Raw genomic sequence first — 71,164 nt, forward strand, 5'->3', positions numbered from 1 at the left:
TGTATATATATATGTGTGTGTGTATATGTGTGTCTGTGTACATGTGTGTGTCTGTGTATATGTGTGTGTATATACATATGTGTGTGTATGTGTGTGTATATATATATGTGTGTGTGTGTATATGTGTGTGTCTGTGTATATGTGCGTGTGTATATGTGTGTGTCTGTGTATATGTGTGTATCTGTGTATGTGTGTGTGTATATATATGTGTGTGTGTATATGTGTGTGTCTGTGTATATATGTGTGTGTGTGTATGTGTGTGTATATATATGTGTGTGTGTGTGTGTGTGTCTGTGTATATGTATATATATGTGTATGTCTGTGTATATGTGTGTGTCTGTATATATATGTGTGTGTGTGTGTGTACATGTGTGTGTCTGTGTCTATGTGTGTGTCTGTGTATATGTATATATGTCTGTGTGTGTGTGTGTGTGTTTCTTGTGCTTCTTTTTCTTTTTAAATTGTGACTTGTCTTTTTATTTGCTTATTTTATTTTCTAAAGAGAGAAAGAGGTGTGGAGTTGGGGAAGTGGGAGCCGGGGAGGATCTGGGAAGAGCTGGGGGAGAGGAAACCATTACCCATGTTTAGCACTCTAAAGGCAGTGGGACCCGAGAGAAGGAGCCAATAAAAGAGTCAAACTAAAGTCTCACACAATAACCAACTCTATCCAGAGGATCAGACAATTTACACTCTGAGGATTAGGATAATGTGTACCACTACAAGAACAAGCCACACATGGTGAACCAGCTGCACTTGGCAAAAACATGTTTTCCATTGAGGCATATAAACAAATAACAGTAGCTGCTCATAATGAGCAATTTGCCGTAAACTCATTCCTATCTATTGCACCTGGGAGGAACACAAAACGACATGCCAAGAATAATTCGGTGTTTTGAGGAAACTGAGTCATAAGACTCTTGTCTTTTTTTGTTTGTTTGATTTAAAGTTTTACAAGCACTCAGAAGTCTTGAAAAACTTCATTCTTAGACTTGCTATGCCGAGTTGCAGGTACCCCAAAGAGCACCGAGGGGCCATTTCCGATGTAAACACGTGAGGGTCTTTATTAAGAGACCCGGAACAAGGTCTCTCACGGTCCCTGTTGCAGCGGGTCAGCCTGAGAGCTCTGCGTACAGGGGTGCAGGATACTTATCGTGGTTACAGCAGCTTGGGGAATTTCCATACGGGTCAGCAACTTAATATTTTTAAAACTACATTTCTGGTGTAATCTGCAGGAACCCACCATGGTGACAAAACCACCTGACAAACCGGATGGCTAAGTTTTCTATTCTCCGCGGGGTGTCTTAGGTTATCTCTATGGACCTTGACCCTGCTATTGTAGCCTGACTGCCCATTGCTAAGGGGGTTGCCATAGGATACTTGCTAAGGAGGACTCTGATTTTCTTCCTGGAACTGGAGTTTAGCACCTGGTCTTGCACAAAATGGAGTTCCTTCAAAACAACAAAACAAAAACAAAACAAAACAAAACAAACCCAGAGTTGGTTGGGCTTTACAGACTGTGTTCTGACATTTATTTACCCCCACCACCTTTGGTGTTTTAGTTAGTCAGTTTGTTTGTTTGATTGTTTTGGTTTTTGTTTTTTTTCTGAGACAAGGTTTCTCTGTGTAGCCCTGGCTATCCTGGAACTCACTCTGTAGACCAGGCTGTCCTTGTACTCAGAGATCTGCCTGCCTCTGCCTCCCAAACCCTGGGATTAAAGACATGTAGGACTGAGCCTGGTTCCCCCTTTTCTTCTCTTTTCTTTTCTTTTCTTTCTTTCTTTCTTTCTTTCTTTCTTTCTTTCTTTCTTTCTTTCTTTTGTATTTTATTTATATGAGTACACTGTAGCTGTCTTCAGACACACCAGAAAAGGGCATCAGATCCCATTACAGATGGTTGTGAGCCACCATGTGCTTGCTGGGAATTGAACTCAAAACCTCTGAAGAGCAATCAGTGCTCTTAACCACTGAGTCATCTCTCCAGCCCACCATTTTTGTTTTGCTTTTTAAACACAGAATATCCTCTGGTTTTGAGGATATCCAGTGGTTTTGAGATGTTGTACATAAATATAATTGTCATTTGATGCATGAGTATCCTATAAGCAAGCAGATTATAAACATAATGAATAATATTAGAACAGTTAACATACTATGTGCAATACTGTGCCATCGAGATCAGGGATACATGCCCAGTATTATTGGTTATATTATTATTCTGGTCAGAAAAGTCTAGAGAATAACTTGAAAAGAGACCCATACTATTAGTAGTTCTGGTAGAACAGAAGCTCATATCTACCCTTTAATAGGAATCCAAATGTTATGTCCTATGCAAATGGGAAGTGATTCAAAGCCCAAGGAAAAATGAAAAACAGCCCCTTCTCCAGATGAACGAATGAGTCTATTACAGTCTCAAGGTCTAGTCAATAAACACAGTCAATAGTCAAAATAGCAAGGGCTGGATCCATGCTACAGGTTGAAGCAAAGGACCACAAGGAGCATAGACCAGTGCGTGTGCTCAGAGGCACTGACCACAGATACACAGGTCAACACAGCTAGCATAGCCAGAGAGGATTCTTAGTGACATAGGCTCTGTGTTTTGTAGAACAACTTCTCCCTTGGTGTGTAGGACCTTAACTTGTCCTCAGAAAGACAGACTTGACTTCTGATAATATGGCCAATATCTCCTTTTTTAAAAAACAAAATCTTTTTATTTTATTTTTATTTTATTTTTACACTCAAGATTTTATTCCCCTCCTGGCCCACCCTCCTACTGTTCCACATCCCATACCTCCTCCCCCCCCCATTGTCTCTACGAGGATATCCCCACCCCATCCACCCCGCCAGACCTCTAAACTCCCTGGGGTCTCCAGTCTCTTAAGGGTTAGGTGCATCTTCTCTGACTGAACCCAGACCTGAGAGTCCTCTGCTGTGTATGTGTTATGGGACTCATATTAGCTGGTGTGTATGCTACCTGGTTGGTGATCTAGTGTCTGAGAGATCTCAGGGGTCCAGGTTAATTGAGATGGCTGGTTCTCTTACAGGGTCCCCCACCTCCTTAGCTTCCTCTAGTTTCCCTAATTTAATCACAGGGTCAGCAGCTTCTGTTGGTTGGTTTGTTGGTTGGTTAGGTACAAATATCTGCATCTCTTTCAGCTGCTTGTTGGGTCTTTCAAAGGGCAGTCATGATAGGTCCATTTTGGTGAGCACTCCATAGCCTCAGTAATGGTGTCAGGCCTTGGGGCCTCCCTCTGAGCTGGATACCCCTTTGGGCCTGTCACTGGACCTTCTTTTCCTCAGGCTCGTCTCCATTTCTATCCCTGCAGCTCTTTCAGACAGGAACAATTATGGGTCAGAGTTTTGACTGTGGGATGGCAACCCCAGCCGTCACTTGATGCCCTGTCTTTCTGCTGGAGGTGGGCTCTACAAGTTCCCTCTTCCCACTATAGGGCATTACATCTTCCTCCCCTTTGAGTCCTGAGGATCTCTTACCTCCCAGGTCTCTGGTACATTCTGGAGGGAACTCCCAACATCCTATCTCCGGAGGTCACCTGTTTCCATTCTTTCTGCCAGCCCTCAGGACTTCAGTCCTTTTCTCCACTCAATACCTGATCATGCCCCACCCCCAGTTCCCTTTTCCTCCCAGGTTCCTTTCTCCTTGTGGTTGCTTTCTTCTCTGTCTAAAGTGGAACTGAGGCGTGTCTTCACTTGGGCCCTTCAGCTGTTGACCTTTTTCAGTTCTGTGGACTGTATCTTGCATATTCTGTACCTTTTCTTTCTTTGGCTAATATCCACATATTATTGAGTACATACCATGCATGTCCTTTTGGGTCTGAGTTACCTCACTCAGGACAATATTTTCTAGTTCCATCCATTTGCCTGCAAAACTCAGGATGTCCTCATTCTTAATAGCTGAGTAGTATTCCACTGTGTAAATAGACCACATTTTCTGTATCCATTCTTTTGTCGTGGGACATCTGGATTGTTTCCAGTTTCTGGCTATCACAAATAAGGCCTCTGTGCACACAGTGGAACATGTGCCCCTGTGGCATGGTGGGGCATCCTTTGGGTATATTCCTAAGAGTGGTATTGCTGGGTCTTTAGGTAGATCTATTTCCAATTTTCTGTAGAACCTCCAAATTGATTTCCAGAGTGATTGTATTGATTTGCAATCCCACCAGCAATGGAGGAGTGTTTCTCTTTCTCCACATCCTCACCAACATGTGTTGTTGCCTGAGGTTTTGCTTTTAGTCATTCTGATTGGTATAAGGTGGAATCTCAGGGTCATTTTGATTTGCATTTCTCTGATCACTAAGGGCTCTCTATCAGATGTGGGGTTAGTGAAGATTTTTTTCCCAGTCTATATCTTACAGATTTGTTTTATTGACTATGTTCTTTGCCTTACAGAAGCTTTCCAGTTTCATGACATCCTATTTACCAATTCTTGATCTTAGAGCATGAGCCATTGGAGTTCTGTTTAGGAAATTTCCCCCTGTGCCAATGAGTTCAAGGCTCTTTAAGTGTTTATGAATTAACCATAAAGGTGAATCAAAACAGCCAGTTCTGCCTGTCGAGCTGAGGGAAAGAGAAGTATTAATATGTTATTGAATATTTGGACCATGAATTCCTCCAATCCCATTAGGTGAATCATCAATAAAGTAAGTATCTGCCTGTGGAATAGAAGACGGTTGAACAATTTTTTTTTTTAAATCACAAATTCAGTTCGGATAATAATTTTCTGTACTTCCAGAGTGATCTGCAAATAACATTTGAAGATCCATAGATTTCTGAAACCCTCTTAAAGGCTGATTCTTAGTTAAGGGAAATATAATAGAGCAAGGATCAAATCCATGTAATTGTAGACATCAGGTCCTCCCCTAATTTACCAAATGAGCAAGAAGAGTAAGTAAGCAGTTTGTGTTCTATGTCCTTATTGTATAAATGGATAACCAAAGCTTTATCCTCTCGTGCCTGTAGGAGACAATTTAATAGAAAAATAAGTTTAAAGGCAGCGAAGGTTCCACACCAAACACAAATGCCTTTGATGAATTTAAATAACTGTAGTTCTTTTCTTGCCTCTCAGATAATATGTGAGGACTGTCCAATGCTGAGCTTCCTATCAGAGTTTGAAATAGATTGCTTAGTACATTGGAAATGCCAAGTTCAGCTTATGAGGCTAGGGAAAGACTAATTCCCTTTTCCAGCTGTGCCTTAGCCCGCCCAGGAGGTGAATTAACATCTTCGTAGGCTTTCCTAAATCCTCCTCAGAAAGGGGAGAGAATCTAGGATTCCTTTGATTATCAAGTCCATCACACCATGCTTCAGGGCCATCTTCAGGCAGGGGAGGATACAGGCATTTAAAGGAGGCTCCACCGAGGGAGCAGAGGAAGCTGACGCTGGCATAGTCATTGGTGATGCTGTTTTTACGTTGCTCTCTCCCTCATGATTAATACCTTCGTTATCTTCCTTACACCTTTTGATAGCAGTCCATCAATGCCCATGCGACCCAAAATTGAATAGGGATGTTTTCCTCTTATTCATATGCATTTTCAATGTTCTTCCGGACTCTACCCCCAACTTCTCCATCTAAAGTTTTCTTCTGGAAACCAGGGATTATACTCGTGCTGCCCTTTTCTTTAATACATGGTGCACAAACTTTCCCTATACACAATGCATAAGCAAAGCCTTCCCTAGCTTCTTCCCCATTTTTCTCACTCACCTCCTCTTATCTCGTAGCAGACTTCAGGGCCCCTGTTCATGGGGCCACTTGTTTACTCCTCTAGAGTCAGTGGAATCTGAGGGAATGGAGCCAATAAAAGAATCAGACCGAAGCCTCCTTTATAAGACCGGCCACCTTTATAAGAGCATCAGACAATTTATACTCTGAGCCACTTAAGCGTACAATCACAAAGACAAACCGCACATGGTGAACAAGCTACACACGGCAAAAACGTGGCACATAAACAAGTAACAATAGCCGGTTGAAATGAATAATCTGAAGTAAACTCACCCCTATCTGCTATACTTGGAGGGAGCAGAGAAACACATTCCAAGAATAATGACATGTTTTCAAGGATCTGAGGTTACAAGGTTTTTCTTGTGCTGGCTGGCCTTTTGTCACCTGACACAAACTAGGGGTATCTGAAAGGAAGCAAACTTGATTGAGATAATGCCTCAATAAGATCCAATTGTAGGGCATTTTCCTTATTAGTGATTGATGGGGGAGGGCCCAGCTTATTGTGGGTTTTTCCATTCCTGGGTTGGTTGTCCAGAGTTCTATAAGATAGCAGTCTGAACAAGCCATGAGGAGCAAGCCAGTAAGCAGCACCCCTCCATGGCCTCTGCATCAGCTCCTGTCTCCAGGTTCCTGCCCTGCTTGAGTTTCACCTGACTTCCTTTGTTGATAAACAGCAATGTGTAAGTGCAAGCTGAATAAACTTTTTCTTTTCCAACTTACTTTTTGGTCATAGACTTTCATCACAGCAGTAGAAACCCTAACTAAGACGCTTGTCTTATTTTCTTGGAGTTATCTCACAAGCTCTCAGAATTTTCCTCATATGATTCCATTCTTGATGGTGTTCTGACAGCTCAGAATGTACTGTGTGATTTCTTTTTAAAAGAAAGAAAGAAAACTGTTCTCTGGAACCACTTAATGCCACACATGCTAGTCTCTGCTTTATAAGCTAGTATAGCTTTCATTCTTTCTCCTTTTTTATTATTTAGGCACTATCTCAGGTGGCACAGGTTGGTCTCTAACAGAGAAAGCAGGTGACAGATGATCTTAAACTCCTTCTTTCCCCACCTGTGCTGGGGTTACAAATGTGTGACACCAAGCCTAAGTGTTACATGTGATTCCAAATCCACATTTTCTGACTCAGGAGTCAATATTTAGTATGACCAATGCCTGGATAAGTTGTGTTAAACTTTTCTGGTTTATTCAACCAGCCACATTCTGCAAACATTTTCCTTGCATCAAAACCCTTTTCTTTCTCTTGTCCTCAGAGGTCTGTGTGGTCATGTGTTCTCTGGATAAAATTTCAATGATCTGCACCCAGGAAAAATTGGAGTTTCATTTCCCAAACTTTCATTTGAATTCTGCACTGTAATTTTTTTCTTTATTTTATTATAAACTGTTGTGCAGGTGAGAACAAACTCCAGCCCGGTACAAACGCAACGTGTGCTCTTAACCACTGAGCCAGCTCTTCAGTCCTGAGCCAGGCACAACAAGCTGTGACCATCAACACTGGTGTCAACAGTAAACTCCTTTGCATTTCCTCACTCAGCTGATTACTACGTTCCTTTCCCCACATGTCTCTCTTCCCAGATCTTTGAGGGGAAAAAAAAGAATCTTCAAGAAGCAATACTGTATAAGCCAGGTGTGATGATGTCTAACTCTTAGAAGGTGGTGGAAGCAATATGATCAGAAGCCCAAAGCTATGCTTAACTACAAAGCAACTTTGGAACTAGCCTGGGCTATGTGAGATTCTCTCTCTCTCTCTCTCTCTCTCTCTCTCTCTCTCTTTCTCTCTCTCACTCACTCTCACTCTCTCTCTCTCTCTCTCTCTCTCTCTCTCTCTCTCACACACACACACACACACACACAACACAAGCATACAGAGGATATGGTATATTGTGGCACCGGCTTACAGAACCTCTCCCCTTACCCACTCATTGAGTCCCAGGATACAGTTGTTTGAGGACATGGAGCTGGGATCAGAAGCAAGGGCTCAAGCAATAGCAGCAGCTTGGGGAGCAGGGGATAAACATGGGCAGTGGAGGCAGAGCCATGACAGCTTCGGCTGTGGGTGCTGTGACCTGAAGCTCTTGAGGAATTCTCATGACACTGGCCACAAACAGGGCACAAGGCAGAAGCCATTGCAGCTTCTGGCATAATCAACATATGAATGGGTTTTAATAGAACTCTAGAGGAGGCCAAGTATGGCTTGCATTTTCTTCTCTCTGGGTGACCCATAAATTATCGGGACCTGGTTCCATCTTTGGTGGCTGATTCTACTTTCTATTGTTGCACAGGATGAGTCTTGCCCAAAGAGCTCACAACATTGTGAGAGCAAGACAATGGGCCTTCTTGTCTCAGCCCCTGCCTCCTCCTAGGTCCCAAGGGCACCATCCTGCACTGATAGCTGTTAGGGTTAGGTTTCACAATGGATTTGTTCTGAGTTCATGAGGCAAAAGTGGTACAACATAAAAAGAACAAGGCTGGCATGTGAAACGTATTCAGACAAAGACACAGTGACATCACTTTAGTGATCCACAAAGAGCATGTGTTTGTGTTGAGTTTGGACAGAAGGATTTGAAGTATGAATTGAGTACTTGTATTGGATGATGTTCTTGAACAGCTCCTGTGTGTGTGTGTGTGTGTGTGTGTGCAAAGCTGGTGCTGGTATGCAAACATTAGCCATAGATATGTAGTACCCTGAAATAACAACTTGTTAGAAAAGATGAAATGGGCACAGAAATAAGTAGAATTTTAGAGGTATTTCAAGTGCTGTTGGAGTTCCAGAGAGAGAGAGAGAGAGAGAGAGAGAGAGAGAGAGAGAGAGAGAGAGAGAGAGACAGAGGGAGGGAGTCATGTGGAGGATTTCCGGATGAGGTAGGGTATGGGCTCTGTTCAGAGAAGCAGAGTTGACTGAGATGTGCAGGTATCAGGAGTGCTGAGAGGATAAAGTGCTGTCTGTGAGTAAAGCCACAGCAGGAAGGCCCAGAGAGTGGCCAAGGGCCACTTTGGGTGACTCAGAGTCTATCTGAGAAGAGCTGGAGAGATGACGCCACAGGAAAGAGTGCATACTGCTTTTGCAGTGGACTTGGATTCACTTCTCAGCACCCGTGTGAGGCAGCTCCTATCAGCCTATAATGCTAGCACCAGAGTCCCAACACCCTCTTCTGACCTGGGGGGGGGACTGCACTCACATGCACTTACCCCTCCCATACATGTCATTAAGGAAAATAAATACAACTTGAAAGAGTTAATGTGAGAGACCAGGAGACCAGGACACATGGCTGATGATATCACCTGAATTGACCCCGTATGTTTACGTCATAATCCCAGTACCTCAAGTAAGGCTAAATGTGGATGTCTAAGTCAGGGTTTCTATTCCTGTATAAAACATCATAATCAAAAAGCAAGTTTGGGAGGAAAGGGTTTATTTAGCTTACACTTCCACATTGCTGTTCATCACCAAAGGAAGTCAGGACTGGAACTCAAGCAGGTCAGGAAGCAGGAGCTGATGCAGAGGCCATGGAGGGATGTCACTTACTGGCTTGCTTCCCATTGCTTGCTCAGCCTGCTTTCTTATAGAACCCAGGTCTACCAGCCCAGGGATGGCACCACCCACAATGGACTGGGCCTTCCCCCCTTGATCACTAGTTGAGAAAATGCCTTACAGCTGGATCTCATGGAGGCATTTCCTCAAGAGAGGCTCCTTTTTCTGTGATACCTCCAGCTTGACACAAGTTGACACAAAACCAGTCAGTAGAGTGGGGATAATGTTTTAACTGATGTTACGATGTAGTCGTCAGGGTGGTTCTTAACCCAATATTGTAGAAGAGGAAGTTTAAGAACAGACATGCCATAATGCAGAGGAACGACTTCATGATGACATCAGGACATACAGCCAACGCCAGTTTGAGAGAGCTTTCAGAAGTAATGAAGCCGTCACCAGCTTGATTTCACAGTGCTGGCGTCTTATTCGGGGTTTCTGTTTCTGGGATAAAGGATGAAATGTGCACACTGTGGCGTTCTGAATGGGAATGGCTCCCAGAGTCTCGTGTATTGAATGCATGGTTGCCACATAGTGAAACTGAGAAGGGTTGGGAGATGTGACCTTGTTGAAGTGGGTATGGCCTTTTGGAGGAGATGTGCCATTGGCAATGGGCTTTAAGACTCCGAAAACCCATTCCAGGTTTAGTGTCTCTCCCTCTGCCTGATGCCTGTGGGTTTGGATATAAAGCTCTTGGCTGTTGCTTCAGCACCATGCCTGTCTGCTCCTCGCCATGATGGGTGATAAAGGACTAGCCCTCCAAACCTGTAAGCAGGCCCTCAATGAAGTGTTTTCCTTTATACAATCTACAGTTGTAGCTTATCCCTGAGGCAAGGCAGGCTAGGACCTCAAGCAGCGAAGCAACCTTGAGGCAGGAAAATTGAACTTATTAAAAATAAGTTTTTATTTACTGGAAGAGTGGAGTTGCTGTTTTAATAATATAGCATTATGGCTTTTGCCTTCAAAATGGAGTCAGGATGGTTCCTCAAATTATCGTTTGCCTCATTGTAATCACCGATCTGTTAGTAAAATGGTTAGAAGAGGCCTTCTTATCCTAACAGCACAACATGTGTGACTCTGACTCAGCGTTTTAGTCAACATTCTAGTGCTGGGAAAAGACGCCATGACTAAGGCAACTCTTACAAAAGAACACATTTAATTGGGGCTTGCTTCTAGTTCCAGAAGCTTAATTTACCCAGTGGGGAGCATGGTGGCACATAGGCAGACATGGTACCTGAGAGGTATACAACCAGATCTGAAGGCAACAGGAAGAGAGGGCCACTGGGCTTGGTGTGAGCATTTGAAACCCCAAAGCCCACCCCCAGTGACACACTTCTTTCAGCAAGGCCACACCTACTCCAACAAGGCCACACCTCCTAATCCCTGTTAAGTAGTGCCATTCCCTAATGACCAAGCACTCCAATATATGAGCCTATGGAGGCCATTCCTATTCAAGCCACCACTCCCTGTTCCTGTGGCTGAGAAGCATAGATTCCAGTTACCTGCTATCTCAGAATCGCTTGCACAAACATGTCAGTAAACATAAGATGATTTCTACCACTCCCCGGCCATACATGTATCCACACACACATGTCTGTGTTGAAATTTGCCTTTTTATAATCACTTACTCTGTGTATTTTACAGTACAGAATAATTCTAGGGATACCAATTTTTCTTTTTTTAAGAGGAATTCTGTTTTGGACAGAGAAGAGAGAGTCTTCCAGATTTGTTTCCTAGCGTTTGTGTCTAACGGTTGAGGCTTTTTTCCAACAGTGAATTTAATAAATACGGAGGAAGAGATCCTTGTGGTTATGCAGTGATTACTGAGTTCCTTAATGTGTTTTGTCAGAAGTGTGATAACACAAGAACAGACGATCAGCGCCCCCTTGAGGCAAAGCCAGAAGCTGCAGTAGGAACACAAAATCCTTTATGCGTGGATATTACCAGGCTTTTGAAAGTCTATTGATTAGGACTCAGAGTCAGTCTCTGAGCACCCACTGTTTGGTCGATGTCTTTACTGTGGGACTTCACTGTTTATTGACATGGTGTCTGGGTTTAGGAAGAAGTGCTCCAAGTGTGGATACAGACAACTGGATCTTCTTGTCCTCGTGGTGCTGAGAAATCAGCTCCGAGTCCCTCCGTGCTACTCACACACTGCCACTGAGCTGCTCCGCCATCCCAGGCACGTCTGCTTTCCATATGGGGTGCCGGTGAGAAGGGAAGGGACAGCCAATGGTCTGGAGTTTTCTTGCTGAGGCTTCGGGGGAGAAATAGCGGTGCAGAAACCTCTGGCAGTCTTCGGATGCCTTATAGCACAATCTCTATGTTCTGTGGTGTACTGGGCTTCAGGCACAGTACTTTTATTCTTAATGTATTATGCAGCAGCTTTCTAAATTTTATGTGTATAAATGTTTTGCCTGCATATATGTCTGTGCATCATGTATGTCAAGTGTTTGGGGAGGTCAGATCCCTAGGATCTGCAGTCCGGGTGATCATGAGTCACCGTGTAGGTGCTGGGTATTGTACCAGGGTCTTCTACAAGAGCAACAAGTGCTCTAACCACTGACCCAATTCTCCAGCCCCAAGTTATCGAATATTTAAGAATTAAAAACCACAAGCTGCGGCTGGGGATGGTGGCACATGCCTTTAATCCCAGTACTCGAGGCAGGGGCACAGCCGGGCAAAGGGGCAGGCAAATCTGTGAGTTCAAGGCCAGGCTGCTCTATAGTGCAAGTTCCAAGACAGACAGAGCTACACAGAGAAACTCTCTCTCCAAAGATCGAAGCCTGACCAATCAAGCAACCAGCCACGCCCACAAGCTGCCACGCCCTAAGCCTCACCTCAGAAGAAGCAATGCTGCAATTTCGGAGTGTTCTCTCGGGCTGCACAATTTTCCTTTAAGAGATTCTTCTAGCAATTCAGTTCTTTATGGTCAATAATTTTATCGTCTTGTTACTTTAAAAAAAATTAGCTGAGGTATTGGAGTGCTTCCCAAGCATGAATGAAGCCCTGAGTCTTATCCCTTGCATAGTGTAAAGCCAGGTGTAGGCGTGGTGGTGCCCATAACAGCAGCACTCTGGAGGTAGAGGCTGGAGGATCCGAAATTCAAGGCCATCTTCAGCTACATGATGAGTTTAAGGCCAGCCTGGTGTTAAGAGGTCTTGTTTTAAAATAAAAATATCAAAGGCTTAAATGTGTGTTTTCATGTATTTAAGCTGTGGTTAGTCCTGACACATCAGACATACTGTGAAAAAATTAATTTCCTATGAAGTTCACCCAATTGGTTCATTAAAAGAAGCCTCTACTCCAGTGAAATATCAAGAGACTGAGCTGAATTGAAATTATGAATGACTTTTTTATAAGATTTATTTATTATATGAGTACACTGTAGCTGTCTTCAGACACAGCAGAAGAGGGCATCAGATCCCATTACAGATGGTTGTGAGCCACTGTGTGGTTGCTGGGAATTGAATTCTCTGGGAAAGCAGCCAGTGCTCTTAACCACCAAGCCATCTCTCCAGCCCAAATGACCTGTTTTCTAATTTTTATTTATTACTTCGTTAAAAACATCTAAGCACAGCTTTCCAACATTCTTACAAGCTGTCTTCGATTTATTTGCTCTCAGATTTCTGAATCTTCTGGGTTAGGTGCAGGGAGCTCAAGATGATGCAATCAACCCTGCTGAACGGCTCTGGCTTCTGTTGAACTCTGGACTAGTGGAACAAATACTTGATTCTTCTTCAGCCCAAAGAGGGTTAATTCTGGGGTTTATTCTCTTATATCCATGAGAGATGTTACAGATGGTATTGGTAAAGGATATCAATCTGTAAATCCATCAAGCTTGTAAATTAATTGCTAGGTATTTAAATGATAATGGCTTAACTACATTACTATATATAAAGTAAACTAATGTCTTCAATATTTCATTGTTGGAGCTATAGTATTTATCATGTATTTATATATTTGAGGCAGGGTCTTGCTATGTAGCCACTATGCAGCCCTTACTGGGGTTAATTTCAAACTCACAGAAATCCACCTGCCTCCACCTCTTGAATCCTGGGATTAAAACTGTGTGCCTTATTGCCTGGCTTGGAATTACAGTGATAACTCATCAGTTTTATTTAGTCAAACATGAAAGCATAACTGGAAATAGAATCACTTTAGGGTGCTGATCGGCAGGGAGCGCTGATCACGGGGACCATAGCACGGGCAGGCTGTTAGGTCTTGTATCTATTGTCTGAGAAGTAAGCAGTCCTTCCCAGCAGGCCACTCGGCAATAACATGCTCTACAACTTAGCCAGACACATAACCTCAGTCACAGCTGTGAATAGGCTTGGCTATGCTCCAATAAAACACAGCTTCAGGTTTCTGACATGGCAATATCGTCACATTCCTAAAAATGTTTTAAAATCATTTAAAATATAGCAATACACAAAGTGGCATGTGCCTATAATTCCAGTACCCAGGAAGCAGAGGCAGGAGGATTACAGCTTGGAGACTAGCCGGGCTTACACAGTGAGAACTTGTCTCAAAAACACAAACCCGAACCATCATTTTTAGCTCAAAGCACATAGTGTCAAGCGTTTTCTTACTAGCCTTATTCCTGATTCTATGACAGGTCAATTTCTGCCACCTTGACGCATGGAAATGGATGAGATTTTATCCAACCCTCCTAAGGTTACCAGTAGCCCCTACACACACAGACACTAGACACTTCCATTTAAGCACTGCTATCAGCTTCAGACATACTTTACACTCGAGCTTTGGAATGGTACAACTGGTTTGGGCCTTTTGTTATATAAATCAAGCTATCTAAAGCCCAGAGAAGCAGAGAGACAAATTTTTACAGTAATTGTTTTGGGGGAAGAAAAGACAGTGTTCTGGATGACACTGACAGAAATGTAGACAAAGAACTGTAGACACAAACGGGTGCTTCCTCGAATGGCCCCCCACTTGCTTGAGAAATGATTTTTACAGAAATGAAAGAAACCGAAGTCAAGATTTTTAAATGCTACCTGAATCTAGTTGGAAAAAATATAATCTCTTATTATAAATAGCCATTTTAAAAAATGATGGATCCTATTATTATGTCTGATTACTTCAAAGTGTAGTTAGTACACATTTCTTTTTCAATTATAAATGTTGGTTAAAGTTTTTTCTGCTTAAAACAAATCCGAATTCATCACAATCCAAGGCCAGGGATCTCTATGAGGTAACGAACTCAAACTTCAGATTCCTTGCAGACACTTTCTCTGCCTAAATTCCTATGCCTTCTGGGGAGCAGCCACACTTCAGGACCAGAGCAGTTGATGGCCCCAGGCAAGCCTCTTAATTCCCAGTACCTAATTAACTCCCTCTCGAAACCCGGCCCATTCTCGGAAAAGTTCCTCCCACTGACCCGCCCACCTAAAAATTTTCTCCCACTCCATTCGCGGGCGAAGCACAGTTCGCACCCTCTTGCGAAGCAGCCCCACCCACTCTCCGGTCCGCATGTGAAGCTCCGCCCACCCTACCGCCCGCTCAAGAAGCCCCGCCCACCTCACCCGCCCGCGAAGCTCCGCCCCCTCCTGCCCAACACCTTCCCTTCTTCCGTCGCTTCTCCCTCTCCCCGCCCTCACGAATGCCTTCCATTGGCTAAGACGGCTAAACCGCGCGGGGATGCAGCAGCACCACATTCTGATTGGCTAAAGACTAAGCCGGGCCTTTTGTCATTGGTTGACACGAGAAACCAGCAAGAGTGGCTGTGCAGCGGGCGTGCGGCCGCTGCTTTGTTGCCGGAGGGGGCGGCGTTGGAAGTTGCAGGCTTGCGGGGCCGGCGTTCTCGGGAAGTGGAGCCGCGCCGCTGTTATCGTTCGCCCAGTAGTCTTCGGCCAGTCCCCGCCCCACAGTAGCCATGAGCGGCGGCGTGTACGGCGGAGGTGAGTGAGCGCATGGACGCCTCGGGGCGTGCGGGCCGGAACGACCGGCCTGGTCCCTGGTCGCTTCCGTTTCCCTCCGGTCCTCAGCGGGCCCTTCCGGTCTTTGACCGGTGCTTCCGGTCCCTGTATGGGCCACGGCCTCTCCTCTTCGGACCCAGGGCCCGCGCGCTATAGGTTTCCGGCTTTTCCCGTCGCTGGTTCCGGGATGGCTTCAAGGAAGGGCCTTAGTGTGTGTGTCTTACACCTGGGGCTCCAGGACCGGTCGGAGTCTCTTGGCAGTCACCTGGCACGCCCGGTCCCTCCTGTACCGGTCCCGTTGCGCGTTAGTCCCGGGCAGCTCGCGGAAGTTCCGGGCCCTCGGGGTGGGCACCGAGTGCGAGTTGCGCCTGGTGTTGTGGCTGCTGCTCTAGACTGGACATCGTTTCAAGTGTGCCTGGTCCCTAGATGAGCGGTGCGCTGAGGTACAGGCTGCTGTTCCCCTGTCCACCTAGACAGGAGCGTTTTATAGATTGGCGATAACGAAATCAAGGCTTCCAGGCACTTCTTGTTTTTCAAAGAGTACTTAACTAATTAGAAACTCTTCTCTGGGGTGGATGCTGACAGGAGATGGTGCTGCTATCCTGCAAGTTAATGAAGAAGAAAATATTGGGACGAGTTAAACAACCAGCTCAACGTTAATTGGGAACAAATAGTTTCTGGGATGAGGCAGAGGCATTCCTTTCTCTGCCGTGTACCGGTAATACTCATCCATAATGAGTTAAATAGTAGCCTCACACTACAAATTTATAAATGTATTGAGTAAGTATATCTGCCCACACGTTTTAATTGCTGTGTAGGGTTTTATAAGAATGAACTGAAGCAGTTTCTCTAGGAACTGTAGTCTTTTTCCCTGGCAAGAAGTGTGACAGTAATAACTTCTACAATTGGCTAATATTTATCAGGCTTATCGTTTGTCAGCACTACTCTTAAGTGCTTTTATACATTAAAACATTGAAGACATTTAGTCATAATATCCTATAAGTATTAAATACATTGTATGATTAAACTGGGGAAGAGAAGTTAGTCAATTACCCATTTCACATAGTGTATTAGTCACTTTTCTGTTACTGTGATTAAAAAAATAACAAAAATGACCAAGGCAACTTCTAGAAGAGTTTACTTTAGCTTATGATTCCAGAGGGTAAGAGTCCAGTATGATGGAGGCATGGCAGCTGGCAGCAGACATGGTGGCAGGAGCAGGAATCTGGGGTCACATATCCAACCTCAGCATGAAGCAGAGAACAGACTAGAAATGGTGGGGGCTTTAAATTCAAAGCCCAGAGATCTGTCAGCCTCTGCCTCCCTTACTAGGATTAAAGGCATATGCAGTTCTCTTTTAATCTCTTCAGCAATTCTCTCTTAATCTCCTCAGATGAAGTTGGCGCTCTCGTGTTTGACATCGGGTCGTATACAGTGAGGGCTGGCTATGCTGGTGAGGACTGCCCTAAGGTAAGAATGGTGATAAGAATTACTTGGATAGGCAAGAGTTATCTGTGCAAAACTAAATCCAAGCAAAAATGACAGTAGGCGTTGGAAACAACCCCTACTGAGAGCGGATGACCCTTCCCATCGTGTCTTAACGTCCCAGGTGGATTTCCCCACGGCCATCGGTGTGGTGCTGGAGAGAGACGATGGCAGCACGATGATGGAGATAGATGGGGACAAGGGCAAGCAGGGCGGGCCCGCCTACTACATAGACACCAATGCCCTCCGCGTGCCCAGGGAGAACATGGAGGCCATCTCGCCACTCAAGAACGGCATGGGTATGAACTCGCTATAGACAGCACCTTCTTACAAGATGAACAAGTATTTGTTTTAATTCCATAAAGGAATATTTTGGATAATAAGAATACAAAATGTATAAGAAGTGTTCCTTTTCCTTAAACTCAGGATTTGGTGTATGCACAGAAAACAGTTTTATAAACTGTATGGGTGTGGTCAGGAAACAGTGGGATTAGCGAGCTCATAAAGGAGGTAGCTGCTTCTGAATCTTGAGCCATGGAAGTCAACTGACCAACAAGGCTGAAAAAAGGCAGAAAAACGGCAGCTTGTGTGACGAGAGGGGAGTCGTGAGGGAAATATTTTGAAATGGTTTGCAGATATGGTGGTAGCATTGTTTTAGGTCATGTGCAGGAAAGGTAGGTAGCAAATGCTGTCTTCCTTTGGAGCAGGTTGAAATAGTCCCTGGAAGCTGGCCTAGGGAAATCATGTAAGGCCAGTGTGCCTGCTCACCTTTGCCACTCTGAAAGACTGGCTGACAGTGACTATGTAGAATCTGCTGGAGGGATGGACTGGAGACAGGACAGGAATAGAAGAGGAGACCGTTTCTGATGGAAATGAGGAGGGTTTAAACTAAACCACTGAGAGTAGAGGTCCTGAAGTGGCTTTGAGTATCCAGGCAACAGATGGCACTAGGAGATTGAGGGGCAGAAAGGAGAGGAGAATTAAGGTTTTCTAGAATTTTGGTTGAGGAGATGAATCAGTAGTAATATCCGCTAAGATAAGAATTAGAAGGGGAGGCAGCAGAGATGTTACTATCTCTGGAGAAAACTCTGAGGTAAGCTCATGCTACCCAGGAGGACTCATGCTATCACACTGAAAAGACATGGGACATCCAAGGGAAAGGGGATGAAATCCAGAGGAGACACAAGTCTCCTCACTGTGTGGCATACAGTGTGCTCCTGCCTCAGCTGCACAGTGTAACAATGTATGTATTGTTCACCTAGGAGCTCAGCAGAGACTCTGTAAATAAGGCTTTCATTGAGTGCCAGTGTTCCTCTTGGGAGAAAACATTTGTAAAGCATTGTAAATAGTAGTGCCAAGTAAGGTCAAAATGTCACATTTAATTGATAATAATAATTGTTCAGTGGAAGTCACCAGTTAACCAGTAACTCATGAACAGTGGAGGAAATGCCAGTTTTTGTTTGTTTGTTTGTTTGTTTTTGAGACAAGGCCCAGCTCTGTATTCCTGGCTGGCCTTGAGTTCATGGAGACCTGCCTGTCTCTGCCTCCCTAGTGCTGTGTGCTGGGATTAAAGGTGTGCAATGCCGTGTCTAGCTACTCTCTAGATTTTAAAACGCCTTTAAATCCTTATTTTTCTAACATATAGTATGTTTTTTTTTTTTTGCTTTTTTTCCCTTCTAGTTCCAGATATAATGTGCCCTATGATCTGCTTTCCAGTATCTTCTTTTCCTTTCTGATCACCCACCTGGCCTCTAGCAAGGTGTCTTTTAAGTACCCCACTCATATTTGGGGCAGATTTGAGGCCCACCTGAAAGAACCAAAACGAGATTGTGTATGTAGAAAATAATACTGGCCTCTTTTGTAAAGTGCTGTGTTACAGAGTAGATTTTGTATAATGAGATATTAATCATAAGTCATAAAAAGTCTGTCTCAGCTGATGCTCATTCATTCATTCATTCATTCATCCATCTATCCATTCATTAGCTAAGCCTTGTTTCAGGCTCTGACTCTTATGTTCTAGTTGAAGACTGGGATAGTTTCCAGGCCATTTTGGATCATACATACAAGATGCATGTCAAATCTGAAGCCAGCCTGCATCCTGTTCTCATGTCGGAAGCACCGGTAAGACCACTTTCTCTTCTAGTTTCTCTAGTCTCTGCTCCTTTTCTTTCCTTAATTTCTGCTCGTTTGGAGATTGTACTTTTCTTTTTAGAAAAAATACATTTATTGGTTTATCGTGTGTGTATTTGCACATACATAGGTGCTCATGTGCCAGGCACACATGTATAGGTCAGACAACAGCTTGAAGGCATTCATTCTCTCCACCGTGTGGATCCCAAGGCTTGTCAGGATGGTGGACAAAGCAGCCTTTACCTTCTGAGTCACCTCTCTGGCCCTCTGTTTTCTTTTAAAGAGTCATCTAAATTTACATTTTGAGTTTGGAAATTTGGGGAAAGATTAATTTTGATTATGCTTATAACATTATTTGAGCAAATGAAATAATTGGCTTTGTTTATGAGTTCTATTTACAAGTGGGATGATTGGGTGTTTTAAAATTTAAATTTAGGATTTTGGCTACCAGATTCAATATTAAAGAGTACTTTTGCTTTTAGAATCTTAATTTTTCTGGGATTTGGAAAGTGTTTCTGATATCAGCTAGCAGTTTTACCTGTTGAATAGTAGAGTTTAATTTATGATTTTTTAGAAAAGGAACCTCTTAACTTTCTTTCTTTGCCAATATGGCTCTGTGATGTAGTATGAAATGAGTCAATGCTTTAATTACTGTTCAGTGACTAACTGGGATCCTTCTCCCTTCTCTAGTGGAATACCAGGGCAAAGAGAGAGAAGCTGACAGAGCTAATGTTTGAGCACTACAGCATCCCTGCATTCTTCCTTTGCAAAACCGCAGTTTTGACGGCGTATCCTTAAACCATAAGACAGCTTTCTTGGTGTGTGTAAGATGTTAGTGGAGGAAGTGTTTTCTAGCTTTTTACCTATCTTTGAGTATTTTTAACCCCCCCCCCTTCTTGGTGTGTAATTATTGTATGCAATGTTGGGTTTCATAAAGACAATATCACTTCTTCAAGAAATACATCAAGTATCTCTTTCATGTGGGCAACCAGATTCACCCATTTCCTCTGCTTAGATTCACCGGCTCCTCCTGATATACTCTCCCCTTTTTTCTGTCTCTCACTATGTCTTCCAGTTTGGTATTGGGGGCTGGGGTTGGAGGTGGTGCTCATGTGCAAATAAATGCCTGTGTTTTTAATGTATCTGAGGAATTCTAGGATTTGCATATGACACCGTGCATGCAGTGTTTGTTTTCCTGTGTCACTAATTTGTTCTGCGTTTCCGAGTAAGCAGCATTTCATCCTTCTGGATAAGCAGAACAGCAGCGGTACTCACACCACATTCTCTCCAGATGTTGATGACCTCTGCCTGGGCTGACTTTGTGACTTGGCTGTTACAAGTTTGCAGTCATCTGCTGGGCTGTGTTGACTTCCTTCTTCTGGCATAGATTTAGTAGACCCGACTGAATCTTGAGTGGTAACTTTAATTTTTTGAAGATCCTCTTTACTGATTCATGGTAGCTGGACTGATTTCTGTTACCTGCTTCTGCTATCTGTTCTTTTGAGGATAGCCATTCTGATGAGGATAAGATGGAATCTCATTGTGGTTTTAATTTGTATTTTATGATAGCTTTAAAGATGTTGAACCTTTTCTCATTTTTATTGGCCATTGGTAATTCATCTTTTAAGAGCCATGTATTCATTTCATTGGGCTATTATTGACTAGGTTGCTTTTCTTTCTGGTCTAGTTTTCAGAGTTAGTTAAATATTCTAGATAGTAATCCTTTGTCTGATGAGCAGCTAGCAGATTCTCCCGTTATGTAGGTCACTGGGACTTGTGAAATCTTTGTGAAGTCATTCTGTGTTGAGTCATATGGTTCTCCGTGGTCCTTCTCTGCCCTACGTTGGGGCTCTGTTGACTGTGCTTGTGAGCTCCCCATGTTCTCCTGTGTCATTTCCTGCTTGCTCCTACTCCATCCACATTCTCCCCCAAGTCACTGTTGGAGGAACCTGGGGGCCAGGAACAGGTTGGGTGGCTTTTCTTAATCTTTCAAGAACATCCCAAGCTTTTCTTTTTGCAGGTATACTGACCTCTGTTTTTCTAAACAAGATACTTTTCAGGGTAGAGATGGCTTGGTGTGAATCTTCTACTTTTAAGGAATGTTAGTGATAACTTTGTTGTGTCCTCCCCACACATTTCTTTGTACTTTACCTCTTCTGAAATCTTAGTGGGTATCAAACTTGGGATATCATAAATGCTCATCAAGTAGTTTGAGTGAAAAGCCCAGTTCATAAACCTGCATATAGCCTTATAGCATGCAGCTGAGAGAAGAGGGAGTTGCTTTTTTAACCAGCTGCTCAGTCCACCTGGAAGTGCTTGTCAGCCTTACTGGGGCAGGGGTGGGAAGCGCCACCAAGTGCCACACCTGCAGTGCTGCTCCAGAACTCCACCCCAGGAGTCTTTGTAAATATTAAAAATGGCTCAATTTATTATATGCTTATTGCTCAACTGTAGAGGTTTTCAGTATGCTCATTTTAAGCATTTTAATTAAAGAAGAAACTATTCTGCATGTGTAAGTTTTCTTCAAGACAGAGTAATTATTGACACCAGTTTTTATTCCTAGACATGCTTTTACACATGTAAACGATAATGTATGTTTAATAAACTGGCTTAAATATTACAAGAGCCAGCCCTTCATAATCAGTACTATCCTAGGAGCTTTGACACTTTATTTTCCTTAATGCTTTAAACTAGATTTGCTAATGGTCGTTCTACTGGGCTGATTTTGGACAGTGGAGCGACCCACACCACTGCGATTCCAGTCCACGATGGCTATGTCCTTCAACAAGGTAACTGCTTACTGAGGGCACAAGGTGCCTTTCCTGGTCTTTCACGTAGATAGTGGAGACAGACCACAAATTCTATTGGAGCACCTCTATTCCTAAGTAATATATTTCAAATGCATGGCTTTACTCTTTGAAATGATAGTTTACTTAATCTGTTCACAGTTCCAAGGTTTTGGTTCCTTCAACCTTGTTTGATTTGGTTCTCAGGCATTGTGAAATCCCCTCTTGCTGGAGACTTCATTACCATGCAGTGCAGAGAACTCTTCCAAGAAATGAACATAGAACTCATCCCTCCTTATATGATTGCATCAAAAGTAAGCAGCATGTGAAGTTCCTTAGTGAGGCCTGCCTCTGCCTCTCCTGTGTCGGGAAGTTTCTTAGCATGTGCTCTTGGTATTCTCAGGAGGCTGTTCGAGAAGGCTCTCCAGCCAACTGGAAAAGAAAAGAGAAATTGCCCCAGGTTACAAGGTCTTGGCACAATTATATGTGCAACGTAAGTAACCCTTACTGTCTTTATAAAGTGTCGACTCCAAGGATTTGTTTTGTTTTTTTAATAACACAGAGGAGGTTTTTTTACCCTGGAGGGAAAAGTGAGCTGCCTCTGGATTGGTTAGAGACAGCCATGCTATGTTTTTTTTTTTATATCCGACAGTATCTTAGGGGTGGGGATCACTTTCCATTATTATTGAAACAGTCCCGCATGTATTAGACATGAAAACGTGTGTGACTGCTCCAGCAGTGGTTAGTGAGACTCTTTGCTGAAGTCTGTCTGAGTGTGTAGACCTATGTGATTTCTAACAGTAAAAGGGTATGAAAGCCATGATTGATTTAGTGTTTTCTGAGAGCATGTTGTACCCAAGGTTGTTTGTATTAGAACATGGGGAATTCTTGGAATTTGCCCGTATCAACCTCCAGGCCATGTTCATTTCACAGAAGTCACTAGAAATTTCTATGAGATATGACGTTTCTGTATGTCATTTAGGTCATAAAAATCTTGATTTTAAGATCAAGCTACTGGGTGGTGGCAGCACACACCTTCAGTCCCAGCGCTTGAGAGGCAGGGTCAGTCGGATGCCTGAGTTGGAAGCCAGCCTGGTGTAAAGCACAAGTTCCAGGATAGCCAGGGATACACAGAGAAACCTTATATTAAAGCAAAAACAAAGGCAAATACACAAATAGATACAAGTAAATAAAAGATAAATCAGGTTACTTTTTAGGAAAATGATGATGTTCTGAAACGGGTTTAGTTTGGTGAGGTAGTGGTGCAGGTTCCTGGTTGTTTTTAATCTCTTGTTATTGACCTATAAGTAGTGTAACTGAAATAACTTGTGTAGATGTGAATTTAATTTATGCCATAAGTTGTACATTCCCACATAGAATTGGGTATGTTGATGCTCAGTCTTTAGTAGAGTTACACTCTTCAAATGACTCAACCATGAGAAAGTGGTCTGATGTCATTCTGTTACTGTCACATACAGTGCACATTACAAAGGCAGATTTCAACCTGATTCTCAACTTCTCTCTGTCCACAGTGTGTCATCCAAGATTTTCAAGCTTCTGTTCTTCAAGTGTCAGACTCCACCTACGATGAACAGTATGTTTTCTGTCTTCCTGTGTACTTCAGAAATAAGAGCTTTTGTTTGTCTAAATATTAAAGGGTTATATAGTGTGTTCGCCTGAAAACATAAGTATATTCTGAGTACTGCCCTTAGGTATTGGTACTCTAATTTCCCAGAGATTGGTAGCTCCTTATAAGTGGACTATCCTTTTGAGCAGAGTTGTTTTGCTTTCTGTGAACTACTGTTTACATTTGTAGAGTGGCTGCCCAGATGCCAACTGTTCACTACGAATTCCCCAATGGTTACAACTGTGATTTTGGTGCAGAGCGGCTGAAAATTCCTGAAGGATTATTTGACCCTTCCAACGTAAAGGTGTGAAAGCTAATTGCAGAATTGGTGTGGCTTTTCCTGTGTAGAGAATTTATGGGATTAAAAGGCCTAAATAAGACCAAATTTGCCAACTTATATTCTTGTTCTAGGGACTATCTGGGAACACAATGCTGGGAGTCAGTCACGTTGTCACAACAAGTGTTGGAATGTGTGACATTGACATCAGACCAGTAAGTGCCAGTCTCTTCTTATCACTGTCTCTTAGAACTATGAAGTGCCCCAAATTAGGTTTGCAGCATTGGCCCCTGGCTCTAAGGGCTGTTTCTAACCACGTGGAAAGAGATGGGCAAACTGGTATGCAGTGCTTGCTACTGACCAGTCAGCTCAGCTCCTGACCTAACCAAGTCTTCCCTGAAGGTGGTCTGTGGCTGCTGGACTGCGCACACTCTGAGAACACCTTCCCCTCACCCAATTATTTTGGTCATCGCTACTCCAGATTTCCTAAAATGTGGTGAATCAAAATACATAGAAAGTGGTGATTTTTCTTTACTTTTACTTGTAGTTTTCAGAAGAATGTGGTTTGAGTGTGCTACTTTTACATGGATTGTATGATTTTTGTGTTTGTTCTGCTGTGTCAAGTTTTAAAACTTGATACTGTATCAATATTATATAATTACTCATTTATATTATAATTTACTAAGCTGTAGGTTTATTTCATAATCCATCTAGTTTATAATCTACATACTATCTTGGTTTTCAAGTTAATTTGCTTAAAACATGGGATTAGATGTGAGTGTATAAACACTATACTCACAAAAGGGTGTTGAGTGACCACAAATTTTATTTATATATGCACATACACACATTTGTGTGTGTGTTTTATGTATGAAGGGACATTTTTTGGTATTTAGTGTCTTGTATACCTTCACATGGATTTCAGGGATCAAGCTCATGTCTAAATGTGCACAGTGAGCACCTGTAGCCCATTGTCCTGATTTTCTGCTGTAAGTGTTGGTGCTTTTTTTTTTTTTTTTTTTTTTTTTTGTGCACAGTCACTTAAGGGCAGAGAAGTAAATTTGCAAGAGTGGAACTTTTTATTGAGATCATTTTCTGTTTACTTAATGTTGTTAGCAGATGGAACCAAATTTTTGCATTTCTGTTTTAAAATTCAGATGATTTAGATGTTTGGAGTAGGTTTTAGAGCCAGTTAAAAAAGGCAGGCTAACATTTACATTTTGATAAATACATGCAAAGTAGAAATAAATACATTTCCTATGAGTATGAAGTTGTTTTTATTTGAGAGGTTCAGCCTGTGTTCTAAAAGAGTTGCAACATTCTGACAAAAGAAAAAGCATTTTGGCTAGAAATGTTTCCAAAGAGTATCATTATCTGTCATGATCATGTTTTGTCTAATTTAAAGTACCATGACTTTCAGATGAACAAAGCTGAATACCATTATAAAATGACTCTCTAATATTAGTTGCTGTCTGCCAGTAAGAATTATAAGTTTAAGAATAATTGTTTTACTGTAGTGGCTCTGGGCTGGCAAGATGGCTCAGTGCATAAAGGAGGTTGCCACCAAAGCCTGATAAACTGAACTTGTTTCCCAAAATCCACATACTGGAAAAAGAATCAGCTCCTAAAAGTGTCTTCTAATTTCCACACATAAGCTGTGGCATACTTACATACACACAAAATAAATAAATGGAAAAACAAGTTGGATGTTGGATCCAATTCCCAGCACCTAATAGTACTATAGGGAACATGTGGAAATGATTTGTTTCTCTCCCAGGGTCTCTACGGCAGTGTGATCGTAGCAGGAGGAAACACGCTAATACAGAGTTTCACTGACAGGTTAAATAGAGAACTTTCTCAGAAAACTCCACCAGTAAGTTTTTCTTCTTTGTGTTATTTAGTTGTGTCCATTCTCACCGAGGGAATTTAATGGATAATTGTGTGCCTTTCTTTACAATATGAGTAATAGCTATTAGTAATGTAGATGTCCTACATAACACCTATTGGTTCCTTTTCTATGTTTGTGTGTCCTGTGTACATTAACCGTGTGCATCTGTCTGGAGGCCAGAGGTCAATTTAGGTGTATTCTCTCTCCACATTACATACACACATCCACATATAAGTACACACACATGAACTCACACTCACAGGGCATATGGTGCTAATTTTAAGGAGAGGAGAATTTAGAGGGGTAATTTACATGGTGTATTAATAATATCAGGTACAATATGCTTAACTGTTACGTGTTTCTGTAGAAACTCTGTTTTGGCTGCTGATGTTACATACACTGTACGTTTATAGTTAGAAGTTCTTTTAGGTGTTGATACACTTCCATGATTGACATTTGCCTTCAACATTCTGCACAATTGGAGACGATAGACTAGGGCAGTGGTTTTCAACCTTAATGCTGTGACTAGTACAAAATCATTCTCATTGCTAACTTGTAACTATAAATTTGCTGTTATGAATCGTTAGTGTAAATACCTAATATGAAGGATATCTAAATGTGACCTATGTGAAAGCATCATTCAACATCCAAAGGAGTCAAGGAGATTGAGAACCACTGGTTTAGGAGAACCTGAGTAGAAGTTCTGACCATTGGGGTTTCATAGAAAGGTGACAAATCTAACTACAGGCATGAATGGTCCAAGGTCTGAGGAGTAAATTAGTGGCTGGCATTATGCAGCCTTCCCTGCATGAACTCTTCTTGCAGAGAACCTGAGTTCCCAGAACCCACATTTGGCTGGTCATGTCCCCTATAACTGCAGTTCCATGGGCTTCAGTGCCCTTTCTGGCCTCTTCAGGCACCTGCACTCATGTATCCATAGGCTCACACAGGTGTATACAACACAATTAAATTAGTTAAATAAGCTCCCTCCCCCTCCCCCCTGCCCCAGAGTAATTTAGAAACTTTTGTTCTTTAGTGAGTAAATACAATATACAATGAAGAAAAGTTCCATTCTAGAACAGATGCCCATCCTAGCATTCGCTGGTTCTGGGCTTCATCTCACACGTTAATGCACTGTGAAGGCAGCCTACATGGTGTTGTATAGAGTGCCTGTTGTGAACACCTTGAAAATGAAAGAAGGGTAAAGACCCTAAATGTAGAGACCTGAGTCCCCAGAGCCCACATTGGGCTGGTCATAGCCCCTGTAACTGCAGTTCCATGGGGTAAAAAATGAAAGCCAAATGAATACAGTATTGAGCTCAGCCAGGTGGTACAAACCTGTTATCCCAGCTACTGGGAGGCTGAAGCAGGAGGATCCCAGGTTCAAGGCCATCCTGGGCAATATATCATATTCAGAACAGAGGCACTAAGGTTTTAGTTTTTTGAGATGGGTCATATGTTATCCCATTGTAGACCATTTGGTTTACTCAGCATTCTGTCCCCTTCAGCCTGGGTGCTGGGGTTGCAGACATGAGCCACCCTACTGAGCAGAATTTGGCTGGCAGGCAGTGTGAATCATGTCACTTGTGTTCTGGCATTTCGGCTGGGAAGAGGATAGTGGGACCTCTGCGGGTAGGACAGGTTAAATGAAAATGAAACACCTAGGGTGGTGTCTTTGTGTGTATGTACATGAATTCTAAGTGTTGTCCTTTTTACTACGCAGGTGGTACCTTTGTATGTATGTGCATGAATTCTAAGTGTTGTCCTTTTACTATGCAGGTTTTTAAATTTTTTTTGTTGCTTTGTTAATTTGTTATGTTTAACAGTAAGAAATTAATGTAACATAAATTCTGTCTTACATCTTTGAGATTACAAAATAAGTGTTAGTGATTATAAACATCATAAAATATGCTTAATAAAACTGTTTGAGGGAGGAGATCCAAGCTCTGTAATGCCTTAGGGCTGCAGAGATGAAAACTCGCAGGAGTGTCATGCTGAGCATAGTAAACAAGTCTCCTGACAGCAGGTTAGAGCCTGGGTGTCAGTATTCCCAGTCCAGTGTGTCTTCCTGCCTGGTGTGCTGTTGCATGCTTGTATTTGCCCAGTTTTCTGAGTCACATAGTTCATTTTCTTATCCTGTATTCATTAAGACATTTTCTGAAATGGAGCCTAACCTATGCCAACTATTAGCTTAGCTATTGGACACCATGTGAAACTAACTTGTTTTTCTGTGTGTGTACTTGTGGAGAGAGACAGAGACAGGGTGCGTGGGTGTGAGGTGTGGATACTATTGTAGCCCTATCTGACCTAACGCACTATGTAGACCACACTGGCCTAGAACTAAGAGATCTGAAGTGCTAGGATTAAGTATGTCCTCCACGTGGCTCTAGAGGTTTTTCAGCACTGAATTCCCAGGTTGGCTATTGAGTTATCCCAACATCCTGCTTCTTCTGTTGTAGAGTATGCGGTTGAAACTGATTGCAAACAACACGACAGTGGAACGGAGGTTCAGCTCATGGATTGGCGGCTCCATCCTAGCGTCTTTGGTTAGTAGATAAGATTCCACTGACACAGACTCCATGGTTTGAAAGAGGAAGAGATTATGTACAACAGTTTATAAAGGGCATTTTATCATCTGACAGTGCATCCATATTTTTCTGTGAATGATTACTTATTACAACTTTTTCCGGTTCTTTCTGTTATTGCTTTTAGTATTTATTCTGTACTGATAAAAATCTGTCTTGGTACAGTTTATATATGTTTTGTATATATTTCCCCCACTAGAACAGCACTCTGGGATTTCTGGTAATGGTTGTTTATTACAATTTTAAGTTATATAAACTTTCAGTACAAGCAGAAATTTTCTTCACTTAAAAATAAGATTCTTATTTGGCTTAAATATAGCATTGAAAATTACTGTTCAGTAAAAAATACTAAGAATGATTTAGTGCTTCATTGGTCTTTGCATTTAAAACCAACAGATGAGTGGGAACCTAGTAGGAATGTCTGTTTAAAACCATTTACACACAAAAATGACTCCTACTCTGCCCCCACACCAGCAACCTCAGGCTGGCCTCCACCTTGGAGTCTTCTTGCCTCAGCCTCAAGTGCTGGGACTATAGGTCTGCACCATCGCACTGGGCTCTGTTGAACATATCAGATGCATCATCAGGAACATTTGTTACCAGACCCTGACCTTCCCTTCAGTGGGAGCTGTTGAGCCTCTGCTTGTCATCTTGGCCCTGGGCAGACTTAGGTGCACTGCATTTATCCATGAGTCATTTCTTCTTAAGTTCAGTTGTTTCCCAACTGGTGAAGCTGTCATGAGTTGGCTGTGTAACCAGGGCCAGTGAGATCTGTGCTTGGTCTAACTGGGAGTCTACCTTGAATTGGGAGTGTGTGAGATGGAAGGCATTCCATTTTCCCTCAGAGGACCAGAAGTAACTGGCATGTGCCCACTAGGAGGTTCCACTACTGCCTTAGGACCCTTCCTCATGCCTTTCCGCCAGCCACTTTATAATTTCTTTTTTTATGTAACAGGTACAGAGGGGCTTGGTGTCCTCTTAGACCTGAAAGGCCAGGCTGAACAGTGTCTGCCCTGTCTCAGAGGAAGGCAGAAGAAATGGGGGACAGTACTATTGGAGGAGGGAGTTTAAATCGTTTAGCAGTAATGGCCATTTATGAGTAAAAAATACCATCTTCTGATTTAAAAAAAAAAAAAAAAAGAGGCATAATTATGTTTCTTTCCACCTTACAGGGTACCTTTCAACAGATGTGGATTTCCAAACAGGAATATGAAGAAGGAGGGAAGCAGTGTGTAGAAAGAAAATGCCCTTGAGGGCTCCACCCTGCCTGCTGTCACCTCACGTCTGTAGCTTTAGTACACTCAGGAAAAGACCACCATCTTTTGTAGAATGTTTATACATGTTTGCATATTTCAATTTCCACTTAAATTTTTTAAGGCTTTAACAGGCTCTATAAATTAAATGAGTTTGTGCTTTCCTTGAAATGCACTTATTCTTATTACAGGCATTTTATAATTTTGTATGAATGTCTATTTTCTCTAAATATTTTGCTTTCAGTAAGTACTTTCCAGCTCTCCGGTGGGTTGGTGGAATTACTCTTTATTGACTAGTAAAAGTTACTGCCTATGCTTTTTACCTTAGGCTTACAAAACTAAATAAAGCTCTACTGTCCTAGAAGGGTTTGGATTTGTCTGTTGTGACTTGCCGCCGTCAGTCCTGCTGTGGGAAAGCAATCACCATTTTAGTACCAGTATCCACATCCCTTTCATACTGACAAAACCAGGCATGGGTATGTCACCTGCACGTACATGTGCATCACACCAGTTAGTGCCTGGCCTGGCGTCTGCACCAGAGGAGGGCGTTGGTTCCCCATGACCTGGAGTTACTGATGGTTATGAGCTTCCGTATTTGTGCTGGTTGCTCTGGAAGAGCAACAAGTGCCCTTAAATACTGTGCTCCCCCCCCCAACTGTAACACTATTGGTGAGAGCAGCATTTCCAAGCTGACTTTGCTGTTAGCATTGCTCTGGCAAACAGCATTACATTTATAACAAGACATCAGGTGACATCAAGCTGCTTAGATGTCAGGACCTGCTCGTTGGGAACTGAACCTGGTTGGTTTTTGTAGAAGGAACACTACTGTGGAGTTAATGATGTCACTTGACAAGAACATTTCTTTATAAACTTAACAGATATTCATATCAGAACACAGGCTTTAAGAACAACTGGACTTCAGGGTCTCATCTTAGACAGTACTTGATTTCTGGTCTTGAGAGAGATGTGGAAACTTTGCCTGGAGAATTTTTTCTTTCTTTTCCTGTAAATTTCTCTTTCTTGCTTCAGCACGGGCGTGTTTCTCAATTCTCAGTCTAGAATAAAAACATAACAGCAACTTAGACAAAACCATTCCCCCATTTCTCAAAGCATGTCCTAGCCAACTATAAGAGCCACAGTCATGTCGGCACTTGCTATATATAAATCAAGCTTTAACAGTGATCACCACAAACACACAAGATGATGGAAGGAAAAGCACCTGCAGAACCTGAGCAGAAGCAATGTAGACTTCTTACCTTAACCAAGTCTTAAATGTGGAAAGCTTTCAAAGCTGTAGGAGCAACACCAGAGGGGATGAGCAAGGGGTCAGGAGACAGTCATGTTCTCACTGATGGAGGACGTGCCTAACTACAGCTGGTGGAGCAGGGGCGCTGTTCTGGAGACAGGTGGCTACTGTATAGTTTTGAAACAATGTGATAAAAGCCTTGATAATCATGAAGCAAAGAGCAGAGGGAGGACCATGGTTAGCAAGGGGCTATGCTAGAGTAGACAATGGAAGAAGATCAGATGCAGTTCAGGAGCCATTTGAAGGACAGACTGAACCCAAGACTGGTTCTGAAATACAGGTGGTTTTAGGGCCTCACTGCACAGGTACACTGGACGGAAACGAAGTTAGGTATGTTGGTGTCCCTTTAATCCCAGCAGGCAGAGCTCTAGGCTGGCCTGGCCTACAATGGGCGCCCAGCCTACACAGAACCAATGAAAACAAAGGAATAGGGAGCTGGTTCAGAGAGGAAGATGAAGAGTTGGTTGACTCAAACATACTAAACATTTTAATGCTCAGTCTGAAAACTAAAATGGCTAGTGATATGGATCAGCAGGTGAAGGCACTTCTTTAATTCCCTGAACCTGGACTATACGAGAGAAGTACTTCCTGCAAGTTGTCCCCTAACTTGCACACACAAATCACACTAGGACAGTATGTATGTGCACACACGGGCAAACAGTAATGTCTCTTATTTTTGCTATGGATTAAGTTTTGGGGTAGAAACCAATTTGTGAAGAGCCTTGTTGAAAGCAGAAAGAATCCCTGGCAGGTTTTGTTTGTTAACAGGACTAACCAGGGCTTTTGTACCCAGTCTTCCTCAGCCGCTAGTGCTGAGTCACAGGTGTGCCAGCATAGCAGTTAAAGTGTGCAAGTCACCCTTCATTATGATACTGCAATCTCATGTCTCCCTGCCTCTCTTCTAACTGCAGTGTGATAATTAAACAGTCTTGGCTTGCCTGCTTTTGGGGTAAGGCTTCAGTGTTTTAAGTAGCTTTGGGCTGGAGAGGTGGCTCAGAGGTTAAGAGCATTCATTGACTGCCCTTCCAGAGGTCCTGAGTTCAACACGCAGAAACCACATGGTGGCTCACAACCATCTGTAATAGGATCTGATAACCTCTTCTGGTGTGTCTGAAGACAGCTATAATGTACTCATATACTTTTAAAAAAGAAGAATCTTACCTAATTCCTTAAGAATGGCCTAGCTGATGGTTATTGCCAACTACAATTCTGTAACAGAAGCACCATGTTCTCCTTGTCTCATATAAACTGAGTGCAGAATCTGCCAAAGGAAATGCTTGGGGTAGCAGGCTGTAGCATAGCATTATTTCAGACACCTCCCATTGCCCCGAGCCCTGAAAAGTGCTACCACATGGTACCATAGAATTTCCCTTCTGTTTCAGACATACAGAAACCATACAACTTTCAAAAGGATACAGCTATTGATACAGTGACTTTATGCACATAAGGTTTTAGATATATGGCACCATTTTTTTCCTTTATTCAACCTAGTGCTATTTCCTTTTTTAAAGTAATAAAAACATATTCTTTATGTACTAGAAACCGAGGTGGTAAAAGGAAGCTCAGATTGCATGCCATAAGGAGCAAGGAGGCTGCTTCATCATGAAGACACTGCTCACCTGACAAAGCGATCCACGTAAGGCATTGCGAAGAACCGCTTTCTGTTGTATCTCTTATTTAGGTACCAAGGTATAGGCCACTGCTTGAATTTGTGCCTGCCAAAAAAGTGAAGTTATGGCTTTATACAAAATATTTGACACATCTTTACTTCAATTTTTCACTGTTTTCTAGTTGGCCTCAAATTATTAAGTTAAAATTAATAATTATTGATGTGTTTGATAATAAAATATTAATTTTGCCTTAAATTAAACCAAATAAAAATTATTAGATAACAGGGCCAGTGAGATAGATAAGCAGGTTCCCTCTGACCTCCACACACATACCACAGCACATATATACCCATGAACAGGTAAAGTACTGATTTATTTTAAAGCACAATTTAAAAAAATTATTAGCAAATGCTGTTAAAATTGTATACTGAAGATTTTTCAACCAGAGTTATATCACTAAATCCTTGGAAGAGTTTACTTATTTTGAGACAGGGTTTCTCTGTTTGGCCCTGGCTTTTCTGGAACTCACTTTGTGGATAACCTGCTTCTGCCTCTGGAGTGCTGAGACTAAAGGTGTGTGTCACCACTGCCTGGCTCTTTTTTACATGGGGTTTTGGCAATTTCTCTCTTTCTGCCTGGATTAGATGGTTCCTGACAGGATGGCTGAAATTCCACATTAGGTGAGTGGTACTATTTATAAGGTGGTGGGTTCAGAGAATATCTAGCCACCTCAAGCTTCTCTATGTGCTAATTCGTGTTCAAGATACTACATGTCCCTAAATTAGTATGTCCTGGGTCCTCTGGGTCCTTTATTGCTCAGTGTCTAAGCTGAATCTTAGATTCTTCCCTGGAAGGAGGTAAGCTGTTCATTACTTGGACCAGGGCTTATCCTGATGCTAGTGAAACAGATAAACTGACCTTGTTGCTTAGAACTCTCCAGAACCCCAGGACCTTAATGTGCAGGGGGGTGTAGAGGTATATTTAAAATTAGTTTTGAGTTTTAGGATCTGATATTACATGTGTATAGGCTGATTTTCTGTCAGAAGAATCCATAACTTTCATGAAACTCTTGAAAGAACCTATGATCCACACAAGACAAGAACCAGTGGGATGGGTTTTTACAAGCCATGTTTTGTAGTCTAGGGGATGGGACCTCTCTTTACATAAGACCTCTAATAATATCCACAGGAGGAGTTTTAGAGGTATGGAGAGGGGAAACATGGCAACTGATCTCCACTCTTAGAAGTCAATGTAATCATGTACCAGATGACTCGTCCAAAGATGTCCCTTCTCCAAGCACCAGGTCTTGGTTTTTCTTGACCAGTCTGAAGAAGTCTTAAAGCATCTTCCCTCTCCTGGACAACTTTATCTAAGGCATCCATGGAGTCAACAACCTGAGGCAAGAACAAGACAGCTAACTTCAGCCATCACCTGCAACTGCTTTCCAAAAGAACTCAAGAAAATCTTCAAAGTGGGGAACTTGTATTTTTATTTAAAACCATCCTATATAGTACTTTGTGAGAAGCCCCTTTGACGGGTGTGTTCAGGGATGTCTATAGCATGACTTTCTGTAACCTGTTGAAGTTATATCGTTTCCTTTCTTAATACTTGTTTCCGAATGCACACGGCATTAGCAGTCAGTTTGAAAATGCAGCGAGCCAAAGAGCAGTGACAACCACTGCTGCCTTTGTCCCAGCAAAGAGCACACTTAGGCTTGGCAGACACAGTGTCACTTGTGGCTTTTTACCTGCAGGTAGTATGTGGGAATGCTTATTAATGGTGTGGGGAAAGAAAGGCATGTGAGCTGAGGTGGGGCTCAGTACTACGACTGTACAAAGCTCAGCTCTGCTCTCACTGACACATGACAGAAAAACCAAGTGCTGAGCTCTCCAACAATCTTAGGGTGAGGCACATCAGAACCTCCAACTAAAGAGCGGCTGAGTTACTGGAGAATGGCCAGACTGAGCTAGAATGTGAGTCAATGAGCACGTTACTGCCTGGACACTGGAGACTGAACATGGGCTCCGTGGCACAAGCTCCCATACAGGGCTGCCTTCATGGATGAGCCTGCCGTGCACGGCTGCATTAGGAAGCAGCTCACTACAGACTTACTGTATGGCCTGGCAATTTTACCCCCCAGTAGCTGCTCAAGATAAGAATAAATCACCATCTGCAAGTAGCAACTGAGAATGAGGGGACAGCAAAGGTGTTTAAAACCTGTGACACAATGCTCACATGTGACACTGTTGGAATGGTGTTGGAAAGAAATATAAGAACCATGAACAAAGAGTTTTTAGCTTTAACCCCAAGCAAGAGTCTTGGCGCCCACAATCCTACCTTTTCTAACCGCTCTGGACTTGGCATTGGCAATCTCTGTCGCTTGGCCTCCTGCTCTAGAGTTAGAAGCATGTTTCTTTCCTTCAGAAGGACATACCTGTACCAAATACAAAGCTGTGATGCTATTCTCCAGTAATTTCTCACATCAAAATGAAAAGCTGTGAAAGTCCTGAAGTCCTTCAAAAGCTCACACCGCGCCATCATGAAGAGCCACCCTCCAGCTTACTCAGTGTTGTGTCCTCTGCAGAGTGCCAGAGGGTCACTAACAGAGCGTTAGGCACAGCCTCTCCATTCACGGGAGGAAGATGAACAATGTCTACTATACAGCTATTGCACTCCCAAGTGCTGAGCATTCTTCACAACCTTGAGGTTGGTACTAGTTCCCTCTCTAGTGAAGACAGCTCAGAGTAGTCAGGGACTAAGATCATGGGTCACACAGCAAATTCTGGGTCCACATCTCAGACTTCTGTGTAAATTCCACCTCTAGCCTGCCATGCTACTTCCAATGTGGCTTACTGCATTAGGGAGATGACATGTATTAGAATAGTTAAGGTGTGGACACGAGGCATCTCCTCTAGAGTGAAGGTAACCAGGGAAGACTTCCTGGTAGGGACTTTAAGATGTAAGGGACAAGGCAGCTGAACTCTAAAGCACTGTCATGGCTAGGCTAGGGAAAGGGGTGTCGTGAGTACCCCAGCTTCAGAATTACTACAGTAACTGGAGGTCAGTACAATCTAGACAAAGGAAGTGGGAACTTTATGCTAGGATGCAGACAGTCCTGGCAGGAGGAGTGGCGGATGTTGGTTTTAGCACAGTGAAGGCTGAGACAGTCCTAAGCTGACCTTATCAATAACTCATAACAGTGTTTTACTAAAATTTATTTTTCTATAACAAATAAGCACAGTGTGAATGGGTTTTGTAAATGATATGCTATTCTTTAATCTGTTAAGAAAACTAATCCTCCAAATTAGGGATAAAAATTAAGTACTCACCATATAGTACCCAGGTAATAATAATGAACGTGGTGGGTTGAGTAACAGTGACAGCTGAGGGGCTAGGCAGGCACTGCCCCACAGTCTGGTCAGGGCTGGCACAGAGCCACAGACACCTGATTATTCAAGAGAAGCCAAAAGCCTACAGAGACCATGGAAGGTTTCCCCCTAAACAAGTAGGGTTTAAACAAAACAAGCTTTGGCTAAATACTACAACGAAAGACAGCAGGTGCATATGCCAGAACAATCTACTTACACAGCCTTTGAGGCAACCCACCAGGATAATAGACTAAAAATTCAGGCCATGAAATGGAGTAAAAAGAATGACAGAAGCTGTGAATGACTCCTTAACATCTGGCTAGTAGTGAGACTTTAGAGACATCTTCTGAATGTTCTTTTAGAACAGGGAAAAGGAATCCTGCTTAAGATGGAACATTCCCTTTCTTCTGTTCAACATTTTCAGTTTTTAAATAGCCTTCCCAACAAATGAGGTGAGAAAAGAAACAGGTGTATTTAGGGCAACAGGACCTTAGTAAGTCCAGGCTCCACTTCTGTAGCTTTCTGAGAGAATTGTGGCCTTCTTTCTCCATCCTCTCTGTGTGTGGTGGTTAATAATCAAGACCCCACATTTTGTTTAATCGTTGGTTACTTTACCACCCTGGAAACCTAGCCTCTTGTTGTTCCTAATTAGGGTTTAAGACTCCTGTGAGTTGCAGATAACAGGGTTCATTTTAACAAGTATGAGGTGAGTCAGCTTTTGGACTACAAATATAGGGAAGCGCATACAGGTCTTTATCTGCTTTCCATCAGCATTTATATTAAGTTAACGAGGAAGGGGAAAACGTGATCAATCAGTCCCTGGGTCATTTCTGACCTTGTTTCCTGACACTACTGGTTTAATAGTGGTAGTCTGACTCAGCACTTGAGGCAAAATTTTAAATTTCTGGCCATCTTGAAACTGTGAAACATGTCTTAATGCAATCCTCTGCCACATATTTATAAGCTCACACAATCACCCACTGTCCCATGAAAACAAATCCCTCGGTCGCTTCTTTCTCATGTGGGGGATAGTTTTAACTCCAATGTTAAACTGTGACATTTCACTATGCAGAACACTTACCAAAGCTTATGTAAGTCTTCATTACTTTTGTTCCTCAGCTGCTGGCAGGTCCATGAGGCTCCTGGGAGGAGAAAAGTGTGACACTGAATGATGCTTCTACCTCTGTGTCCTGGCTGACTATTCACTCTCAAAATTCAATGTTTCTATATCTGTAACAGGTGCAAGAGAATTGCCACATTATATACGTTAGAATTCAATTAAATACCAACATGAAAATATCAGTAACATGACTGGCAAAGACAAAGATATTTGTGTCAAATGCAACTTCCTTCTTTAATGTCACTTCCAACTATTTTTAATTACTACTTTAAAAAGAAAGACACCAACTAAAATAAAGCCAAGCCTCATGTTGTTAAACACGTTCAAAGCACCCCTCTTCTAAGCAGCCTACCAACCAGCCAACAAGTTTGACTTCAGTTAGAAGAATGACCTTTAAAATCCAAAGGAAATTTTAAAAGGAAATCCTAAACAGAATAATCCTAAGATGATGGAGAACTCAATTAATTTCTACAGACCATTTATATATCTCACCAGATTTGACTTTTTCTTCTCCCCAGTTCTTTGGGTCATCAAAAAATTCTTCTAGTCCTTTCCTCGACATCGTGGTATGAAATAGTTTACATTGGAGAAAAGATGTGACAGGTGCTGTGTTCTTATGCAGCAAACTAAGAGGAGACCTGCAAGTGAACACAAATAAGGAACAAATGAGTAAACGTTATAATGTTCAGACTTTATAAGCAAGAAGCATTTCTTTATTACAGTGTCAATTTGAAATACACAAGAAAGTATTTACTGTATAGACTGCTACTCTATAATTTCAGATAACACAATATATATATATATATATATATATATATATATATATATATACATATATCTTTTTATTTACTGTTAGTGCATATGTGTGTATGTGAATTCTTGTGCCATGACACACAGGTAGCAGTCAGAAGTCTACCTCTGGTATTGATTCTCTTCCACCTCGTTGAGGCACAGTCTTTCTCCTTTATGCTGCTGTGCTGAATACTCAGGTTAGCAGGTTTGAAAGTGGCTGCTTTCCCTTTCTCTACCTCCTATCTGGGCCCAAGAATGCTGGGATTGGAGATGTTTGCCACTGCACCCAGTTCTTACTACTCAGGTTCTTTGGATCAAACTGAGGTCAACAGGCTTGAGTGGAAAGCACTTTTTACCTCCTGAGCCATCTTGCTGACCCCACAATTATATTTTAGAGTAACATTTTTAGGTGCTTCCTCCACTGTAGCAGAAACATTTATGGACAGATTAAAACCATTCTGAAAGTCAATGTAGCAACATTCAAAAGGCACAATGTTTTCTCATTTAATTCAGTCATTCTGTATCTAGAAACTTTTTGCACAATTGACAGAAGCTCCAGGGTTAAGATATCCACAAAGGCACTGAATGCCGTATTAAAGAGCTGTTAACTACATAAACATACAACACTGTTTAACTACACAAAAACCTTATGCATGATTATTCATAGTTAGAAATTATGTTTCTGAAAACACTTAATGATCTGGTAAGATGACTTTAAAAAAATGTGAAATGTTTCTTTTCAACCAAGAATATTTGACTAGAATCTGTTTGTTTTCCTGTGTACTAAGGATTGAGCCTAGGGCTTCAGGCATGTTAGGTAAGTGCTCTACCACTAAGCTATATCCGTGACTCTTGACTTGAAACTGATTATGATAAAATAACAATATTAATAATAAATCTAAGTCCTACCCAAATTGCCAGTATGATGACAAAGAAAGAAACATTGGATTAATGGCAACTATTGGGCCCTGAAGAGAAGAATGGAACTGAATGGCGAGAATTAAATGGAAAGAAAAAGGAAAGGAAGCAATAGGGCAATTTCTATGTTTATTCTGAAATATATGCTAAACAATAGCAGTGTACTCCTGAGTGTGATCACAGGGTCATACTTATAAGGCAATGTCCTTGGTTCTATGAATTTTGATCTCTGTCAAATAGTGCAGATAAAGAGCATAAAAACAGGAGTCTTGAAAAATGTGACAAAGTGCCAGTGACTGGTTAACATGGGATAAGAATATATGGTTACTGTTTTACTCTAATAAGGTTTCTATTGTTCTGGGGAAATAATGGTGAATAGAATGTGTATATCTGCAAAATTTAAGAAGAAACAGTAATGTGTTCATCTGAGCATTCACAACTGGCTTTATCATCTTCAAAATATTTGCCTCTCTTCTGAGTGACAGGTATTAATTTTTATTAAAAAAAAAAAAACACGATAAAATTGTGTCTTAGTCAGGGTTCCTATTCCTGTAAAAACATCATGACCAAGAAGCAAGTTGGGGAGAAAATGGTTTATTCAGCTTACACTTCCACATTGTTGTTTATCCCAAAGAAAGTCAGGACTAGAACTCAAGCAGGTCAGGAAGCAGGTGCTGATGCAGAGGCCATGGAGGGATGTCACTTACTAGCTTGCTTCCCCTGGCTTGCTCAGCTTTCTTTCTTATAGAACCCAGGTCTACCAGCCCAGGGATGGCACCACCCACAATGAGCTGGGCCCTCCCCCCTTGATCACTAGTTGAAAAAAATGCCTTACAGCTGGATCTCATGGAGGCATTTCCTCAAGGGAGGCCCCTTTTTCTGTGATAACTCCAGCTTGTGTTAAGTTAACACAAACCCAGCCAGTACAAATTGTTTTATTAAAAACATTTAAGGTTTGTGTATTTGAATGTTTTCCCTACATATATATGTGCACCATTGTGTGTGGCATTTAGAGGTCAAAGGAATCTGATCACCAGGAATTGGAAGCGTTAGTGAACCACCAGAAGCCAAGTTAGTGAACCCAGCTTGGGTCTTCTGCAAGAACGACACATGCACTTAAACCCTGAGCCATCTCTTCAGCTTCAAGTTGAACGTTCTTCTTCTTCTTCTTTTTTTTTTTAAGGAAAAAAGATAATGAAAGACAAAAACATTTATTCAAGTTTGTCACCCTAGTCAAGTTACAACTCTGCAAGGTTTTAAAAAGCTAATTTCCAAAGTTAGTGTTAATAGGTGCACAATAGGGGAGTATTCCACAGAACATGGATTGCTTCCTTCAGTTAATCTGTACTCTACTATGTCTAAAACTCGGCTCCCTGCAGGCAAACTTCCATTCAGAGTAAGCTGTCTTTGTCATACTTGCAGAAACAGCTGTTGACTTACCTACTCTCATCACTATCTGCTGGACAATCTGTGTGCGTCCACGGTACACAGACCTGGCCAAGCCTTCGGTTCCACAGCTCAGGACTCCTCGGAAACCCCTCCCAACCTACCCAGCCACAGTACACTGCGCGTCCGAGCAAACACCGAGCGTCTGATACTCCATCGCCCCCGGCTACAGAGCGCTGGAGGAAGAACGGGATGCGCTCGGGCCGGCGACTCCAAGGTCACGTTCTCTGTCTCCCTGGTGGCCTATCTCAGCTCTGTTGCACACTGCAAGAAGCGCCCAAAGGCACTTACCCGGAGATAGCAGGGGCCTTGGGATTTACTAGGGAACAAGCAGCCTTCAGGAACGCTGATGTTCTTCTACAAATACCCACTAGACTGGTCGCAGCCATGTTTCTAAAGTAGACCCACCGGGCCGGTGTTCACGAGGTTACTTCCGCTGGTTGAGTGAGAGAAGTGAAGCAAACAGAAACAGGCTTTGCCCTTACTAAACATGGCCGCTCCCATGGCTCTCTCTCACCGACTCCTAGTATGCCGTAGAGTTTACAAGGCGTTCTCCGAGCGCCCCACCTACGACGTCGTCACTGTTGTTCGCCAGCGCCTGCTTATGAAGCTAGCAAGCACCGGTCGCTACCCTCACTCAATATGGCCTCCTCCAGCGTTCGCTCTCACTGGTGGATTGTCCCTCCCGGCTCCCGTTCCTACCTCACTTCCTCCCGTGGCCGGAGTAGCCATGGCGGCCATGAGCCTGCTGCAGCGGGCTTCGGTAGCCGCGCTGACAGCGCTGTCTGGCCGCCGCGCTGTCACTAGACTCGGAGTCGGAAGTTTTCTCACACGGAGCTTTCCGAAGGCTGTCGGTGGGTGCGGGCCTTGGAGACGCGGGTGAGAGGTGGGAGGGCTGTTTCCAGGTGACCTTGGGGACCTCCGAGGGAGAGAGCGGGGACAAGGTCGGGCTGGGGCTCTAGAGGAGACTGGGCGCTGGCTGTGTGAAAAGCTGCTGCAGAAATCTGATGGTCTTGTTTAAGCTCAGCGTTTGCGAAGAGCGTTGCCACGCCGGGCGCTGCAAACTCGCAGCCGGCTAAGACAGGCGCGGAGCTGCGGCCCGCGCGTCCAAAGGCAACTAACTACGCGCTCTTCGTTATTGAGACAGGGTCTTGGAGGTCCGAGGCTCCTGTCCCGGTTTCCAGGGAGTACAGGATTGCGCTACGTCGCTGGGCGTAGGGCAGAATCAGGATGGGTGGCACCTGCAGCTCGTTCTAACCCGCAGATAGAAGTTGCTGAGAAGCGCACTCAAGTGAAGGCTGTAACGATGTTCCTAGGCTCCAGGTGACAGCCCCGTTGGGCACAGGGGTAACTGTGTCCGTGAAGATCACAGTGTCTGAGAAGTCCACGAAAATATATTATGCTTGTTTTTTAAAAGAGCGAACGAATGTGAGAGAATGTGTAATGGTGAGTTCAGCGCAGATTGTAACCGCTGTATGTTAATGCAGTCGTGTCTTTAATGTCTTGCAGTGGTTCTCCACCTGAGAGTCGCGACTCCTTGATAGGGGTCACCTAAGACCATAGGGAAGCACAGATGTTTACATTATGATAACAGTAGCAAAATTATGGGGTGGTAACGAACATAATTTTATGGTTGGGGGCATCACAACATGAAGAACTGCGTTAAAGGGATGCAGCATTAGGAAGATTGCGAACAAACAAACAAACAAACAAAAAAATTACCCTAAAGCCAAAACATTCTCTCTAACCTCCAAACACCTTGTCCTGTTTTCCCCTTTTTCCCAACTTAATTTTAATTATGCCACATTCTATACTGAGGCAGTATGCATAGGGGCCTTCTGGAACATGCTAGAAAGGGTCAGTGCTTTTAAAATGCCCAGCAGGAATTTAAACTGCATGCAAACTCCATGTGCTGACACTACTTGATCAAGCCCTTTTGCACATCATTTTTTATTATAAATATCCTCAGATATACAAGTAGAGATCCCTTGAATCCTCCCCCAGAGGTGCTGAGTGTAGTCTAGCTAAACTGAGATAAGACTGTGGTTCCTCGTTCTATATTATTTCTCACTCTTGCAGTTCTGAGAGAACCACAGGTAGTCGGTGTCCTTTCCAGTGAGAACAGAGAAGGAGTGACTGTTTGACTATGTCCCTGCTTTCACAGGCATACCGCATCTGCCACTGCTCCATGAAGGTTTTCCTCTCTTCCACCAGCTCCTTGGACACCCCAGAAAGATTGTTAGGCCCCTCTCCCATCTTCTTTCCTCTGGAACTACTAGGCTGCCGAGATTCAAATCCTGGCTGCAGAATTTTAAAGCTCTATGACCTTGAGTCAACACCTACTGGAAGCTAAAGTGGAAGGCACTTGGTCATGATCTTCATTTCCTCTTCTGGAAGATGACCAGCTGATCTCCGAGATACCTTACAGAGTTGCTGGGAAGTGTTTTGAGTAGGAAACATTTTTAGCACCATGCACCGAAGCTAGACAATGCACACAGGATTAGACTTACCCTTTTATTTTACTTGCTCATTTCTTTGGTGCTGCTGATGAAATGTAAGTGCTTATATACTCTAGCCAGGTGAGTTCTTTTCTCTAGGCTACATACCTAGCCCTTCTGAGAGGTGGAATTCCAATCCAAGATCTTCCTGTCATTGCAGGGGGCCCTTGAAGGGCACCAGCCTCTCTTCTTTCTTTCTCTGCTTCCCAGCCACTAGAAGGTGTGCAGTTTGTCCTAACACATAACTTTCATCACGCTTTGCCACAGGCCCAAAGCAGCAAACCCTTCCCTTCAGCTTGCTGTGGGCAGAAAACATTGAATCCCTTTCCATTCTGAAGCTAATATAAACAGATACTTCTCAGGGTAGAGGAGAATGGATCAACAGATCGTGAATACAGTACTGTGAACTCAGATGAGGAGTATACAATGTAAAATGAATACAGGAATCACCTTAACATGGGAAACCGGCAGAAGTAGGGTGTGGGCTTTCTGGTGTGCCTGGGAAAACTGGGTTCTCAGAGAAGGGGGAAGAAGGAGACCAGGACCTAATTGGGGTGGAGATGGGGCCTTGACACAGCTAAAGTGCCTATGCATATAGAGGCCAGAAGACAGCATTGGGAATCAGCTCTCTCCTTCCACTGTGGGATCTGGGGATCAAACTCAGGTCATCAAGCCTTGCACCAAATGCTCTTCCCTTCCAGACCACCTCTTAGAATCATTATCAGTTTGTCATTGAGAAGCGATAAAAGATTGACAGATGCAAGGAAGTGGACTTGACTTTTTTGGCCCAGGTAATTAGAATGGCACCTTTACTGAGAATTTAGAGAAAGACAATGAATGACCAGTTTTGGATTGTTTGAAACACCAGTGATCCCACAATACCTGCCTCGATGTGTCAGTCACTGAAGCTTACTGGAGAGACTGACTGAGCTGCACATATTGGCCTCTGACCTCATGAGCTTTAACAAATTATCAGGGTTAGTGTTCTTCCCACTAAAGGAAATTACCAAGTGTTGTGTACGGGAAAAGCAGGAGACTAACACTATTTGGGGAAATCAGAAAAAGAGCTGTGTTGGGAGATGACCCATAGCTCTGAAGGGTGAGATTTGAGACACAGGCAAAGGACCCAGGGCATAGGGGCTGATTCATGCAGAAAGAAAACCCAGGAGCCAGGAGAGATTCTTTGGGGATACTTGTCTTCTTAGACATCATCTTGTTATGTAGCCCTGGCTGGCTTGGCTCAGGTTAGATTCAACCGGTCTCTGCCTCCTGACTGCTGGAACTTCAAGTTATAGGCTACCATGCTCCACTCGTCTTGGGGATATTTGTCTTGGGAAGCCAGAGATGAGTTGGGAATGAACACTTCTTTATTTGAAGATAAGGGCGTGTGATCAGGTTTTCTGAAAGAAGTGGCTTGATCGTCTGGGCTGACCTATATCACACAAGATCTCCATATTGTATTGTGGATTCTTCAACAAGAACAACTGCTTTGGAAAATGGGCAAGGCAGTCAGTTTTATCTTCAGCTCCCACATTTCTAGAAATGTTTGAAGCAGAGAGCTGCTCTTTTTACACATTGACCATTGATCTTCCCTTCAGGAAGAAATAGTAGAGCCCTCTTTCCTCAACAGTTCTTTAGCTATTTAAAGATGTGTAATCTGTTGAGTTTCCAGCACCCACATGGTGGCTCACAGCCATCTGCCTATCCTGTAGGGTATCTGATACTTCATGGACACTGGGCATACATGTGGCACACAGACATGCATGCAAGCAAAACATACAAATAAATCAAATACAAAGAACCAGCACTTTGTCTCCATGCAGACTTCAGTGCTATCGTCTCCAGGTCACTTGCCAGGTTTGTAAACAACCTGGCCCCTTACGTCCTCTATATAAGTATGTGCCCTGCCAGGAGGGTCATAGTTCAAGCCTGCAGTGCTTGGAGAGCTCAAGGTTAGTCTAAGCTATACAGGGATACTGTCTCAAAACAAAGCAACCGTGTTCTGGAATGGATACACTTCTGGAATGGTCAGAAGATGAAAACCAGGTGACTTTCTGTAGTCTCGTGTAACCTAGGCTACCTTCAAACTCTGTAAGGCTGGATTGTCCATGGATTCTTTTGTGGGCAGCCAAAGGTTTTGTGGACCCAAGTAGGACTTACTACTTACTTTGTGTTGAGACTTTCAGATTTTGCCTTTTGTAAGTGTGCATGAAGACTTATTTAGGACTCAGTTTCATTATGATTGAATTAGCCATTTTTCTAAAAGTTGCTTTGTGTTTCCATGGCTCAGGTATGCTGTCTGTCTTGGTTTCTATTGCTATGAAGAGACACCGTGACCATGGCAAGTCTTATAAAGGAAAACATTTAATTAGGGATGGCTTACAGGTTCAGAGGTTTAGTCCACTTACCTACCGTCATGGCAGGAAGCCTGGCAGCGTGCAGGCAGACAGTGCTGGAGAGGCAACCGAGAGTTACATCTAGGCAGGCAGCTAGAAGAACAAAACATTGAGCCAGGCTTGGGCTTCTGAGATGTCAAGGTCCACCCTTAGTACTACATTTCCTTCAAGGCCATACCTCCTAATACCACTCCCTACAGGGGTCATTGTTCAAACCACCATGGCGTCTCTACCCACTCAGGTCAAGGCAATGGAGGGGCGCTGCCTACTGGCTTGCTTTCTTTAGTTTAGTTTTCTTTAGTTCAGTGAATTGGTGATAGTTTGTAGTACCATCCTGACTTTCTCCCATAATGGTAACTTTTAAAAGGGTTTCTGAAAACATGTCGGTCCCTTATCTTGTCACTTCTGCAGTGTTAGTAGTATGATCTGTGGTTAGTAAGTTCATGCCCATATCTGATTTTCTAGTGAATTAACTTCTTAAACCCTGTTAGCTGCTGCAGGTGATTAAAATCCAGACAGCTCCCACCTTCAGACTGTGGGCAGTTGAAAGTGAGGGGATTAGTGGCAGGTAGAACTGAGCCTCTACCTACATGCGAAATACATTCCTCCTGTCACCTTTCTTCTGCTATTATTTCCTTAACAATGCAATGTAGTAGTGGTTTGCATGGCGTTCAGTATATTCAATATTACTAGACGTTATAGTACATAGGAGAATGTGTGGGTTATTGTATGTCATTTTACTGAAGGCCCTGGATTATCTGGAGGTTTGGTATCCAGGAACCCAGAACTAGTTCCTCATGGATACTGACAGCAAAGGATAGTTGTGCAGACTCATGGTTGTGTGGCATGTCAAAGTGGGGGTGGCATCTGACGGTACAGCATCAGCACAGATGTTCTATGAAGGAAGGGACTGCAGGGTTGTAGCTGTTAAATTCGAATAATTGGAACTTTCTTTTCTTATGCTAGCGTCACCACCCAGAGGTCTTGGCCAGGTTCATTTTCTTTGCTGTTATGTTTGCAGTTCCTTCAGTGGGAACCCTGGGTATAGAGTGCTGATAAAAAGTCTCACAGCTTCTGGGGAGCTGGAGCAGAGGAAGAGGCTCGAGGAGCCACAGTCTGCCTCTACTTATCTCCAACAAGGCCGAAATCATCCCAAAACTGATCTGAGGAGGATATTCCTAGTCAGAAGGACTTATAAGTGGATTTTGCCTGTGTGAGGGATGGGGTATGGCCTGGTGGTAGAATGTCTGGCTAGCATACACAGGTTCTGAGTTTAACTCTGTGTAGGCTGTAATAGTCAGATTCCTGCTAGAGATGGTGCTGGTCCTGTCTACCTGCCTGTGTTAGGGGGTGGTGTTCACCTTTGTTTTAGGGAGCTTTAGCATGTTAGTTTTCTGTAGAGGAAGCAAGGGTGAGCAGCTTGTCAGGAGCATCTGCCCTCCCTGCCTGCTTCACACTACCCTGAAACGATTGTAAGTGAGTTAAAGTGAGGAGCTCTGCAGCTGAACACTCACCAGCTCGTGTAAGGACTGGGCTTCAGTGTGCTTCCTGAGAAAAAGTAAGATACAAGGGGCAGTGGCAGCTGTACTTGAGAACAGCCTGTCCGTCTCTGAAACGTGTTCTGCCTGCTCTGCTGTGCAAGCAGCACACATTTACTCGCATATGTTGGTGGTCTTCTCTGCACCCCCACCCTATGAGCCCTGTTGAACAGTTTCACATTTCCAGCTCCTGTGCGGCACAGTGGGGACCATGGCAAGAGACTGTTTGTCATCAAGCCTTCTTTATACTATGACGCTCGCTTCTTGAGATTAATGGTGAGTTGAAATGTTCTTAACTATAGTATGTCTAGGAGGAAAATTCCTATTTAGGAGATGTCTTTTGTTTTAAAATAGTTTCTTTTTCCCCAGAGGATACTGAGATTGGGTATCTGATTTGCTACTGAACTTTTTAAGTTTTAGCTGGAACCATTTTTTCAAAGCATGGATTCACTGGGACTGCAGGTCAAGGGCCAGCCATTCCTTCTGTTCAGGGTCATACAGTTTGAAGTCCAGTTTGTGGGCAGTGTCTGCATCAGGTCCCGTGGTCCTCTCCCAGCCCCATGAAAAATACAGCAGATTTACAGACCTTAAAACTGAGTCACTGAACTGGTCATTGTATCACTAAGATAGGTTTTGGAAAAAATTAAGATAGTTTTAGCAATAGACTCACTGGAAGACTTCTGAAACAGCTCTATTTTGGGTGTGTGTGTGTGTGTGTGTTTTGAATGCGGGAATGTTGATTTTAAGGCAATATTGTTAATCCAGCAGGAGTGTAAATAATAATACTGTTTAGAATGCTGCTTGTCTGTACCGCCCAAGGGCTTAGAAATGGTGGCTTGTTTTCTCCCCTCCCCCAAATCCTGACTGTGTGCACTGTCTCTCATCCCTCCCCCTCCTTTCCACTGTGCACACTGCCTCTCCTTAGCTCTTCCCCCTTTTTAAAAAAAATTTATCAGAGGATCTCCTGCTATCCTAGGCTAGTCTCAGATTTGCTGTGTGGCCAAGGCTAACTTCAAACTCCTGATCCTCCTGCCTCCACCTATGAAATACTGGATTCTCTGGAGTGTGTTGTCACACATAGTTGAGTGACCTCTTTTCATACCAGGACCAACTCCAGTGACATCCAATGGCTGAAATGTTACAGTTTTTACACTTTGTTCTTAATTCAGAAATTAAGATAATTTTCTTTATCACATTGCTTTAACTAAGAAGTCAAAAGTCATTTTGCACATATATTGTACTCTGCTAAATTGTTGTGTCTAAAAACTAAATCAGAGGAATGTGGCAGTAATCAGTGATTTGATTCTGATTTCAAAATTGTCATGCTTGTTTAGTAAGGATAGGAGGAACTCAAATGAGGATAATTTTGGTGGGAGAAGTAGAAAAGACCATGAGAGAAACCTTTATGTTTTTCCTTACAGAAATTCTACCTTTTGCTGACTGGGATCCCAGTTATAATTGGCATAACCCTGGTGAACATATTTATTGGTAAGTCCCCCATCCAGCCCTTACTCCATGAAATAATAGCATTTGTAAACAAACACACATATTTTTTAAAAGGAAGTGAACATTTACATTATTTACTCTTGCATTGCTGTGACTAATCACCTGACACAGATTTTCTCAGGAAGAAGGGTTTGTTTTGTCACGGTTTTAGGAGAGACATTGGTCTACCATGAGAAATGGGAGGGTACTAGGAACAAAAGAAGCTTTGCTGGAAACAGAGAGGTGGGCTTGATGTTTTTAAAAGCTTCATCTGGTCCTGCCTTCTAAAAGCTCTGAAACCTTTAAAATAGCATGTGAGCCTGTGGAGGACATTTCTATAGAGGAGGTGGCTTCCAAAGGCCTTCTCTTCCTTCTCCCTGCCTTAGTTCCCGTCCAGCCATTGTGAAGAGACCATAATCAAGGAGACTCTTATAAAGGGAAGCATTTAGTTGGGAGCTTTCGGAGGATTAGCCTATTATCCTAGTGGGAGCATGGCAGTGTGCGTGGTGCTGGAGCTGTAGCCCAGAGCCACATCCTGATCGTAAGCAGAGAGACAAGCTAGGCCTGCTGGGGCTTTTGAAACCTCAAAGTTTATCCCAATCTACACACTTCCTCCAACAAAGAATACTCCAATACCTACTCCAGTGAAACTAAAAGTCCTAACAATCCTCTCACACAGTTCTGTCCTGTGGTGACTAAGCATTCAAATGAGCTTATGGGATCATTCTTATTCAAACCACCATATCTCCTTTTCCAAAATCAGTTTTGACAAGCTAGATGAGGAAAATAGAGTAACGGTAGAGTTAGGAAGAGAGAATGCGGGAGATGGAGAGACACACAGAAAGATAGGCACTGACAGAGGGGTTTAAAATTCTTAAGGTCTGGAAGCATCAAATGCACACAAGGTCTTCTGAACAGGATTCTAAAATGCTGAATTTTTTTGAATCTTAGAATACTTTGTCAGGTAGATTTACAGGGGAGCAGATAATGTAAGAACCAGCATGTCCTTCATTATGTCTTGTTATAAGAACAGAATAGGAAACTGCTGAGATGCTGGAGGTCCTGTCTTAACACCTGCAAGATGGCTAGTCCCTCGTGAGGGAGTTCAGCACTAGAGGAATCTTGAGGAAGCTAGTTTCTGAATGTGGGGTGGAACCTGGTGAGGAGCTGGGGACACTGGCTGTAAATGCTAACCCAGCATCGTCAACATTTTCTCCCTAGGTGAAGCTGAACTTGCAGAAATCCCAGAAGGCTACATCCCGGAACACTGGGAGTATTACAAGGTTCAAAAAGCTCATTCAAACTTTTATTGGGTATCTTGTTAATGTGATAAATGTCTTAATTAAACATTTATGATATATTTTTTATATTTAGTTTTTTACATCAAGTAGATAATACATTTTTTAAAATTTAATTCCCTTTTAGATTGATTTATTTTATATGATTGGGTGTTTTGCCTAAATGTATGAATGTGCTCCACATGTGCTTGGTACTCCACATGTGTACTTGGTACTCCACATGTGTGCTTGGTACTCCACATGTGTGCTTGGTACTCCACATGTGTGCTTGGTACTCCACATGTGTGCTTGGTACTCCACATGTGTGCTTGGTACTCCACATGTGTGCTTGGTACTCCACATGTGTGCTTGGTACTCCACATGTGCTTGGTACTCCACATGTGTGCTTGGTACTCCACATGTGTGCTTGGTACTCCACATGTGTGCTTGGTACTCCACATGTGTGCTTGGTACTCCTCATGTGTGGAGACCAGTAGAGGGTGTCAGATCTCTTGGAACTGGAATTTCCAATGGTTATGAGCTACTATGTGGGTTCTGGAATTGAATCCAGATCTTCTGCAAGAGCAGTGAGTGATCTCAGCTGCTGAGCCATCTTTATAGCTCATGCTATTTTTAATAAATAACAATTATGGTATTTTTTTATTAGAAAAGTTAAGTTTTATAGGTTAAATTAAATAAGCATAAAATTGGAGTATTTCTGCAGTCCTGTAGGAAGACCTTTGCATTTGGATCAGTAGAATTTGGTTTGTCTCCTACCTCGCCCCTGAGCTGCAGAGATGCTGCCATTTAGGTGCTTATCTCAAAAGTGGGCAAAAATAGCGTGAGCCCAGTGGTCAGAGTGACTTAAAGCACATCAGAGTTGTTGGCAGGTAAGTGTTTCAGTTACCTGACTTGAAACTTTGCTCTCAGCATCCAATATCACGGTGGATTGCCCGGACTTTCTACGATGGGCCTGAGAAGAACTACGAGAAAACCCTTGCTATCCTCCAGATCGAATCTGAGAAGGCCGACCTACGGTAGGAGAGTGGGGCGGGGCACAAAATGGTTTAGAACGGGATGTGTGAGTGAAACATTAGATGGCTCTCCTGGGAGAAAGGGGAATCTTTGCTGACTGGGGAGGTGATGGCTCATACTGAAAGGAATGCTCTGTCTCTGTCTTTGTCTCTTTCTCTGTCCCCTTCTAAATGGTCATGGGTGTATGTCTCTGTGTATGTGTCCTATGGAGGCCAAAAGGGCATCAGATCTCCTGAAGCTAGAGTTACAGGCCTTGTGAGCCACCAGACATGAATGCAGCAAGTATGCTTAACTACTGAACCATCTCTCCAGCCCTGGGAAGAAATTCTTAAATAAGCTACTCTGTGTTCACAGTACTCCACTCCACAACCTGCCTGACTTCCTTCCATCCCACATCATTAGAAACTACCCTGTATAACAACTAGAAACCATCTGTAAGCCTGTGTACCTGTTTCTAGAGAAAATGTTACTAGAATTAAGTTTCATGAGTGCAGATACAACCCTCTTATGAATCTGGCTTATCCCTGTGCCTTTAGTTAGTTCTCTTCCTGCGAAGAACGTGCCTTGAGTACTACTGTGTTTCTCTCAGTCTACAGTGTGCTTATTTTTTTGTTTGTTTGCTTGGTTTTGATTTTTTTGGTGTGTATTTGTATGCAAGATGTATGTGTATAGGGGTGTGTGTCTGTGTGTACAGTTGTGTGTGTGTGTGTATGTGTGTGTGTGTCTATGGAAGTCAACGAATCATCTCAAGTATTGTTCCTCAGTCTCTAGTCACCTATTTTGTTTTTTATTTTTAAATTTTGAGACAGGGTTTCTCACTGACCTGGAGCTTGTCAAGTAGCTGGGTTTGCTGCTGGTCCCCACCTCCTTAGCAGTGGAATGTGGGCCCGGATGGTTCCCTGGGTTGGGGACTCATCCTTGCAAGGCTAGCACGTCACTGACTGGCATTTCCCCAGCCTTGCTGTTTGGGTTTTTGGCTGTATCTTGTTTGTTTGTTTGTTTGTTTTTTTTGTTTAATTTTTTATTTCTGTAAGAACTTTCTACCACAGTACTATCATTTACATCATTTCTGCTTCCTTTCCTTCCCACTCCAAGTCTTTCCTGTCCCTACTCTCTCTCAACTTTATGAACTCTTTCTCTTTAGTATGACAGTTACATATTTTGTGTAGTTATATTTAAAAGAGTAGGGGAAAGAAGCGTTTAGTCTTTTCTGAAGAGTTGAATAAATATACTCTATAAGTCACAGCTAAAAATGTATATAATCTCATAAGTAAGGTTAGAAAGCTGGCTAACGCTTAGGAAGTGAACTATGTAGTTGTACATTTCTGTTCATAAAAAGATTAATACATATACTTTGGAAGGTCAAGGGTTTCGTGGAGAAGGGTTGGCCTTGGCTGTAGAGTTGTGAATGTATTTTCGTGCTGTGGAGATCACTCACAGTAGAGATGTATCATGCCAGCTGCCTGGGCTCTGGATTGGTGGGGGTGTTTTGGCACTGGTTTTTCACTGAATATCTAATGTAGGCCATTCCGTGTGATGCTGGTGAGGGGCACTCCACTCTCTGGATAAGTTCTCTCTTAACATTGATAGCAGCAGGATAGGCAGACGACAGCACGTCACCTCACCGTACAGGATCCTCACACGGGCGCATTAGTAGGCATTCTGTAGCCAACTGTATTAACATTAACATTGAAAAGGTGGGATGACAGAGCAGGCTTGTCACAGAGCCACGGAGCAGGCCTTCGGAGAAGCAAGATGACAGTCAGCAGTCCCAAGTTGGCTTGTATGTATAGCAGATGTCTGCTTCCATGTGCCTGGCTGGCTGTGCCTGACTATCCGGTATACAATGATTAGCTCTGTCATTGGGATTGTGGGACTGTTTTCTCTTTCATTAATTTTTTTAGTGTATGAAATAATGGCTTTCCGATGTCATCTCATAAAGATGTATGTTACTCATCTTTACCTCTTTTTACCTTCTCTTACCTTTTTCTTCCTTCCTGCTGATCTCTTCCTGTCCTCCTATTAGACCCTTTCTGCCCCCAGTAGTTCTCCATCATCTTTTTTTTGTGTCCTGTGTATATCTACATGTATCAGAATGTGTGAGATCTGGATTCCACATAGGAGAGGACATGATGCCTTCCAGCTTCATGCATTTTTCTGCATATGGCATGATTTTATTCTTCTTTGTGACTGGCATTCCATTGTGTACATGTGACACATTTTCTTTATCCATTCAACTGTTGATGGACTCCTAGGCTGCTTCCAATCTTGGCTGTTATGCACAGGAACATGGAGAGTCAGTGATGTGTCTAGTGTGCCAAGACCCCTGAGCAGTGTGGCTGTGGGGTTGTGAAGGCATCTTTGTCCTATGGTGGTTCTGTTTTGAGGCTCACTGCTATAGTGGCTGCACCTGCTCATGTGTTCATATGCAGTTATTATTCTCTTTGTTACAGGTTAAAGGAGTATGAAGTTCGAAAACTGATGCGTTCCCGGGGTGATGGACCCTGGTTTCAATACCCAACCCCTGAAAAGGAGTTCATTGATCATTCTCCAAAAGCAACTCCTGATAACTGATGATTCATCTGTCTAAGAACAGTGTGTTCCTCTAGTGGGAAGAAATGAATAAATACTCTATTTTTACTTGAATGCACACAAGCATCTGTGGCTGTTTCTTCATGTGGTTCAGGTGATGTATTTTCTGTGGGCCTTTCAGCTTCATCTGTTGAGATTTACAGGGCAGTAATTAAAGCTGGAGGCCTGGGAATCTGTGTTCCTAAAGTGATACTGTTGAAAAGCTTTGATGCCTTCGTCTGGCAGGTAGAAGGTGCAGAGGTCCTGTGAGTATTCAGGAACTGCAGTCGTCTGTAATTGTGGATGGGGTTATTTGGAATTTTAAGTTCACAGGAAATGCTGAACCAACCATATGAAATTATCAATACCAGAATAAATAAATTTCAGTAAACTAGCCTTAGAGTTTATACTGTAGCATCTTGCTTTACTTTGGGGGTCATTCATTTTTATAACCACAAACACAGGCACAGACACTTGAAACACAGTAACTGAACTTCCTTAGAGTACTGTTTTGTAAACACTGAAGGTGCTTCCTTCCTAAGTCTGGCTGCTTTCTTACTGGTGCTAGTGTTTGAACCCAGGGCCTTCAGTAGGCTAAATACACACTCACCTCAGAGCCACACCTGCACTCTCCAGCTGTGCTTTTACTTTTAGGTCCTTTAGAATGCCTATGCAGGGCTGAGGATTTGGAAAACTGGCAGACTGCCAGCTCACATGAAGCCCTGGGTTTGGTGTCCAGTCCTGCATGAGGTGTGAGTTAAAGCTAACTCATGCCTGTCTGTTATCAAGCTTTTACTGTCTGCTGAGCGTGGCTCCAAAGCATTGGCTCTTTCACATCCTTGCCAACATCGCCATTTTGTATCAAGTCCTCTTACAGTCTTTTACAGGTGAGGATTGGAGACTTGACATGTGTTCAGTGTTTACAAAAAGTAGTTTTCATTTCTAGTGTTTGTTGTTTTTCAACTCAGGACAGTCTTCCTTTCCATCTATTCTTCGTTCTTCATGACAGTGAAGTGGATTCAGATTGTGTAGATTCAAGCTCACAGTTCTCTGTGAGGAACATGGACCATGCCAAAAGAGGAATAGGCTTGAGACTGCCAAGGCACAGAAAGTTCAAAACCTGGAAATCTCAGGACTTGAGACTGACAGAAGTGGAACTAGCTCCTTCCCTGTTTCCATACCTGCTTTGGAGCATGTAACCCAGAGACCCCCAACCAGTGGTCACAAGTAGTCAGTCACGTGGCAGAGCACCTGGAATTCTTCCTCATGTGAATAGAGCATCACCAGCATCTTAGCATCAACCAGTAGAATCTTCACAAATCCCAAGGTTCATGTAATCCTGTCCACATGGAATAAAGCACACAAGTCACTTCACTAAGGATCTTTTGAGACGGGCTGTTTTTACTGAGCTGTAACATTCCGGGGAGGACTCTCACCATGCAGCACTTGTTGCACTTTTGGGCCCATCTGCCTGGCCGAGGCTCACATCTGAGCAGAGCGGTGCCCTGACATCTCTGCCATAGCAGCTGCAGGTCCCAGGACCCTGGGTACCCTCCGCACCAGCTGCAGGAACCCCTTTACTCCTTTTCTAAGACTTCTGGCATTCCTCACCAGTTGAGTTCTGTGGACCCTATTTGTTGCCGGCTTTCGACCCATTCCAGATGTCACCTTTCTGAGCAGGTGTACTAGTGGCATCCAGACACTGTGAGAGGTGAGGCAGAACTCAGTTTTCTAGGTATTGTCCTTGGCCAAAGAGGAAGGTGTCTGTTGCTAACTAAAAACAGATGAAAGGCCCCAGGCCCACTTGTCAGGCTGCCTGCACTGACCTTCAAGGTCTTCTGGAGTGCTTGTAGCTCCTCCTTTTTCCAGAAGGGGGTGGCCACACCCCACTACCCCAAAGTTTTGTTCTGAGGCTTCTCTAGGCAGCCTCACAATTCTGCGTACAGAGTGAGAGAAGGATATAGGTCTCTGGGCCCTTACCATTTTGTAGGAGAAATAGGAAAGGACAGACTATGGATGTATTGGATCTGTAGATATCATTCTCTTTTGTGGACTGTGTTTTCTTTTTTCTCTCATTCTGACCATAGTTTCCCCTCCCTCCGCTCCCCTCAGGTTGCCACCACCCAGTTCAGTTGTAGGTTTCCCTTTGCCATTTTTCTAATACAAGGATTCCATCATTCCTGTGTTCTACTAATATGCAGAAAGCTTAGCACAGAAAGAACACAATCTTATTAGAAATAGTTGTTAAGTCTAATGTATAACAGGAACTTACAACTCTTTACAGTCATGCTTACACACACACACATCAGTATTCCCACTTAATAGGCTTTGAAATGTTGAATAAGTCACATTAGGTTATATCTGATAAAAGGTATATTCTTTGGAGGGGAGTTAAAAGTTATTCTCTTGGGATTTTTGGGGGGACGGGAAGCAGGAAGTATTGGAGATGAAACCAAGGGCTTCATGTGTGCCAGCACTCTGCCATTTTTCCAAATCCTCAGTCCTATATCAGCATTCCAAAAGGATCTAAAAGTAAAAACACAGGCTGGAAAGTGCAGGTGTGGCCCTAAGGTGAGTGTGTATTTAGACTGCTGAGGCTCTGGGTTCAAACAGCACCAGTAAGGAAGCAGCCAGTCTTAGGAAGGAAGCACATTGTCTGCACCTGGGACTTGCCTGTTTTGTAAAACCCTCTCCTTTGGATGTATAAACATTCAGTGAGGTAGGTCCTGTTATCTCATAACTAAACACTGGCATGATCTGTAGTAGATGTCTGTAATCCCACCACCGACTAAGAGGATCCTGGTTGCACACTGGCCTGTCATTGTGCTTCTAGCCAGTGATGAAGCCCCAGGTTTAGTGATGGACTGAAAAATAAGATGTAGTGAGAGCCTATATCCAATTCTCAGCTCTGAAAAAATAGAAGATAAGATAGATTAGACATGTGGACAGACAGACAGAGGTTGAGCACTCCCAGGTTTGTGGTGGAAGAAAACAAAATGCAAATTATCTTCTGATCTCCATATGTATGTCATGACTTGTTACACACACAAACATCACACACACACACACACACACACACACACACCGAAAGAGAGAGGAGGGGACTTTAAAATTAGGCATATGTCAAGAACAGCACATAGTTTATTTTTAGGGCATTAATGATTGTCATGCATGTTCCATCTCACGACACAAAACAACACAGAAAACAATGCCCATGAACTGACGTGGCAGTTAAATGACTGGCAGCTCTCTAGTTAGTAGGACCACTGTCAGCCACAGACATTAGAATGGACAAAGACTAGACTCTAGTGAGATTTCATCAGTAAAGTGGAAGAATGTTTTCTTGCTTCCTGGCTTGCTTGCCAAACACATTACTCAGGGTCAGATTTGGGTTGGCTGTGTCCAGGTTCTCTGCCTCTTATTCAAAGGGTTGATTTGAGGGCACGTAGGGTTTTAAAAGCAGAAGTGACAGTTCAGGTAGATGTGCTGTTGAGACTGACAGCTTGCTAGATGTACTCCTTGTTATTTCTTATGGGGTTCAGATACAGGACTTCAGTGACTCGGTATATTTTGGTTCTTTATTTTGATTGGCAGATTTTGACATAACTAACATGATCAATGTTCATGTTTCTTCCCATGATGCATCTGATTTTAGTCATATGCATATCAAATTATTCATAAGCATGAGTTGGTAAATTGGAGATTCTTCCTAAAAGCTTACTTAGAGGACAATGCCTTATTGTAAAAACACCCAAGACCAGTTTAAGCCAGGTCAACCCCTCCTTTCCTCTTAGATGAGTGTATTGGGAATACACTTGAATAGAAACTGGTGATTGCTAACCGGAGGTGAAACTTAGCCATTGTTTATCCTATTCATTTTAAGTGGGTATGTACAGCTTGATGCAGATGGGGGTTCTGGGTTGCTAACAGGTCTCTAGGTGCATTATTCAGAGAAGAGCGTATGTACATGGGCAAGGGTCTTAGGTTTCCAAGTGCAATGTTAGAAGAGGGCCCATAAGATACCAAACCAAGTAGAGTCCCAGGTTGCTCTCCTACTCCCTATGCTTGCCTGCCTCACTGAGCAGGACACTCCTCTTCCACTTTTACTTTCCTGTTGCCATACGGGGAACAACTGCTTCCAGTAGGCAACCCCATGATTATGATAGACTCTCTTGTCACAATGCCAAAAGCAACAGGACATGGGGGCATGGGGGTCTGTGCTCTCAGACATGCACTAGGGGAACCCAGAATGTTAAGCACACAGCACAGGGAAATTTCCTTCAAGGAAATGCAAAACCTATTTTCCAAAAAGAGGGTAGAATGGATGTGCTTTCCAGCCTTTGCACAATCTGTGTGGCTGGAGACTTTTCAGCACTGGATTCTCCAGACCCTTCTTGTAAACTCGTTTTTCTCAGTGTATGGAACTATCTTTATGGAAGGTGTCATATATACTTTAAAAAGAGTCCCAATATAATTACGTCTGATCTGTATTTAGTTAAATTTGTTCCTGAAAGTGACTTAGGAATGCTTTATTATGAATGTGGGATTGAGATAATCATCCCAAGAATAGTTTTCATCAGATCATGCTGAGCTTAAAGAGGCCTACAGTAAACCACTCTGGGTCAGACTCCTGAAGTTTAAAGCAACACTATCTGCTGAGCCATGTTGTGTTGAACTATCTTCTTGCCTCCTACAGCTTAAATTACTCTGCTGTGAAGGCTGCAGAGACCCCCCACAACTAATCAGTTGTGAAATCTCTTATCATGAGTGAAAATAAATCCATCTTTTAAAATTGATTATCTCGGGTACTTTGCTACCGTAATGAAATAATGGGTAACAGTGACCAAGATCAACTTGCATTCAGTCCATCACAGTGCTTACATAAAAGGTGAGAAGCTAACCAAATGAATAGTAATACAAGACACTTTCAGATTCTACAAAAGCTGTGAAACACAGTGGGGCAGAGTGAGTTGCAGAGCAACCAGGGCTATACAGCGAAACCCTATCTCAAAAAACAAGACAACACAAAACAAACAAAAAACCCTCTGTGGGGTGGGGATGGGGAGGGAGCTGAGCAAAAGTGATGATCGTATTTTAAATTGGCATATTTAATAATGGGGTTAAATCTATGAGGAAAAAAGATAACCAAAAACGACTGTCACTCATAAAGGAAGGTCATACACTGCAGCCAGGTAAGTGACCTTTGTTCATGGGGCCTGTTAGGCAATGGCTGCAGGCCTCTGTACCCTTGGTGATGCACACAGCCTGCTGCTTCATGAGTTTGCTCTTAGGGACCTTAGCTTTTCAGAGGATAATAATGCTTACAGGAGCTCTACTACCTGGGACATGGCATCCAGCCCGATAGCCATATGCTAAGTGACAAGCACTGAATAAAGAGACAACTTTTACTCCTTCAGAGACACAGACTCTGCAGGCAGACTGCTCGTAGGTTTGGAACTGAGCTGAGCTCTCATCTGCAGTCTTTCTTCATTATTACATACTGACTGCCTCCCTCAAGTCCTGCTGGGTCAACAAGCATATACAACTTGTTAGTGATGGGTATTTGGATTGCCCCTTTCCAGATGAAGTTCTCACTGGTCCCTATCATCAACTCTTCCACTCACAGCAGCTCATCACAAGCAAGAAGGTGCTGCCAGTACTATGATGATGAACATTATACCATCATCACCATGTCCAGTACTATGATGATGAACATTATACCATCATCACCATGTCCAGTACTATGATGATGAACATTATACCATCATCACCATGTCCAGTACTATGATGATGAACATTATACCATCATCACCATGTCCAGTACTATGATGATGAACATTATACCATCATCACCATGTCCAGTACTATGATGATGAACATTATACCATCATCACCATGTCCAGTACTATGATGATGAACATTATACCATCATCACCATGTCCAGTACTATGATGATGAACATTATACCATCATCACCATGTCCAGTACTATGATGATGAACATTATACCATCATCACCATGTCTTGGACCAAATTAGAATGCTATCTACTGATGTGTATCTAAATGGGGGATATATTTCATGGAGTTATCAATTGTTAGTATTCTTCAGGGGTAGGCCAAAATGTATAATAGGCTGCTCACTTGGCTGATTGGACTTCTATGTTGATACTAGGTACTCCCTAGGTTAGATATGGGTCATGGTTTAACAGAATCTTTAAAAAGTACTAAATAAAAAAGCATATCCTATGATTATTATATATTTTTCTTCCATACAGGTTCATAGTCTTGATTTTCGGGAATGTTGGTGGAGGAAATACTTCTGGCATCACATCCCTCTCTGGTGAAATGTCTTTCAGTCTTCTATTATTGTGAAGAGACAACATGATCAAGGCAACTTTTATAAACTAAAACATTTGGTTGGGGATTGTTTACAATTTGAGAGGCTCAATCCATTACCGGCATGGTGAAAGAAACATGGCAGTATTCAGGCAGACATGGTGCTGGAAAAAGCTGAAAGTTCTACATCAGGATCCAAATGCAGCAGAGAGAGAACCCTGGATCTGACTTGAGCCCTTACAACCTCAAAGCCCACCCTCAGTGACACATTTTCTCTAACCTATCCCAGAAAGTAGATCCTCTCCCTAAACATTCAAATTTACAAGCCTATGAGAGCCTTTCTTATTCAAGCCACCACATTGTGCTTTCAGGGTAAAACTTCAGAATTGAATGCCTAATTTATACATTTCTAAACTCTTTTGCTGTTCTTTCATTCACATACCAATGAGTGAGGCATACAGAACATCAAATAAACAGGACAAGAAAAGAAACTATAACATTGTGGTGGTTTGAATATGCTTGGCCCAGGGAGTAGCACTATTTGGAGGTGTGGTTTTGTTGGAGGAATTGTGTTACTGTGGGTGTGGACTTTAAGACCCTGTCCTAGCTGCTTAGAAGTCAGTCTTCTGGACATCTTGAATAAAGATATAGAACTCTCAGCTTCTCCTACACCATGTCTGTCTGGATGCTTCTGTGCTTCTACCTTGATGATAATGGACTAAACCTCTGAACCTGTAAGGCAGTCCCAACTAAATGTCTATAAGAGTTGCCTTGGCCATGGTATCTGTTCATAGCCATAAAACCCTAAGACAAACATATAATTAGCAAAACACTAAATGTACAGAACAAAGAAAGATTATTAAAAACTGCAGGGCAAGTAGAAATAGTCACATATAAAAAGCAGGCCCATTAGAGCAAGGTCTGACTTTTCAAGGGAGATTGTGTAGTACAACAAATTTAAGCTTGTCCTCAACCAACTTACAAATAACCAAGACTCAGACTATGGTTATTTTATTTGGCTTTGACAATTAACCTACTTTTCTAACTACTGGCTTGACTATCTTCCCAGCAGCGTTCCCCAAATACTTGCTGTTTTTCCTGGCTATGTGCTCATGGTACATCTCCTCTCATGGTGCCTTCTCTTTTTCTCCTGGTCTCTTCTCTCTCCCTCGCTTCTCCACTCCCAGTTAGGTAACTCATAAGTAGGGACTAGAGGTAGCCAATTTTATCTAACCAATAATTTAAAAAACAAGGAATAAAGTTTTCACAATAAAAGCTTATAAGCATGAGAATTCACTCATAGGCCTAGGCCTTAATTACAGAATTTAGCATTACATTACATAGCAACAGTTCAGACCTCAAAAACTGAAAGACAAAAGGGTCAGGAGTGATGTTCTATAAGCTTTGAAAGACTGCAGTTGCCCACCCAGACTACTGTACCCTGCAGAACCATCAATTACAATGGACAGAAAAAAAAAATTTCACAGGGAATTTAAACAATTTCTCTCTACCAATACAGCTCTACAGAAGATACTAGAAACTTCAGTCTAAAAAGGCTATCTACACCCAAGAGGATGCAATGAGTAAAGATTCCAGAACAATTAAGCAAAAGAGGGGGAAAAACTCCATGCCACTACAGTCAAATGACAGGAATTTAATAAGCAATGCTCATTAATAAATCTATTAATGGCATCAATTTCCCAATAAGATGACAAAGACTAACATTGAATTAGAAAACAGGATTCATCTTTCTGTGGCATCCAGGAAACACACCTCACCATCAAGAAGAGACATTATTTCAGGGAAGAAAATGATGTAAAAGACATTCCAAGCAAATGGACTCAAGTGAGCAGTTTTATAGCTATTTTAATGTATGACAAAATGGACTTTAAACCAAAACTAATCAGAAGAAATAGGAAAGGACATTACATATTCATGAAAGAAAAAATTCACCAAGAAGATGTTATCATTTTAAACATTTATGTACCATACACAAAACAACAAAGACAAATTCATGAAAGAAACCCTGCTACAGCTAAAACCACATATTAGTTCAAGCACAGTGTCTCAGTTACCTTTCTGTTCCCATGAAGAGACATCATATAGAAGGGAACATTTAATGGGAGTTTACAGTTTCATGGCCATCATGGCAGGGAGCATGGTAGCAGGCAGATAGGTATGGTAATGACGAGTGTACATCGGATTGGGGGGACCAGGCAGAAGAACTTTGGAACCCTCAATCTCACCCCATTGTCACAACTTCTCTAGCAAGAGAGGAACTCTCCTACTCCCTTCCAAACAGTGCCATTTATAGTAGGTGACTTCAATACCCTAATCTTACCAATAGACAGGCTATCCAGACAAACAGAAATGCAGGAGTTAAATGCCATAACTAAAATGGCTTTAGCAGTCATGTAGAGAACATTTTACACAAACACTAAAGAGTATACCTTCTTTTCAGCAACTCATGGGACTTTTTATGAATTTGACTACATATTAGGATACAAAGCAAATCTTAACAGATTTAAGTAATTGGAATAACACCCTGCATCCTGCTTGACCACCATGGATTGAAGCAGGATATAAACAACAGAAAGTATACAAAATCATGGAAACTGAGCAACGCACTACTGAATGAAAATTAGGTTAAGAAGGAAAACGACAAGTTTTTAGAACTAAATGGAAACAAAAACATACCATACTCAAACCTGTGGGACACAATGAAAGCAGTTCTGAGAGGCAAGTTATTAGCATTACTACCTACATTTTAAAAGAAGGAGGAGGAAGAGGAAGAAGAGGAGGAGGAGAAGAAGAAGAAAGAAGAAGAAGAGACTAGGTAGTGATGGTGCCTGCATGCCTTTAATTCCAGTGCTTGGGAGGTAGAGACAGGTGGTTCTCTGTGAGTTCCAGCCTAGACTATATAGATAGTTCTAGGAGACCTAAGCTCTGCCTTGAAACAAAACAAAACAAAACAAAACAAAACAAAACACAAAACTCTCAAGGCCCCCAAACCCCAAACAACTACCACCACTAACAACAACTACAAAATAAAACAAAACAAAGCCCACACAAACCACCACCACTACCACTAAAACCTGGAGAAATCTCATATTAATAACAACACACTTGAAAGATCTAGAAAAACAAGAAGAAATAATGACCTAAAGAATAAATGGGAAGTAATAATCAAACTTGGACTGAAATCAAAGAAATAGAAACAAAGAACCAATGCAATGAGGAGTTGATTCTTTGAGAAAGTAAAATAAATCAGCAAAGCTTTAGCCAAATTGACCAAAATATAGAGAGAAGATCCAGATGAATAAAATTACAGATGAAAGGGGAGACATTACAGAAAATACCAAGGAAATTCAGAGAAGTATAAAGATATACTTAAAAAATCTGTATTCCACTAAATTGGAAAGCCTAAAAAAATGGATGAATTTTATACATACAATCTACCAAAATTAAGTGAGGATAAAAAAGCAATTTGAACAGACCTATAATTTTCTGTTGAAATAAAAGCGTTAATTAACGAGCTCCAAATCAAAAGACAAGACACAGAATGAATGGATTCAGTATAGAATTCTGTATCACCAAAGAAGAATTAATACCAATACTCTTCAAATTATTTCAGAAAATATAATCTGAAAAAAAAATTGCCTAAATCTTTTTATGGGGTCACAATTACCTATAAATCACATAGACCCACCCACCCCCCCCAAAAAAAATCATGGGCCAATTTACCTTATGGACATAGATGCAAAAATCTCAGTAAATACCTGCAAACCGAATCAAAGAACACATAAAAAAGATGATCAAGTAGGCTTTATCCTAGAGATGCAGGAATGATTCAACATATGAGTATCAATAAATGAAACACATCATACAAGCAACCTGATTAAAAACATAGGATCATTCAATTCACAAAAGATGTTGATACAATCCAACATTCATTCATGATAAAAAGTCCTGGAGAGATTAGGGATACAACGGACACCCTTCACCATAATAAAGGCAACCTACAGCAAGCCCATAGATGACATCAATACAAATGGCAAGAAACACAAGTATTTCCACTAAATTAAGGACTAAGATAAGGATGTTTATTTTCTCTATATCTATTTAGTATACTATTTGAAGGCTTACCTAGAGCAATAAGACAACTGGAGATTATAGGGATACAAACAGGAAGAAGTCAAAGTATTTTTATTTACATACAGATGATATGATTTTATATATAAAGACCCTATGAATTCCACCAGATAAACACTTTCAGTAAAGTAGCAACCTACAGTAAAATTAACACACAAAAGAAATGAGCTTTCTTATGTACAAGTGGCAAACAGATTGAGAAAGAAATCAGGGAAACAGTACCTTTGACAATAGCCTCAAACAATGAAAAGATATTTGGGTAACTCTAAGCAAAAGAGAGTCATATAATAAAAACTTGAAAACAGCGGAAAAATAAAGTTGAAGAAGACATAAAAAACAAATCTACCACACTTGGATCAAATAGAAGTTATACTGTGAAAAAAACATTTCCATTCTACTACAAGCAAGCTTCCAATGTGATGCCATCCCATCCAAAATTCTAACACAATTCTTCAGACAAATTGAAAAAGATAATATGAAAACACAGAAGACTTAGGATAGCTAGAACAATACTGAACAATAAATTAACTGCTAGAGGTATCACTATCCCCAGTCTCAAGTTGTAACAGAGTTAGAGTAATAGAAATATAATGGTGTTGGGATAAAAATGGACCCAGTGATTAATGGAATTGAAGACACAAATAAAAGTTCACACATCTCTGGACAGCTAATTTTTAACAGAAGTAAAAATACACATAGGAGAAAAGACAGTGTCTTCAACAAACTGGGTAGCTGCATGGAGAAGAATGGAAACAGGTCCTTGCACAAAACTCAATTCCAGATAGACCAAAGACCTCAAAAAAGGACCAAAATAACTGAACCTGATAGAGGAGAAAGCAGGAAATAGGTTTGAATTTATTGGCACAGGAAAGGACTTTCTGATTGGAACAGTTAGCACAGATGCTACTGTAAGGCCCAACCAACTCTGTTTTTGAGAAGCCCCAAGGGCTAGACTCCAATTCCGGGAGGAAAACCACAAAGTCCACTTGAGCAAGCATTCTATGACAACTCCCCAATCCTTAGCAACAGTCAGTCAGACTACAACAGCAGGGTCAAGGTACATATAGATAACCTAAGACATCCTGCAGAAGATAACCTAGCCATCCTGTTTGTCAGGTGGTTTTGCCCCCATCTTTAGTTCCTGCAGATTACGCCAGGAATGCAGTTTTTAAAAAATATTAACTTGCTGACTGGCATGGAAATACCCCAAGCTTGCTGTAACCCCAAGACTTGAGGCTCTCACTTCGAGTTTATAATAAAAGCTCTTATGTATTTACATGGGAATTGGCTCCTCAGTGGTCTTTGGGGTCTGTGCGACTTGGGCATAGATAGCACTAAGGCCAACAATTAAAAAAGAGGGCCTTATGAAGCCAAAAGCTTCTACACAGCAAAGAACACCATCAATAAAGCAAAGAAGCAGCCTACAAAATGGGAACAAATGTTTATCAATTATAAATCTGCTAAAGGGTTAGTATCTAAAAAAGAAAGAAAGAAAGAAAGAAAGAAAAAAAAAAACCAAACAAACCAAAAAGCTCACTACTATTACTCTGCCACAGGAACATAGCCCTAAAATGACTCAATTGGCATATTTCTATATCCAAAGGTTAATGAATTACTCAACCCTCATCAGAGATGCATCATAGTTTGGTGTATGGTAATTAACAGAGAGACCCACAAGTGAACAATGCGCACGGACTAAAAGACTCAAACAGCCAGTCCGAAGTAGGATGTCTTTATCAAATCTTTCCCTTCAGGGCTCAGTAATCTGTGGAAGAGGAGGCAGCAAGATTGTAAGGGCCAGAGGTAGTGGGTGACTCCCAGTCCTGAGAAGGGAAAATGAACGTGAAGTCCTAGCCTTGACTATCACTGGACAATCTCAGATCTTCCAGTTTCTGAATAAGGACACTGAGAGTTATTATTGTTATTTATGAAAGCTTGGGCACTATATCTGGGCACCTCTTAGCTGGCTCTAACCCTGATAATTCTTGTTCAGACCTGCCACGTGGCCCGTGTCTCATTCCTTCCGGGTACCTGTTCTCTATACCTCCATATCACCTAGCGAATTCCTGTCTCTGGTTCTTACTCAGAGTCTTTCTCTGCCTGGCAGTCCCACGGTTCCTCTTCTGCCTCGGCTATTGTCAGACAGATCTTTACTCAACTAATCAGAAGGTGAGAGAGGTGTGTGTTTACAAAATATGGAGGCAGGTGATGGTCTGTCATATAACAATACCAAAGACCAGCCAGTACTCAAGCCTTTGCTAGTGCAGAAATCAACACTACTGGAAAGACAACCTTTACACAGTGCACAAGATCACCCCAACACCTGACCTAGAAGCTATTTGCAGCAGATGCCATCTGGAAAAGGGAAGATCTGTTTTCTCCAGTGAAATGTATATTAAACAGGCTCCAAGGCAGGCCTCATGCCCAGGAGTATTGGCAAATACAGAACAGACTCCCTGTTTACTTGTGGCCCTTTTGTTTAGTTTTGTTGGGCTATCTTTTTGTGTGTGTCTTAATGTTTTTGTCTGTTTGTTTTTGTTTTGTTTTTTTTTTTTTTTTTTTTTTTTTCAGAGAGAGTGAGGGCAAGAAGTCGGGGTGGGCAGTGAGATGGTAAAAACCTGGGAGGAGTTAGGGGAGAAGAAAGAATATAATCAAAATATATCGTGTAAAAATTTAATTTTAATTTTTTACATGCATTACATCTCAACCAGTTTCCCCTCCCACTACAACCTCCAGTTCTCCCATGCCTCTCCCCCTCCTGAATGGTGATAAGAAAGAGATTTCAGATTTATAAAAGGGGCAAAAGTGCTTCAGGTAGCCTTCCCTTGATATGTTACGGTTACATTAGGACTTCGAAAGTTCAGAGTCCTAACATCAATGAATGGAGTTCTTATAAATTAACAGTCTAACACTGGTAAAACATCCCAGTGTACAATCAACTTATTATAGCCACAAGTTTAAGATGTTAAGTTTCCTTTGTTTGTCTTTTTTATTTATTTATCTATTTATTTATGTAATGTATGTGAGTACACTGTAGCTGTCTTCAGACACACCAGAAGAAGGCATCAGATCCCATTACAGATGATTGTAAGTCACCATGTAGTTGCTTGGATTTGAACTCAGGACCTATGGAAGAGCAGTCAGTGCCATCTCTCCAGCCCCTTTTGTTGTCTTTTAAGTATAGACTTAAAGATGTTTCTCATTGTGCTAAATTTAGTAATCCAGTCTTCTGAATAGAGGGGAGAGCCCCTCTTGTCCCTTCTGATTCACAGAAGGGGATTGTCTTCCCTGAGCTCACCTTAAAGGGTGTTCATGCTTTTAACAAATTCATCTCTTATTGTAAACTTGTAAACCTCAGGAAACCCACTCAGACCCACTCTCATGGGCCAGACAGACTCTATCTGGATAGGTACCCCTGTCAATCAATAGCCTATTTCCCACCAGGAAATAGTTGCCTATTTCAGAGGGTTGGATTCCTCCCCACTCCCTGGTTTTGGGACTCCCCTCGCCAAACTACCAAAAGCATGGACCTAAAGGTTTTAGATCTACACCCAAGGAAAAGAAAAATGTTTCTCTCCTTAACCTACTTGACTTTATTTTCTGCTTCTAATAGGTATATGCGTTTCAGCCTCCTGCCAAGTTCAGGTTTTTCTCAAAATCTGTATCCAGGACAGCTGCAGAGAAGGTACTCCCAGGTGCTCCAGTCTAGCCTGAGAGACCGCTCCGACTGAGGCTGCACTCTCCTAGACAGACAGTCCCACAGAGCCTGGACAACAGTGAAACAGCCAGCTCTCCCGACCTGACCAGTACCCCAATTCTCGTAGGATCTTCAAAGACAGAGTGGCGCCCCCAAGTCAACAGGAAGTAGTCTTCACAACGGGACACCCTCCCTCCTGCCCCACCACTATCCCTTCCTAGTTTCTCATTTTTAATTAAACAAAAAGGGAGGAATGTTGGGCTATAGACAGTTCCTCTAGGCCCCTTCCAGCCGAACAGCTTCCCCGTTGTCACCTGGTATGAACCAGGTGTGGCAGCGACAGTAGCAGATAAAAGGACTGCTCACTACCCCGGCCCACCCACCTCCCTCTGTCTCCATGTGTTCCCAGCCAGCCTCTCTTTTTCTGTCTTTCTTTTGCCCACCCCCTTCTCTGCCCTCATGGCTCTGCTTCCTGTCTGCCTCTATTCTTTTCAGGTCCTCACTCCCCTCTCTTCCTTCAAATAAACTTTTCTTCATTCTCTTCCTAACAATACCAGGTCTGTCGCTTGGTACGATTTCTCAGGGAGTCCCCTTGGCAAAGTCTCCCCAAGTACACCTTACCCCCACCTGCCGCTGCATTATATTTTATAACCGCTACCCAGTAGGAGTAAAAAGGTCCAAAGCTCAGGTAGAAAAGTCAAAGACAGCCCCCATTCCTGCTGCTAATAAGATTTCTCGGCCATGCCCGGACAGACCACACCAAACGAACACGGTTGCACTTGGAGAGGTTTAATAGAACGGGGACTGGGCAGGGGTGAGGGTAAAGAGAAGAGAAGAGAGGAAGAGAGAGAGGAAAAGAGAGACAGGAGGAGGGATTTCGGTGTTTTGTAGGGGTGGTAACATCACTTGCTCCCAGGTTGAGGTGAGATTTTGAACCGATGTCTTCTAGGAATGCTTGGGCTGTTTTCAGGGCAATTGATGCGCTGTCACCTGTGGGTGGAGCCATCGCTAGGGGAAGGGGCTATCCTAATGCCAACAATTCCCACAGCTAGGAATCCCACAAGAACACCAAGCAACACCACAGTAACATATACATACAGAGGACTTGCTGAGATTCATACAGGCTCTGTGATTGTCCTTTCAGTTTCTGGGAGCCCCTACGAGCCCCGCTTAGTTAATTCACATTCTCATGGAGTCTTCTTCCCTGTTGGCTACTAGAATCATTCCTTACACTCTTCTGTAGGGGTCTCCGGGTTTTGTTATTGACTGGCTGAGGGTCTCTGAATCTGCTCCTATCATTTGCTGAAACCTCTCTGATGACAGTTGGGCTAGGCACCAATCTAAGAGTAGAGCAGAAAGAACATCATTAGGAATAATTTCACTGACTTTCCCCCCAGTTGTATTTGGATTTATCTTGGGTCTCTGAGCTAACCACCTCTGGTTCCTGGTCATCCTCACAGGTAAAGTGTGGGCTCTCTTGTAGCATGCATGGGCCTCAAGTTGGACTAGTCATTAGTTGACTACTCCCACAGTTCTTCCCACCCTCATCCTAGCACATCCTAGCTCATCCTAGCACATTGTAGGTCCACGGTTCTATGGATGGGTTGTCCCAGTCTCATTGCTAGGAATTTTGCCTGATTCTAGAAGGTGGCTGGTTCCGGCTTCCTGCCCCCCCCCTCCCCCCCGTTACTAGGAGACTTTATTAGTGTCTCTCACATAGATTCCAGGGAGTGTCTGCTACACTTGCTTTCTACATTACCTCTATGTGTTCCCTCTATTTCAGTGATCCCTCTCAGTATTGTCTCTCTCCACCAGATGCACCCCCACCACCTGACCCCTCCTGTTCCTATCCCCCACCACCCCAGTTCACTAGCAAAGTCTATTCTATTTCCCCTTCAGGAAGTTATCTCCTGTGCCAATACGTTCAAGGTTGTTTCTCATTTTCTCTTCTATCAGATTCAGAGTATCTGATTTTATGCTGAGATCTTTGTTCCATTTGGTCCTCAGTTTTGTGCAGGGTGATAGATATGGGTCTATTTGCAATTTTCTACATGTTGACATCCAGGTAGACCAGCACCATTTGTTGAAGATGCTTACTTACTCTCAATGTATATTTTTGGCTTTATCAAAAATCAGATGTCATCAATATAGAGATTTATATCTGAGTCTTTAATTAAATTTCATTAATCAACCTGCCTGCTTTTATTGTAATATGCATTTTTTATTACTATAGCTCTATAGTATAGCTTAAAATCAGGGATGGTGGTACCCTGTATTGTATAGGATTGTTGTAGCTAGTCTAAGTTTTTTGGCTTTTTTCTAAATGAAGTTAAGTATTGTTCTTTCAAAGTCTGTAAAAAGTTGTGTTAGAATTTTGATGGAGATGGCATTGAATCTGTAGATTGCTTATGGAAGGGTGGCTATTTTTACTATGTTAATCCTACTAATCCATGAGTATGGGAGGTCTTTCCATTTTCTGATATCTTTGTCACTTTCTTCCCATCCCTGAAGTTTTTGTCATACAGGTTTTTCACTTGTTTGGTTAGAGTTACCCCATGATATTTTATATTATCTGGGGTTCTTGAGAATGGTTCTGTTTCCCTCATTTCTTTCTCAGCCCATTTGCCATTTGTGTGATACAAGGGCTACTGATTTATTTGAGTTAATCTTGTATGGAGCCACTTCACTGAAGGTGTTTATCAGCTGTGTAGGTGATTGCTGGTAGAATGTTTGGGTTTTTTTTTTATGTATATTGTTCTATCGTCTGCAAATAATGATGCTCTGATGTCTTCCTTTCCAATTTGTATCCTGTCGATCTCCTTCAGTTGTCTTATTGCTCCAGTTAGAACTTAAATCAATATATTAAATAAATATATAGAAATTTGATATTGGGTATAGGCTTGCTGTAAATTGCCTTTATTATTCTTAGATATGCCTTTTTATTCCTAATCTCTCCAACAATTTTATCATTGACTTTTGTTAAAGCCCCTTTTCAGCATTTAATAAGATGATCACATGTATTTTTTCTTTTCAGTTTATTTATATGATTGACTGATTTTTGTATGTTAAATTATCCCTGCACCTCTGGGATGAAGCCTACTTGATCATGGTGGCTAAATTTGGTTTGCAAATATTTTACTAATTATTTTTGCATCAGTGTTCATGAGGAAAATAGTCTGATATTCTTTCTTTGTTGAATATTTATGTAGTTTGGGTATCAAGGTGACTATAGTCATATAAAATGATTTTGAAAATATTTCTTCTGTTTATATTTTATGGAATAATTTGAGGAGCATTGGTATTAGTTCTTTGAAGGTCTGGTAGAATTCTGCAACAAAATTGTCTGGCCTGAAGCCTTTTCTTTTTCCTTTCTTTCTTTCCCCACTTTTCTTTCTGATTTTGTTAATTTGGATATTCTCTGTCTGCCTTTCAATAGTTTGGATATAGATTAGTCTATCTTGTTGATATTTTCAAAGAGCCTACTTTTTGTTTCACTAATTCTTTGTATTCTTCTCTGTTCTCTTTATTTATAGTTTATTGATGTCAGCTCTCAGTTTGATTATTTCCTGCTGTCTACTCCTCTTGGGTGAGCTTGCATCTTTTTGTTCTAGAGATTTTAGGTGTGCAGTTAAGTTGCTGATTTAAGATCTCCACAATATGTTTTTTCCATTAACTTATTTATTTATTCACTTTACATCCATTTTGATGCTCCCCCCTTCCTTCCACTCCCTCCCTCACATGGCCTCTCCCCCACTCCTCTCTTTTACCTCTAAGAAAAGGGAGGTTTCCCCTGAGTATCAACCCACCCTGGTACCTCAAGTCAATGCAGAACTAGGCCTATCCTTTCCCACTGAGACCAGATAAGGCGGTCCAGTTATGGGAACAGGATCTACAGGCAAGCAACAGAGTCAGGGTAAGCCCTTTCTCCAGCTATTGGGGGACCCATATAAAGACAAAGCTTCACATCTGCTACATATTTGCAGGGGGCCTAAGTCCAGTTGTTGTATACTTTTTGTTTGGTGGTCAGTCTCTGGGAGTCCCCAAGGATCCAGGTTAGTTGACTCTGTTTGTCTTCTTCTGGAATCCTTATCCCCTCTGGGTTCCAGTTCTTCCACAAGACTTCCTGAGCTTAGTGTTTATGTAGGCTCTTACTGCTATGAATTTTCCTCTGTTGTCACTTTCATTTGGTATATTGTGCCTTCATTCTCATTGAATTCTAGAAAGTCTTTCATTTCTTTTGTTCTTTCTTCCATGACCCCATGGTTATTCAGCAGAGAGTTATTCAGTTTTCATGAGATTGTAGGCTTTCTGTTAGTTCTATTGTTTTTGAATTCTACCTTTATACTATGGTGGTCTGATAAGATACAAGGGATTTTTTCA

The 71,164-nt window shown here is 42.3% G+C and overlaps 3 protein-coding genes across 4 annotated transcripts; 2 read left to right on the forward strand and 1 right to left on the reverse strand.

Annotated features, from left to right (window-relative positions):
• The first annotated feature begins 15,030 nt into the window (after positions 1-15,030).
• On the forward strand, positions 15,031-29,297 carry ACTL6A (actin like 6A). The gene is made up of 14 exons (XM_080929639.1): positions 15,031-15,190; positions 16,602-16,678; positions 16,818-16,992; positions 18,714-18,814; positions 19,514-19,611; positions 21,518-21,612; positions 21,817-21,923; positions 22,013-22,102; positions 23,142-23,203; positions 23,426-23,540; positions 23,648-23,728; positions 25,291-25,386; positions 27,861-27,947; positions 29,159-29,297. The coding sequence occupies exons 1-14, from the start codon at positions 15,166-15,168 to the stop codon at positions 29,237-29,239; spliced, it is 1,290 nt and encodes a 429-aa protein (XP_080785765.1). The 5' UTR covers positions 15,031-15,165; the 3' UTR covers positions 29,240-29,297.
• Positions 29,298-30,155: 858 nt separating this feature from the next.
• Positions 30,156-40,244, reverse strand: MRPL47 (mitochondrial ribosomal protein L47). Of its 2 annotated transcripts, none has more exons than XM_080929640.1 (7): positions 40,091-40,244; positions 37,136-37,281; positions 36,605-36,665; positions 34,493-34,589; positions 33,419-33,549; positions 32,165-32,260; positions 30,156-30,294 (listed from the first exon to the last, which is right to left on the reverse strand). In XM_080929640.1, the coding sequence occupies exons 1-7, from the start codon at positions 40,186-40,188 to the stop codon at positions 30,171-30,173; spliced, it is 753 nt and encodes a 250-aa protein (XP_080785766.1). In that variant the 5' UTR covers positions 40,189-40,244; the 3' UTR covers positions 30,156-30,170. The 2 variants fall into 2 exon arrangements, with proteins under 2 accessions (XP_080785766.1, XP_080785767.1); XM_080929641.1 differs by lacking the exon at positions 40,091-40,244 and adding an exon at positions 39,794-39,892.
• A 250-nt stretch (positions 40,245-40,494) lies between these two features.
• On the forward strand, positions 40,495-52,683 carry NDUFB5 (NADH:ubiquinone oxidoreductase subunit B5). Its single transcript, XM_080929646.1, has 6 exons — positions 40,495-40,653; positions 46,419-46,507; positions 47,653-47,719; positions 48,938-48,999; positions 49,924-50,030; positions 52,482-52,683. The coding sequence occupies exons 1-6, from the start codon at positions 40,530-40,532 to the stop codon at positions 52,600-52,602; spliced, it is 570 nt and encodes a 189-aa protein (XP_080785772.1). The 5' UTR covers positions 40,495-40,529; the 3' UTR covers positions 52,603-52,683.
• Positions 52,684-71,164: the final 18,481 nt, after the last annotated feature.

Source organism: Micromys minutus (genome assembly GCF_963924665.1).
Source record: "Micromys minutus genome assembly, chromosome: 15".
NCBI lineage: Eukaryota > Metazoa > Chordata > Mammalia > Rodentia > Muridae > Micromys > Micromys minutus.

Excerpts from the sequence above, each read along its gene's own strand:
- ACTL6A (XM_080929639.1), top strand. The coding sequence starts at position 15,166 with ATGAGCGGCGGCGTGTACGGCGGAG. Across the intron at positions 21,613-21,816 it reads TGGCTATGTCCTTCAACAAG|GCATTGTGAAATCCCCTCTT; the intron begins GTAACTGCTTAC and ends TTTGGTTCTCAG. Across the intron at positions 23,541-23,647 it reads TTGACCCTTCCAACGTAAAG|GGACTATCTGGGAACACAAT; the intron begins GTGTGAAAGCTA and ends TTCTTGTTCTAG.
- MRPL47 (XM_080929640.1), bottom strand. The coding sequence starts at position 40,188 with ATGGCTGCGACCAGTCTAGTGGGTATTTGTAGAAGAACATCAGCGTTC. Across the intron at positions 34,590-36,604 it reads GAAGACTTACATAAGCTTTG|GTATGTCCTTCTGAAGGAAA; the intron begins GTAAGTGTTCTG and ends TATTTGGTACAG. Across the intron at positions 30,295-32,164 it reads TACGTGGATCGCTTTGTCAG|ACTGAGAATTGAGAAACACG; the intron begins GTGAGCAGTGTC and ends TTTTTATTCTAG.
- NDUFB5 (XM_080929646.1), top strand. The coding sequence starts at position 40,530 with ATGGCGGCCATGAGCCTGCTGCAGCGGGCTTCGGTAGCCGCGCTGACA. Across the intron at positions 40,654-46,418 it reads GAGCTTTCCGAAGGCTGTCG|CTCCTGTGCGGCACAGTGGG; the intron begins GTGGGTGCGGGC and ends TCACATTTCCAG. Across the intron at positions 47,720-48,937 it reads CCTGGTGAACATATTTATTG|GTGAAGCTGAACTTGCAGAA; the intron begins GTAAGTCCCCCA and ends TTTTCTCCCTAG.